The 72089-nt window shown below is 36.8% G+C and overlaps 1 protein-coding gene across 2 annotated transcripts; it reads right to left on the bottom strand.

The window, feature by feature from the left end:
• Positions 1–19361: 19361 nt before the first annotated feature.
• LOC113282387 (cellulose synthase-like protein G2) lies at positions 19362–71269 on the bottom strand. Of its 2 annotated transcripts, none has more exons than XM_026531386.1 (5): positions 70450–71269; positions 68874–69023; positions 68657–68782; positions 67770–68567; positions 19362–20061 (listed from the first exon to the last, which is right to left on the bottom strand). In XM_026531386.1, exons 1-5 carry the CDS (start codon positions 71053–71055, stop codon positions 19510–19512), a joined length of 2232 nt encoding a protein of 743 aa, XP_026387171.1. In that variant the 5' UTR covers positions 71056–71269; the 3' UTR covers positions 19362–19509. The 2 variants fall into 2 exon arrangements, with proteins under 2 accessions (XP_026387171.1, XP_026387165.1); XM_026531380.1 differs by lacking the exons at positions 67770–68567; positions 68657–68782; positions 68874–69023; positions 70450–71269 and adding exons at positions 20141–20947; positions 21052–21177; positions 21253–21405; positions 22209–22885.
• Positions 71270–72089: the final 820 nt, after the last annotated feature.

The following is a 72089-nucleotide window of genomic DNA, read 5'->3' as shown; positions in this document are numbered from 1 at the left end:
TCATAAAAACCCAAGGTGACCAAGCTTGTGGTACAAAAACCCCACTCAAATGTTGGGATTCATTAACACTCCATCTTAAACTAAATTATACAAAAACCCCCAAAATTTTAAAAATTTGATACAAAAACCCTAAATTTCAAAATTGGTTTCATCAAAATTTTTGTTTTTTGGGGTTTTTGTGTTACTTTTGTTTTGGCAGGTTTTTTGTGGATGGATAGTGACTCATTTGGGGTTATAACTCGCGGACAGTTTTTTAATAGAATGATTTATTATTATATTAAATATTTTTTTAATAAATACACATATCCCATCATATCCCGTATCCCTATTTTATGAAAATTGACGAATCCCATTATCAGTGTCATCGTATCAGTATCCCTGTATCAGTATCGGTGCATAATTTTTTTGATGGACAAAGATCAGCCGTCAGATCTTACGTTCTTTTTTAGCTTTGTCATACGGATCGGTGACCTATCCCAAATATACGCAAAAATTCATTACTTTGGAACACGTACACCATACCACACTTGAACTAACCCTAATCGATCCTTATTCTTTTTCATTTTACTTTATCCTTCCATCCCTTATCTCTCAGCGGCGGAACTCCTGGATTATCCTCTTCTTCTTCTTCTCTCTGCAGCGGAACTAATCTGTAATTAATTTATATAACGATTCAAGAAGCCAATGATGATAACAAATAAGAAATCTTAGATCATTTTCTTAATCTACAATATATCATGACAGAGAGGAAAGAAACGAAAGGTAACTCTTTCGGTCTCTGTCTCTCTAGAATTAGTATGTTTAGAGTTCTTAAACTTTTTGATTTTAGTTAATCTTTTTTTTTTCAAACTTAATTTTGTATCTAATTGACTAGATGAACAAATAGGAGAAGTGGGTTTGTTGTGAAAATTGAATTTCAGTTAACCCACTAAAGTTTTTTTAATGGTACTTTAGTAGGGTGATAATCTTTAGTATGTTAATTAGGGTTTGTTGGATTCTATTCTTCATATGTTTAGGGTTCTTAAAGTTAAATTTTTTTTTGTTTCAAATCTTAATTTTGTGTCTAATCGAAGTGGATGAACAAATAGGAGAAGTGGGTTTGTTTTGAAAATTGAATTCCAGTTGACCCTTGTTAATTTTTTAACGATAGTTTAGCAGGGTGATAATCGTTAGTTGTTCATTGGTGACCTCTTTAGATGTATCTTTATTTGGCCCGTCTCATGTGATGTTTGTTATTTTGTACAACACATATCTTTTCTAATGAAATGTCAATGTGAATCTGATACAGGACAAGGTACAATTGAAGGGTCTGTCAAGGAGAAGAACCTGGTGATATCTATACGCATATTTATTTAAGTTTGCCTCTGACTTGGCATCCAAAGCTTATTTATAGCTTTGAGCATGTTTGCTTCGGACGTAATTTTTCACTAATAAGTTTTAATTATAGTTATTAGATAAACTTTTGTTTTTAAGTAGGCTAGTAAATATTTTCAGACATGGTTTTGTTGTCTTATGTTAATGTGTAACACAATTCACTTTTATATTGTGTTTACTTGATTTTGTGAGATCAACAAGAATCTTTAATTTTTCTTTTGCATGCGGTTTATACATTTCAATTTATACTGTCCAGCAAGAAACAAGAATTTGCACTATAAATGACTATTATACTTCCGGACTCTAATATCATCTGGCTTTGCAAATGGTTAGTAGATTTAAGTGCCTTAAAACTCCATATTCTAGTCATCACGGTATCCTTATTTTTTATTTGTTAGTTTTCCAGTGTGTAATTTCACCACACTTGAGTACCTTATTGGTTGTTCCTAGCTTTTGTCTTGTTGTTGTTTTCTGTGAATAGAGATGAATGGATGGGTACCTTTATATTTTTTACTGTTGGATTCTGCTTGATTTTGTTCTTACAGAACACCTGGAGGTTTATCATATATGTGCTTGATTATAGAGGCAGCACGCTCTGACTGTTAATTTCTTAGAGTAAAGTGATATCTCTGACATGTTGGAACTGTGAATATAATGTTGGCTAGAAAATATTTTTAGACAGGCATTGTTGTCTTATGTTCTAATGTGACACAATTCACTCCCGTATTGTGTTTACTGGACTATGTAAGGTCAGACAGAATTCTTAGTTTACATGCATTTTGTTAATTTCAATTCATACTTTGTTTAGGAAAAATCACACGTTGGCACTATAAATGCCTGTTATACTTTTCTAACTCCAGGTGTCCTGCCTCTGATTACCTAACTTTGTACGATCAACATGAATAATTAGTTTAATTCCTTTTACATGCATTTTTGACATTTCAATTTATACTCTATTAGGAAAAACACACATTTGCACTATAATGTCGATTATGCTTTTCTGACTCTAATATCATTAGCTCTGCAATGGGTGGTAGATTTAATTGCTTGAATATCAATATGCTAGTTTCCTCTGTACCTTTATTTCTCTTTCTTAGTTCTCCAATTTGTAATTCAATCACACCTAAGTGCCACATATTACTTGCTGGTTTAGCAGTTCTTTCACATAAACAACTTCAGGTGTCAACCATGTTTGTTTTGATACCTGAAATTGGTTCCCATCTTACTGAATCTAGGTTCCCAGCTTTTGTTGTTGTTGTTGTCTATGAATGGATTCTACATGATTTTGTTCTGTAAGAACAACTTGTGTTAAGCACCCTGGAGATCTATCATTTCTAACTTTTAATTTAACTAACACGATGCAGATGAAAGGCTGAATGAAATCTTTGGAAGTGCATACTATGTTGCACCTGAGGTTCTACATAGATCTTATATTGGTGTGATATCATATATACTTTTGGAAGTCGTCCTTTCTGGGCTCGCCCAGAGTCTGGGATTTTTCGGGCCTTTAGTGCGGACTCAAGTTTCGATGAACCTCCTTGGACTTGTTTATCTTCTGAAGCCAAGCATTTTTTCAAGCGTCTATTGAATAAATACCCACGTAAACGAGTGATGGCTGCTGAGGCATTAAGTTAATATTCTCATCTTGTTAAAAAAGACTGCTGAATTTCTTTCTTTGTGATCCTAATTATATTTCTCTTGGAAGGTCATCCTTGGATTAGTAACTACAATGATATTCAGGCTCATGAAAGCCTATATGATCTCATCATCTCTACATAAAGCTGCGTTAAGAGTGAGTACTTTAATATTCTCAAAATTTGCTTTGTTGTTGATCATGTCTCATAATTTGTTTTGTCCACGCCCCTTTCTTTTCAGGCATTATCCAACCTTGTGGTTTACTTTTATGGAATCCATGCTTGGTACAACAACCCTGCAGATGGAAGTTTCTATGTTGAAGCAGGTTGTTCTGAGGCAGGAAAACTACTCTTAAAGCCATGCAGTTGCTCTTCAGAATGTGGAATCCACTATTACCGAACTAAGTGAGATATTTACACAGCTGGCGACAATGGTTTCACATCAAGGGGAACTGGCTATCAGGTATCTTATTCTTACTGTAAGGAGAACAGTTCATATCCCCCTTGTGATATTAGTATTTGCATACCAACAACATTCTACAAAAGTAATTCCCTTATAGTCCTCTTCTTTCCCTGTTTTCTTCATTTATGTTTTCACGCTTGTTGCATGATTGTATACTCGGTACTGATGAGCCAATTGCTGTTTACATGACCTAGATCTAGGTTTAATCTGTCAAATTACCTGAAACATGTGTTTCGACTTTGCGCTAATGTACTGACTTGACCTTATCTTCATACTGCTTTGTTAATTATTGACTTGACCTTATGTTAAGGAGGGAATATGAAGTATACTTTAATAACTTATTTTGTTATACTGTGTATTAAGAACTGAACAAAGTCATTGTATTGATGTTGATTTTCTTTGTAGGAACGACGTTCTTTGTCGTATGTGAACCAGAGACACAACACATGGATGCTTTACTTGATATCATTTATGAAGTATTGTCCAAGTTCATCATCATCGAAATCAGAATTTCATCATTTTTTTGTGTAATTTTAAACCTAATGGATAAAATGAATGAATACCTTTTGGAGAACTTCCTCTATATTGCAGTAGGAGGAATCCGACCCTCTGTGGTAAGCATTGATACTCATTTACCCTAAAATCTCTTCACTAGTCTGAGTTTCGTGTTACATGGTCCCTTTATCTATTTTTTCACAGCTTCAGAAATCTATTGACATACTTTTAAACTTTTTTCTGCAGTTTGAAGTCTTAACTCTTTTGAGTTTGTGTTCAATTGTGATATACAGGTAAAGTGTTTATTCACTATTTTTTAGTTGTCATCCTAAAATACAACCTTTGTTAGGGAAGTTTAGGTCTGATCATGGTTTGTGTTGATTTGTAGGGGAAGCATATGTTGTCCTTGCAGGTAGTTTTCGGTATTGTTGGGACTTGAACTGACTACGCATTTTTGTTTCTTGGTTCTACAGGTCTGTTTTGTCTAGATCCGATTGAATTTAAGTTAGCGATCAAAGACATAAATGGTGAAGTTTGGCGGGTAAAATTCTATATTGTATGAATAATTTTGACCTTTCTTAGTTAGGTTTGCAAAAGAATTTCAGATTGAGCACTTAATTTAGTGTTGAAAAATGTTTGACTTATTTTGCAATTATAACTCTTGTCTGAGACTAATGAATAAGATTGAATTGTTTTTGGATAAATTACTTTCTTTGAGATTTTACATTGAATGTATTGTCTTCCTTTATGCAGTTTGTGAATGTATGAATTGCAATTCCAAAAAGAATGACCTGCAATTGGGTTTCAAGTTTAATTGTATTGTACGCTTGTACACTGGAAGTACAAGTCCAGGATGAGGACCAGTATTATAGGCCTGTAAACTGGAAGCCCAGGTCTATAATCATGACCTGGGTTGTACTTTTTTTTAAAATTGTAATTAAAGAATTATCACAGGAAAAACCGTAACACAAATTGTTAGTAAAATAAACACGTATCTTCTAAGTAATTGTTGCAAAATAACAGTAACACTTATATTCGTTACTTTAGTAGTAACAAGAAAATGACACGTGTCTCTTGGTGAATTGTTGTAGTTATGGTGTAACAATTAAAATCGTTGGTTTATATGTGATAACTAAAACACGTGTCGCTATCATAAAATTAGGTCAATTGTGACAGTTAATTATTGTTACGTTTCTTTTATGTGACTGTATCTGGATTTTGTTACAGATAAAACTGTTACAAACGCAATCACAATTATTAATAACGAGCTATTTAGTACCGTTATAACCGTTATAAATTCAATTAGTAACAGGTATAGCCTGGAAATGGTGTTGTGATTTCTAACCCAAGCAACCCGCCCAACCCGAAGAACTATGATATAGTTGTATAAAACTATTTTTATAATTGGTATTATTATCTATTTAGAGTAATTTTAGATATTATCTTCAAATCTAATAATGAAAATATAAATTATATCTATCTCATTAATCATTCAGTATGAAAAAAGATTATATTATTGTAAATAATCTTCCGTTATTTGGAAATTTAAGATAAATGGAGCAATTGAATCTTATTATTACTAAAATTTGTTATTTTCATATTAACAAAATCGTATGTCTAGCGAAACTTGGGCCAACCCGAGGAACATAACTTGGGCGGACTTGGGCAGTACCTCCATGGGTTCCACGGGTTCGATGGGCAATCTGGGAACATGACTCCTAGCTTGGGTCTGCCTCGGTCAAGCCTTCTAACCCGCCCAACCAAGCCAAGTCCCACCCCTAATCTGGACCTTAGATCATAACAACACATATCCGATTTAAAGTTTTGACCAGTCAACACATATCCGATTTAATTAAAACGCGTCTCTATCCACAAGTGTGGGACTCCTCGTGTGTATTAGAAAAAGAAAAAAGAGTAAAAGATACCCAGAAATATGTTGCTGCTAAGAGCTTCTCTAATAGAAGGTGCATGAGGAAAAAAGTCTTATTCCACATAGGATCCATAACTAAGTATAAATTTTTCGGGATGATTTTGTAGCTGCTATTATGAATTTCTTCAACAAGGGAAAGCTCTTAAAAGAGGTAAATAGTATACGTTTATAACTCATGTTGCTCAAGTAAATAACCCCTATCTCTATTAGTGATTCTAGGTATATTTCTTGTTGTAATGTAAATATATAAATGTATAACTAAGATATTGTCTTTCAAAAATGAAAGTAGTTATGAGAGGGTTGATTAGTTCGAACTGATCGGTTTTTATTTCTAGAAGGTACAGTCAGGATAATATAATTTTGGCCCACGAGTTGGTTAGGACTATCATAGGCAGAAGAGATTTGCTTACAAAAAAAACTTGAAGAAGGCGTATGACTCTGTTAGCTTGAGTGATGTATCTGTTGCACTAGAAAAGTTTATTTTCCTTGCTGATTTCATTCATTGGGTGATAAATGTTGTGCATTTCTCCTTCCAAATTTTCTATTTTGGTTAATAGTTCACCATATGGTTTCTTGGATGCTAATAGGGGGATGCGACAAGGTTGTCCTTTATCACCTTACCTCTTTTTGATTGTGATGTTATTTTGCAAATGCAAGTGGTTCACGACAAGTATATATGGGTTTCATCCAAGATGTAAATCTACTAAATTGACCCATCTTTTCTTCGTCGACGATCGTTTTGGTCGTCTTCAAAAGTACTCTTGAGACTGCTGAGGTGATTAAAGATTCTTTGAAGATGTTTAGTGTTAGCTCTGGATTGGAGGTTAGTATACAGAAATATTCTCTTTATCACTCTTGTATCCAATGAGAAGTTTTTGATCCTATTTTTCTTTATGTTGGGTGTGTGAGGGGTCCCTCCATGTTCAATACTTAGGTATACCACTTATTTCTATTAGGTTATCATATATTGATTGTTTGCCTCTATTAGCTAAGTTAAGTATGAGAACTAAATCATGAAAATTGGATATTTAGCTTATTCTCATAGGTGATTTATTATATGAAAGATGTTTTGTATGGTATGGTATGGTATACTTTTGGTTCTCTTGTTTCGTACTTCCTAACTGGATCTACAAGGAACTTAATTTTATATTCATAAGATTTTTATGGGCTGGTACTGACATTGGCAAGAGACATAATCCAATTAGTTGGATTCAGATTTGTAAGACATATGCTGAAGGCGGTCTTGGTGTTAACAATATTGAGCTGACCAACTATGCTACCAATTTGAGACACATATGGTATTTGGTTTCAAGGAATCAAACTGTTTGGACTCAATCGGTTCAGGGAAACTTGGTTAGATCCCAATATTCTTGGAGTATGGAAGTGCCACAAGATTTTTCTTGGAGTTGGAGGACAATTTTAGCTTGCAGAGATTTAGCTAAGCCATTCGTAGGAACTATTTTGGGGAATGGTCATGCTACTAGTTTCTTGTTTGGCTTCTGACATTCAAGAGGAATACTTTGTGATTAGATACCTATTGGTGATATGGATTATTTTATTCAGCGGGGTTTTTATTCTGTATCTGATTTTATTGTAGATGATAAGTGGACTTTACCAGAGGATGTTGGTGGTATTAATCTTTTAGAGCACGTAAAACAAGTGGAAGTGGATTCTAGAGAGGAGGATAAAATGATTTGGATGGCCAATTAAAATGAAGACTTTTCAATGAAAGATACTTATGGGGCTATATCTCAGTAGGGTAAAGTGGTTGATTGGTTCAGCTTGTTTGGTTCAAGGGTTCAATTCCTTGCCAATCTTTTATAAGTTGGTTGGCTATGCATAGGCGGTTGAAGACAAGAATTTTTTTTTTTTACAGTGGAGTACTATAAATAATGTTAGTTTATTACATTGTAATTAAGGAGGTTGTGAAAGATGGAATCATTTGTTTTATAGTTGTGTCTTTCTTATACTATTTGAAAGGGTCTTATGTATAAGATAGGGTACACCAGGTGTTGTTTTTTGGATTAGTAACAAATGATTAAGTGGTGTATGGTAAATTTTGTAGGGAAAGGAGGTGTAAATACCATCAGGAAATTGGCTATAAATATCTTTGTGTATCACATTTGAAACAAACGAACTAAGAGGTTGCATATGGACAAGGTACTATTGATTCTATAAGTTTTCTTATACCTGATGTGAGATTGAAAGTGGAAGCTAGTCTTTTTTCTGATATAGACTCACTGTGAGTTAAATCTTTTCTGGATAAATGAAGTCTTTCTTATATACTTAGTCTACAAAGAGTTATCCCTTGTAGATGAATGTATCCCGATGTGGATGAGGTAATAATCAATATCGATGGGACAAGGAGGGATTAGTCTGGAGGGTTTGGTGCAATTATTCATAATTCTGGTAGGTTGCATGAAGTTGTTGTTGTTGGTGGTTCAGGTCCTAATAATGTTGTGAATTTGGAACTTAAAGGTGTTGAGTTAGCTCTGAAGCTCACTTTAAATAGGAAAAAGTTTAAAATTAACATTACCACTAGTTATATGGATGTTTATAACTTGTTTAACAAGAATCCTAAACCTACTTCGGGAATATATATAACTGGAGGCGTGTATCTCATTTGTGAAGATGTTTTCTTGTTGCTGTTATGCATCTTGCTAAGGATTTTGCTGAGATTGCGCCCGATGATTTTTGTGAGGAGTTGAAGGAGATTATTGAGGAGGATAGGAAGTTTACTCTTTATTTTCGTGTTAGTTATTTTTGGTTTTAGTTTTGCTGTTTGGTTGGGGGTCTCCTTAACCCTGCGGAATGTTCTCAAAATTTAAAAAATAAATAAAAATAAAATAAAAATTTAGAAGGTGTTTATTTGGCTATTATTTCGATGTTTCATCTGATGAGACATGTATTATTCAAATTGCATTGTGTTGGCAAACTTTATTATGGTTAAATATGATGCTAAAGCTTATTTTTACCTCAGGTACACCATCTGATGTGTTGGAAAATATGTATCACTAATTTTCCAATTTATCATATTTCTAGGTTAAAATAAAAAAGTGATTCTGTCTCTTTTCCAAAATTTTGGGAGTAAATGTTGAGTAGGTTTCTTGGGATTGTATGCTTAATTTTTAGAACATTTAATGATATGACTCGTTGTTTTTTTTTTTTGCTAAATCACAATTTTATTGCTTTTAAACAGATTCAGAAATTACAAAGTTTGAAGAACAAAAAGAAACCAAAAAGAGATGAAATTACACTTAAGAAGACCTGTTATGGCTAACAGAATCTATAATACTTTCTACCTAGTAATTCTATTTGAGATAGAGATGAAGGATTCCCTCTATTAACTACCACAGACCCCCGAGGTAATCTAGCACCCTGTTTAGCTAGCTCAATTGCAGAAAAGTTCACTTCTTTATAAGATTGTTCATAGATAATTTCAGTAATCTCCTTCTTGGCTTTCATACATCTTGATTGTAAGCACCAAGGAATCACACCTTTTTTTGCATCTTCTATTACTGTAAGAAAGTGAGTTCTGATGAATATCTTGCTGCATTGTAATTTAACTGCCCATTCTATAGCCCACACAACAGCTAGTGCATCATCTACGTAAGTAGTAGCAATACCAGTCCCACCTGAGACAGTGCCAATGACCTGACAATCACGGCCTCTAGCTAGAATGCCAAAACCATCCATACCTGGATTACCAACAGCCATTCCAGCACAACAAAATACAACATAGCCTTCATTTGTATTGAACCACTGACATTCTTGTATTATTTTGAACTTCATATTTCTCTGACCAAGGTTAAAGAATTGAAGTATTTCAGAATTATAACTTTGCCCCCATCTTGTACCTGCCATTCTGTAACCACCATAGAACACTAAGCTCATGATTTTTCTTTTGAAGCACTCCAAATTTGGAGGTATGTTTTCATGAATAGTTTATTTTTTTGGAACCATAGTTCTCTCATAGTTGCACATGCTGCTGTTATCCAAGCTTGTTTGACAATTGAGCTTTTATGTTTTGCAAACTTGAGAATGTCTGAGAAGGAAGTAGGTATTTGGAATTGGAAAATAGTGACTAACCATTGCCATATATGCTTGTTGAAACTGTTGGTCCACAGGAGATGCTCCATACTGTCCTGATGCTGCTGGCAGATACAACATTTAGAAGCAAGAGAATAGTCTTTCTTGTTTAATTTCTCATCATCAGTGTACATCCCTTGTTGAATTTTCCATACAATACTAGCAATGCTTGGATGCAGAATTGTTTTCCAAATTTGATCAGGCCAATGTATTCTTGGTTGCTTGTTTCTAATTTTCTCAACTGCTGATGATGTAGTAAAAGATCTTTTCATATCTCCACTCCATATGAGTTTCTCTTGCTCTCCACTTATTGTTGGTAATGAATCTGGGATGAAATATTACAAAGCACATGGAATACTCCATTCTCCATTTTCCATTATATCACTCACAGACAAATGCAACTTGTCTTTTATTCTGTCAGTGCATCTCACAGTATCAATTAAAGGTTTATCACCTACCCAAGTATCAAACCACAATGATATTTTTTCACCATTACCTATATGGTATGACTCGGTGTTTATGTAGATCTTTTTGGGGGCAAAGTCAACTGCTTCAGATGTGAAGTTGAGTTGGAGGAGGGCAATAATTCAAATTTTAATTGAACGGACGGTAATAGTATTTATGCCCGTTCATTTGAGTAGATTGCCACATGTTGTAATCTCACAGTCTGTCTATTATAGCCCTTCAATTTCTCCAAAATCCAATTTTGTGCACACTCCTTTGAGGAGTGTCCACAAAATAAAGCGATCCTATTGGCTTCACAAAATCAGCCATTAACTATATATCAAAAATCATTTTTCTTTTATTTCTATTTTATTTAAATCTTAAATATTATACCAGGATATATCTATATTTAATATTATCTAAAATATAACATTCCTAAAAAATTGAAACTGTTAATAATTCGTTAATAACTTCAAAAATGGCCGATTGAATTTTTTATAAAAAAACATGATGTTGAACTGATCATCATAGAGTCCTCGTCAGGTTCACTATTGAAACTGTTAATAGTTTGTTAACAAGTCCAAATATGGTGGATTGAATTTGTTACAAACAAACATGATGTTGAACTGATCATCATAGAGTCCTCGTCGGAATTACTATTGACATCAACAATAAGGACGTCGTTTGAAATAATATATCTTTGTCTTAAGATAATCTTGTGTTTATCGATTATGTATGCCCATAACATCATCAGCTGGATCATATGCGACGTCCTTGAGCCCTTTCAGCCAAATTCGTGACTCATTATTCTTCTCCTCTTATCTTTGCTTCTCCCCATCTTCGCTAATACTTCCACGACACCATTAATAAGAATACCTTTTGTTGCCATTACAAGATTATGTAATGCGAATAAAGCAAGATCAAGAAGATTGAGAAGTGAAGAAAGAAATTCTTTAGATATTGTATAATACTTCAAAGAATGTTAATATCTATTTCTTATTTTAAGAAATTCTTCAGATATTATATATACCCTTTTACCATTTTTAAGATTTAAACAAAATTAAAACAAAAGAAAATTGATTTTTGATATATAGTTAACTGCTGATTTTTTGGAGCTAATATGATCGTTTAGTTTTGTGGACACTCCTTAAAAGGAGTTGAACTTATTTCTCCAATAGGTCCGCGTATAGCGATCTTCATACAAACACGTGAGTGACATGTGACGGACCAGATTCGCTGGAGATTCTTAAGAGTTTCTCCAATGACATGTATGTGGAGATAAATGTCTAAATCCACCTAGGATGTACATCCATTTTCTCTAAAATCACTCTCCAACCCGGATGTCATAAATCGATGTATGCATGATTTTAGGTAGAAAATGTCAAGGGGAATGTCTAGTTTCTCACATTCTCCTTGACATTGTCTACCATCCTAGTCAGCTTTTTTAATTAAAAATATATTTTATTTACTAAAATTAATCCTGATGCAATAAATAATCATTTTTAGATTTAATAAAATCTTAAAATTACTAAACATAAAATTTACATTTAATAAGAAAATGATCACAAACAACACCATTGGAGATAAATAACTTTTTTCACCTAAACTTAAATAAATTTTGGAATAAAGATGTCTTGTTTGTATTGTCACATAGGAAATACATACAACAACCATTGGAGAAGCTCTCATCAAATCTTTTTAGTACTTTTCATATAAACACGTGAGCGGCATGTGACGGACCAGATCCAATGGATTCTCAAACACGTGGCAGCATAATAGAGCATCCACCGTCTTGGAGATCTTGGGGCATTTTTCCGCATTTTCCGATTCTGAGAAGTCGGGGCCTGGAGACCCCTAATTTTGGAGCATTTTTCCAATGTGCCATATACTATATTAGTTTACATAAATTCAACTTACTCTTATAAAAACGACTATCAATCTCTCTTTCTTTCTAATAATCAATTAACAACATTTGATTATTTCTAAATTGCTTGTCAACGGCTGCTTGTTGTCTTTGGTTGATTACTATGTGATTGGATTAAAGACGCGAGCTCCTCACTATCTTTCTGACTTGCATTTTGGTTTAAACTATCGAAGTCAGAGTTACACCTAATACATCCTCATCGCACTAAAGATGACGGACCTACGAGAGTGCTAATACATGCTTCTCAAGTGTATTAGCCCGGGTTGAAAAAAGATTCAACTATTATGGGTTCGTCCCCAACTTATCGGGCATATCGTATCTGTAACATGAGGTTTTCAGTTATGCGTGGTAAAGATTTGTCTTGGGAAGTCTATGACTATATATATTTGATACATGTGTATTTTCCTCTTTCCGGGAACTAGTGATCCTCAAGAAGGATTAAGGATAAAATCGTAATTTATGGAAGAAATACTGATTTTTAGGCAGTATTATTAGATAAGGAAATATTCTTAAACAAGGTAATATTCCTAGATAAGAAATTATACCTAGAAAAGGAATATTTCCTAGATAAGATAATATTCCTAGATAAGGAAACATACCTAGACAAGGAATTATTTCTAAAAAATGAATTATTCCTAGATAAAGAAATATACCTAGAAAAGGTATTATTTTTAGATAAGGAAATAAATTCCTAAGAGGTTTCGGAAACCTTTAAAGCTATAAATAGAGATGTTTAGCTCATAGCTAAGTCATCTGGAGTGTGGTTTGTGATATAGACACAGCTAAATCTGGAGTGTGTGGTTTTAGCCCTAGAAAAGGAGGTTTAACACGCACACCTAGAGAGAAGTTTGTAAGGCAATTGATTATTGCAAAAGCAAGCTTAGCAAAATAGTTTTAGGTTGATCCACTGTTTAGAGAGATTGTGAGCGTAACAAAGAGAGAATTGTAATAGTTTTCTTGTTCATAATCTAGAGAAGATATTTTCTTCGAATCTGGTTTCTTGTGTGTTCTGTTTTCTATTTTTCGTCTATTATTATTCATAATTCCGCCTCTATAATAATAGTCACCAAGGTACAGATATCAATACGTATCAAGTTGGTATCATAGCCAGAGCCGTTGGTATCAAGTTGGTATCAGAGCAAGGTTCGTTTCTTTTAGGGAAGATTCCTGTGGTTTATGGTTTTCACTAGATCTCTCTACAAAAAAAAACTTGGTGAGGTACTCGAGAAGCAAGAAGACGTTTAAAGAACAAGGGAATCAAATATGGGAAAGTAAATTGATGATCCTAAGCAAAGCGAACCACAAACTATCGAAGAGAAGGTGGTTGTTCTAGAAACAGACATGAAGTATTATACACCCAAGCCGAAGACGAAGAAAAATACTACGTTTTCATATGGTGTTTTTGATGAAAAGGATGAGGAAGAAGAAGAACCACTCGAAGAAGATTGCATTATGGAGCGAATAGTGACTAAGAAAAGACGAGAAGATATGGACGCTTTTCAAATTAGACGTCAAGGTCAAGTTTCCAGCAAAGATAGATGGTTCATCAGGGTGAAAGGAACGCCCGAGTTCCATAACTACCAAATCTAACTTTCACAGGAGTTCAAGTTCTCGAGTGGGGGCACATGATACATGTGTATCTTCCTCTCTCCGGGAACTAGTGATCCTCAAGAAGGATTAAGGATAAAATCATAATTTATGGAAGGAATACTGATTTTTAGGCAGTATTCTTAGATAAGGAAATATTCTTAGACAAGGTAATATTCCTAGATAAGGAATTATACCTAGAAAAGGAATATTTCCTAGATAAGGTAATATTCCTAGATAAGGAAACATACCTAGACAAGGAATTATTTCTAGAAAATGAATTATTCATAGATAAAGAAATATACCTAGAAAAGGTATTATTCTTAGATAAGGAAATAGATTCCTAAGAGGTTTCAGAAACCTTTAAAGCTATAAATAGAGATGTTTAGCTCATAGCTAAGTCATCTGGAGTGTGTTTTGTGATACAGACACACCTAAATCTGGAGTGTGTGGTTTTACCCCTAGAAAAGGAGGTTTAACACGCACACCTAGAGAGAAGTTTGTGAGGCAATTGATTATTGCAAAAGCATGTTTAGCAAAACAATTTAAGGTTGATCCAATGTTTAGAGAGATTGTGAGCGTAACAAAGAGAGAATTGTAATAGTTTTCTTGTTCATAATCTAGAGAAGATATTTTCTTCGAATCTGGTTTCTTGTGTGTTCTGTTTTCTAGTTTTCTTCTATTATTATTCTGAATTCCGCCTCTATAATAATAGTCACCAAGGTACAGAGATCAATACGTATCAATATTGGTAATGGATGAGTGTACATTTTTTTTGTCGATAATAGTGGAGCATATTTGTTGACTGAGATATTATGGAAGTGAGAGGCTTGGGATGTTTTCCTCGGGTATATACTTGGTATCTTTTTTATCTTTTTTGAAAAACAAACTTTATATTTTACCAAACAGTGGATTACATACACGAGAACAAATCAAGACTGAACCAGCACAGACACTGAACAATCCGTAAGACTCAAAGCAAACTACAAAGACTTGATAAAGCAAACCATAGACTACAAGAGTTAACTTGAACTTGGTCTGGGTCTTGATCCTCCTACTATAACAGCCTCCTGATTTATTAATTTTAAAACGCCTTCTGGTGGATCCCTAACCCAATTGCTATTGCAATTATTTAAGCGAGCAAACTTAGCCAACGCATCAGCTGCGTTGTTACAGACTCTATTGACAAACCTATCTCAAAATCCACAAAGTCTTCATAAAGGCTAAAGCTTTCATACATCAGAATTTGATCTTCCCATCTGATATTTTCATTACAATTCCTTTGAATAGCCTCCATCAATGTCTTATTATCACCCTCTACCTGTATTTTACATAGACCCTTAAACTTAATCCACTGCAACACTTTTAAGACAGGTAACATTTCTGCTTGATCAACATCAATTACATTTCTTGTCTAGGCCAAAGCTTCAACGCAGGCTCCTAGAGAATTTCGTAACACAATAGAGAAACCAACAAAATCAGTATCTGGGAGAATAGAGACATCAAAATTAAGTTTCAGCCAATAACATGGAGGTGGAATCCAAATTTTCCTAGTTTTAGTATCTAAATGATGATCAATATAACTATATGAGCTAGCTACTCCTATTATGTATGTGAATGCCATGAGAGTAGAAGGATTGAAAAATTTGTTGAACAACGATTGTGGGAGATTGCACTTTTCCTTCAAACATTTTAAAACATCTGCACTTCCATAAGAACCACATTGTGATAATTGTCAAATTTATAAGATTGCTTCTTTTCGACGAGACATACTTGGTATTTTTCAAGATTGTGGGTTTAGCTACTTAGCCAGAACTGGAAAAAATTATTCGTAGGAACGCCGCATTAATTCGGCTCTTATCTATATCCACATGAAAGTGCATCAGCCACCAAAGAATAAATATTAGTTTAGTTTTAATCAGAAAGTATAAAATCTTATTGATACACAAAATGATACACAAAAAGGAGGATACAAGAAGTGAAATTCCAGAGCACTACGAAGGGAAGACTTAATCCCAACCCTAACAGACACGGATTGAAGCCAAACCAAACAACATAGAGCACAAATCCCAAAACATACCAGGCAACTGCAAATTAAAGCCCTGTGAAGCAAAATACAAAATATCGATAAGAGCCCAGAAAAATGTTATCTAGAGCCAAAGTGAAAATTCTGAAACAAGGAGAGCACAATACAATATATCTACATCAGATAGCAAATGGAAGAAGAAGAAGAAGAAGGAACAATGTACTAAAGCTAAGAATAAATAGAATTGATAACTTCAACCAAGAAGACATAAGGAAGGAGTTTGAAGATCATTTTTCTGAATTATTTAAAGAGAATCATCAATGGAGACCACCTATGGATACATCAAACTTCCCAAAGATTTCATGTGAAGAACAAATTTGGATGGAAAGACCTATAGAGGAGGAAGAAGTCTGGCATACAATTAAGCATTGTGGGGCAAACAGATCTCCAGGTCCTGATGGGTACCCCATTGAGTTCTATAAAGCAGCTTGATTAATAATCAAATATGACGTTATGGCAGTGATTCAAGAATTTCAAGACACTGAGAAAATAGACTGGATATTAAATTGTGGTTTCATCTCCTTCATTCCTAAAAAAGAAGAATCCAATAGACCTCAATATTTCAGGCCAATCAGCTTAGTGGGGAGTGTGTACAAAATTGTTTCCAAAACACTAGATGAAAGACTCAAGAATGAGCTTCGTCAACTAATCTCATAGCATCAAGGAGCATTCATACAAGGAAAACAAATACATGATGGCATCTTAATTGTAGGAGAACTCATTGATGCAAGAATCAAATCTAAAATACCAGGTGTGCAATGTAAACTTGACATAGAAAAAGCATTTGATAATGTTAACTGGTGTTTTTTGGACATGCTTCTTGAGGGTGCAGGCTTCGGCATGAAATGGAGAAATTAGATCCAGTGGTGTCTATCATCATGTCAAACTGTTGTCCTGGTCAATGGAAGTGCAATTGATAAATTTAGACCCCATAAAGGACTCAGACAAGGAAATGCTTTTTCTTCATATTTTTATTCATTCTTGTAGCTGAAGTTCTTATGAAACTACTGGAAAAAGCTGAATCTCTTCAGATGATCTCTGGCTTCCACATCAATTCAGAAATAAAGGTGTCTCATATGTAATTTGCAGATGACACATTGATATTTTTAGATGCCAAAGAGGAATGGTGGAAAATATAGTGATGATTCTTTAGGTGTATGAAGCTGTAACAGGATTGAGAGTTAATTTGGAGGAAAACACTGTAATTAGTATTGGAGATGAGCATAAAGTGCAGGAGATTGTAAAAATCCTAAACTGCAAGATTGAGACATTACCTCTGAAGTACTTAGGTATGCCCCTTGGAGCTACAGTGAAACAAACAAGTATATGGGAGGTAGAAGAATTGTTCTCATTAATAGTGCTCTAGCCAACTTTCCTTTTATTTTATGTCACCACTACAGATGCCAGCAAGTAGAGAAACAAATGTCTAAACTCATGAGAGACTTTCTTTGGGGATCCACAAGAGAAAAGAAAAAAAATTGCTAGATCGCATGGGATAGATGTTGCTTGCCTAAGGATTTGGGAGGAATAGGCTTACGGAATCTGAAGTCAACAAATATAGCATTGCTGGAAAAGTGGAGCTGGAGATACACCCATGAAAAACGCAGTTTATGGAGGAAGATAATTCTACAAAGAACAAAATCCGATATGAATGATACATAGCTCGCCTAAAGAATGCACCTCTACTCATGGGAGGGGTTTCTGGAGAGGAATTCAAAATGCCAAAGGAGTGGTCCAATGGAACTCAAAGTTCTCAATAGGAGAAGGAAAAAATGTGAAATTTTGGCAGGATGCTTGGAAGAGTGTTATCCCTTTCAAAGACACCCGCAAGAAAGCTTACAACCCTACAAATAGGAAAAATGCCAAAGTAGCAGACTTGATCCAGAACGGATCTTGGTCAATTCAGTTAAGAGAGAACCCATCTGCAGAAGTACTTGCAGAACTAAATGACATACACATCATAATTGGTGCAACCCCAATTCTAAATGACAATGAAGACATTTTCAGTCTTAATACCGGCGGTGGATATACTTCTAAGGAGGGATACAAATGGCAGATGAACAATCTCCAAACTGGCAGCACATCCTCTTCCTTCAAGCATGTATGTACATCCATCCAAAAGATCAACTCTTTATCTGGTTTTCTATCAACAATGCAATTCTTACAATCGATAACCTTCTTAAGAGAGTAAGTCAGATCAACAATACAATGTGCAGCATGTGCAGTGGAGAAATTGAAACTGTTGATCATCTCCTTTTAAAATGCAGTTTCTCAAAAGAAATATGGAGATATTTCAGTTCAAGGATGGATGTTGGTTGGGTTCACAAAGACATAAAATCTATTTTGAAAAATGGAGATCAACTCAGCACAAGACTACGGTTAGACGATGCTTCCTTTTTCCATATCTTGGGCTATCTGGCTTGAGAGGAATCGAAGAACAATGGCAAATAAGAGATCCAGACATTATGATTGGATCATCATAGAGGTTAAGAGAATAGTTTTTCAATGGGGTCAATTAGAAATTGGTTTAGATTGATTACGTTTACTGAGCTTGTTTCCAACTGGGAAGATTCAGTTGATAGAAATATCTGATTGGCCCGAGTTATGATAACTCTTGTACTGGGCTTCTTGCCTTTTTTCTTTTCTATTAATATAAAAATTCACCCCTTTGCTTCAAAAATAAAAAAAAGAAGCGAAATATTTTTTCATTTCATCTGGAGTGGACTTCTATTTCTGGTACCAAAAGCATTAATCTACCCGATTTAATTATGATGTAAAAGGATTTTAATTCCCAGAAAGTTTATTTCCAAATGTTGATTCTTAAAAAAGCGCCAAGCTAATTTCTGACGGTTAGACCTAATAAAGTCCAGAAATGATTGTTCATTGTGTATCCAATAGAGACTATATAAATTTTTTAGTCCTACATCGGAGTGTTCATCTTCTTAAGTTGTATTATTCCATTATATAAACAAATTCTCTACTTTTGTAAAATCTAAAAGGAAATGGATTTCTCTATATTTTAGAAAGGAAAAATATTTTTCTATTGTTTTTCCTTGAGGGTTTTTCGAGTTTCCAAGCTCAAGTTGAGCATCTAGTACATATGCTAGTAGTAGGTGTAATATGATGTTTTATCCTGGAAGCATCCGTCCTGTGAGGGCTATAACATCACTTTTTGGATGTAGCTGGGCGCTAATGTCTTAAGGACAACGTGTTGAACACGGGACTCACTCTTTCCAAAGTTTTACCATGTTGATGTTACGAAGACCCGGAAAACTCTTCCGTTTCGTTAAATCGATCACTTCCATTATAAAGAAGCTAAGTATCAATAACTTTTATTTATTTGATTTTTCATTGCTTTCGATTATTGCATCCAACATGTAACACATTGTCAATCTATCGTGAGAAATTATTTAAACACCAATCAATAACAAATATCATCTCATGAACTTCAAAACTCTCATTCCAAGAGTAGCGCGAAACCCGTCATTTCATAGCAAATCCGGCCCCGTAACAAAGAAGCAATGTAATCACAAGCGATATTAAAGTTACTTTTGTAGGCATTCTTCCTCCATCTTTTCTCAACACCATAGCTTCATAAATAGGCAAACAATTCACCAACACAAATCCACTTAAAAACAATTGAACGAACAATTCTTCCAAATTTCCATCCATAAATATCACCTTCGCAATACCAAAGCTAAATGAGACTAAATTGACCAATGCAAATGTTGATAAAGCCACGAAAAATGGCGATTCTACTCCAAAGTCGAATATCTCTTGGTCATATCTTTTTTGTTGTTCATTATCTATTACTTTGCTTGTAATATTGAAGTTTGGAGTTGAGATACCAATCCGGCTAAGTATGAATTCTATAAATGAAAAACTGTAACACGTCACTCCCCGAATCAACCACATTCTTTGTTCGTTCCACCATTTTTTGAAAGTTATTCCATATACGTAATAGCTCTCAATAAAATCTTGAATGTATGTTGCTGAAAAGAGGTATGCATATGGATAAAACCATTGATCAGAGACCTGCATTCAACATACATATTAACAATCCATTACAGCTAGTAATGCTAAATGAAACCAAATTTTAGAGAGATGGAGATACCTTGGGAAACAAATATATGTCGTGTATAAGGCAAAGCTGCGGAAGAAGACCATATATGATATTAGGGATAGCCAATACAGGCCAGAAGGCACCAAAACTATAAGCCATGCCCATAAGTAGAGAATGGTTTTTTGTACCAAATGTTAATGGGCAATACTTTGAGAATCCAACCTCAATCAATCCAACCGACCACCGTTGCACTTGAACTAATGAATCGTTTAAGCTGATTGGGAAATCTCCAAGAAATGCAGGAATTGTTGGATTGCAAAATACTGATCGCCATCCTTCGCATAGCATACGATAGCCTGTAAAAAAATCTTCAACCATGGATCCATATCTGAAACCCAAAGTTAATCCCCATTGAGTTCCATGTTCATAGTTGCAATCTGCAACTTTATCAGCTGCTTCCAAAATTAGTTTTGAACTTATTGTTTTTCTATTCTCCAATAAATCACTTTCATCATCACTGTTGAATCCGTGGAATATGTTTACTTTTGATTGAAATGGACCGCCGTAAAACGCTTTTCGGTTTATAAAGGGACCTGTGCCAACATAATTCATAATACCAATTCCATCGAACCCTTCAGCATATATTATAAATGGCCTTGTGAGCTCGTTGTTGTAAATGTCAGTTGGATTGATCCCTTTGTATCGTTGAGGAAATTGAACAAAAGCAACCTTTGAACCTTGAACTGGGTCCAGTAGATGGCAAAGTGCTAGACGCGGAGCTTGAGGATTATTACAGTACATGTCACAGTCAAGGCTGAGAACTATCGGTGCGCTGCTCATTACCGCTGATACACGTATCTTCATTAAATTTATCAAGAGATAACATCAGCCAAAATATATATATATATATAATATATACTAAAAGTTGTTGTTACTAACATATATAGTTTCATTTTTCTTACCAACGCATTCAGTGCACCCGCCTTGAAATTGTGGTGAAAATGCTTACTTTTTTCCCGAGAAAGGTAGATTAAGTTAGGTAGGGGTATCCCTGAGACATCAATGTCCTTGAGGCTTTCCATGAGCACCTAATGAAAACTTCATTACATTAGATTACAGCAATGGAGTGATTACTATACAATATTTTACAAGGTGAGAAATACCTGAATGACGGTAGGATGATGTTGGCGTGTAAATCCATTGACTTTCCATTTATTGAAAACATGACGCTCTTCTTCATTATCAATCAAATCATCATCTACGAATCCTTGTTCCATTACATGCTCTACTTTCCTAACCATTTCCTCGTATAATGTCTACAAAGAAAATAAATGATGACCGAATTTAAACTACTCGAAAAATGAAAACGTTCCCTTAAAATCTCATAAACATATATGGTAAATATGGTTAGAACAGAAGTTAGCCAGAAGTTGTTTAGGAATTAATGCAAGAACAACTGTTTTTACCAATTTAGCTAGGCTCATCATGAGGTATAAGTATAACGCCAGGCAGGCTCATCATGAGGTATAAGTATAACTACAGTAACTTGAGTACTTGGCTCTAAATCAGTACCACCAACATGGACCAAACATATATGGACCAGTTGGACGTCATATAAAGTTTCAAGTATGAGAGCTGGGCTCATGGCCAGGTAAACAGTGGAATACTTTGTTTTGAAAATTAAACAGTGGAAAATTTGTCATCCGCATGTTGACGATGATCCATGGGTGGAGGAAAAATCCTCACCTCGTATAAATTGCGCCGTTTGGTACTACTAGATTACTCACATAGTCAAATGTCCAATTGGCTCAACTCAGCGTTTCAAAAAAAATTATATAAAATTTACCCACCCCAGTAGTGTAAAGGGCACTTCTTGAACAACTAGCAAATGGGATCATCTATATATGCTCAGTAAATATTTAAACATGATTGTAGTGGAGCTCGAATAACCCCTGATTCTGATTATCTGCTTGCTAAATCAGCAGGGAGGAAAAAGTTTCACATCCGCACAAAAAAAAAAGAAAAATTAATTGAAAGCAAGAATTTGATGCTGTCAAACTATGTCCAGTCAAAATTTGACGTAAGAAAAGTAAAAAAAGAATAGGGGAGGAGAGATTACCTTCAAATTTAGAAACTCCTCTTGAAAAATACACGACTTAATCTGTTGATAATCAGCATCAGAAGAATCATGCTGGTTGAAAACCACTTTAGGACATCTCCTCCTGAGATTATGCTTCCTACAAAACGGTAACCAGTATTTGGCAAACTTTGCTCCATGCATCAACGCAAAAAGAGTCATTTGAGACCCTCCATCATCAGAAACAAACACAGATATCTTATCCGAAGGGTAGTCGAATGCTAATACAGATAAAGCTGTATTCACAACTTCCATCGGAGGTTCTTTGTATGGATCGGCGGTACATATAAATACATCCAGCGCTGGAAGATCCTCTTCCTTTACAAGTTTGGATAGATTCTCTGGGTAAACTTTTCTACGAATAGGACACCATCGGAAAGCTTGAGATATAACCCACATGAAAGTTAGTACTAAATCAGCGATTAACAGTAAGATTGATGGCAATAAATGATTTGAATGGAATATGAGACTAGTAAGATGATGATAAAATATAGCCATGATTCCACATGCATAGATTAACATGAATACACGATTTGGTTTTGTTCTTCGAGGAACTTCATAAGTATTCAGATGATAAACAGAGCTTTTCTCTCCTTTGTTTTTCATTCTCACTCGCTCGCTCTGTTCCTCTCCTCTGTTTCTTATCTACTTCACACGCTCTATCGATGGTACTTATCTATTTAGATTGTGGCCTGTGGGGGCATATGGACAAAGAAATGAACGACGTCATATATTATTTGTCTTTATGTGCACCTGATCAAACCGAGGTCCTATTTTTACCGTGAGCGAATAGCTTTGGGCAACATAGATACTGATTTTCGCAACCAATTTCTACTTTTTAACCTACTACTATTTTCGTTTCTGATAAAAATGTTATTTTTACTTTTTTATTTTAGCCTAAAAATAGGCCAAAAAAGGGAAAGAAACACTTTTTCAGAAACAGAGGAAGTATTACTTATAATAATTCTTTTTTAACTCGTCTTCCTTATGTGGGGTTGAGGGTTCGACCCTCATAAAAACTTGCATATCACCCCCCTTTGTGAGAGGAGGTGATTCAAGTTAATTAGGGGCCTTTGGGTGAGTTGGATGGCAATGGTTGGGTTGGCCCAAGGGGCGGGGCCCAACTCTATATATAAAAAAGAAAGACAAAGCCGTAATGGCAATTCCTATGACAATCAACAAACTTATTATTTTATTAAGCCACTTGGATATACAAACTGCATTTTTCAGTATGGGAAACAAGGTAAAATGAACAAATCTGATATTTTAGGGTCCCACAAGTGATTTTATTAATATAAACTACTAAGAGTTGGGTCCCACTAATGATTTTATTTATATAAACTAATAAGATTTGGGTCCACAGATTATTTAACTATTAAAATAAATAATAAAAATAAACATGAATATAAGATCCTGGTTTTGGAGAGAGAAAAGCAGGGGCATTTTTGCTTCAAACGCTGGCATTTTTCCTTCCAACTCCAGCGTTCTTCCTTCCAGCGCCCGGCCTTCCATCGCACGCGCATTACATGTTCCACCTCAATTAACAAACCAATAAATTTGTTGGTTTGTACATCCATTTTTCATGTTTGTTGAGTCCATAAAAACTGCTCCAAGGTGCTAATTTTTTAGAGCCGAGTTACCAGACGGCGACTTGTCCCCTTCCAGGTTGATGGAACTTTATCTATTTCTCTCAATCTTATTGTGAATTTGTGATGATCTCAATTCTCAAGAAACTATTGACCTTACTAGTCACTTCTAGATCAGATCTGATTTTTTTTTCTCATTTGCTAGAGAAGCTGTATATGTTACGATGGACTCTCACTCACTTGAATACGAGCAAGTCATATGGTCCTGTCCATGGCAGAACACAACAATATTCAAGGAATGCTATATTGCTATATCCTACCACTACCCTCCAAAGCATGTGTAGTTGTAGGAAATCCTACAATCACACTCGTAATGAAATCTATAGAACAATTCAAGTAATCATCATAAAATTCATAAGAACATCTATTAGATCTTTAATTTGAATACAAAATAACAAGAAAAACTCTAACTTGGAGAACAAACAATCTTTCTCTCTTCTAAATTCCTTGTCTCAACTCTCCCGAAAGATCCTTCTAATACAAGGACGCTCAATTCCTTATATAGGGATTTACATAGTGGATGACAGCTAATAAAGCCCTTATTTTCGGATCTGGCGTGCGTCATTGACACATTCTTACATTGACTCTTTTCACACGTGCTCTATAATATCGCATGGTTCTTCACACTTTTCTCGTGAATAAGCTGACGTCATCTATTGCGTCATTCTGGATGTACTGTATGCGGTTTTCTTCGCTCAATCCTGATGGTCGTTATTTCGCATGTCTAATAGGTCTGCGATATTTTACTCTTACATTTTGCCTCTTCTCATATCGTTCTTTTGATAAAGGGAGCGATATAAGAAACTCCAATCTACTCTGCCGCACCCGTTCACCTTTTCATATTCTTATCTACCGACATATCTCCATGATTTCAGTGTAACCGTCTACACGTGCTAGTTTTCTCCTTTTTACCGGCACGTTCGAGCATAACCGATCATCTTTTTTATCTATTTATTAACCAATCTTGAAGAGAGATAATTTTTTTCTTTTTTATTTCGTATGCCCTTCTCGTTTCTGTGAATTCTCTGCAAATATTCATCTTCTTCAAATTTCTTCATCTTCATCGTTTGAGATCCCAAATTTGATTTTGCTGCTATTTCTATGGATTCTCATCAAAGGTTTGATTTTGATTTTATTGATATTCTCATTCTTTCTGATTCTGCTGAAACTGATCTTATCTTTCTGTTAAGATCATAATACTAATCTGCTAATTTCCATATTGTTTCTGTTTCAACAAAAGTTCTTCCACTGGCCATACCAAATTTACGATTCCCAACCATAATTCTTCTTCAAATTTGAAAGACAAAGAGTCTCTCAAGAGGAAATCATCGCATAACAAAGGAGTAAGAAATATTTTTTCTTTTATGAAACAATATTGTTGCCTCTATTTCTTATCTGCGTTGTTATTCGCAGGATTCTGAGTGTAAGACGGTTGGCGGTAAGAAGTTGAAAATTAAAAGAGTTCGCAAAGCTCCCACGCTCAACAAGAGTCTCATCATTCCTGAGTTTGTCCGTAAGGAAGTCTAGGTCCCTTCTCGCGTTAATATTGATACTCCTACTCAAGGCTTGATTTCCTATGCTTATTTAGATATAACTGCTTCTCCAAACGAAGTTTTTGCTGCCAAGGAAGATGTGTCAATTGATCATGCGGTGAAGGAAATTTCTGCTTATTCAATTGTGATCGCACCACCAGTGAATCAAACTGTCTCTACCTTTGTAAATGTCCCATTGTTTGTGAACATTCTCGCTTCTGTAGAGAACATCGCACCTATGAAAGATGTTACTCCTGTAAAGAATATCACTTCCCCTGCATCTATGAGTATCGCTTCCTCTACTTATGTTCCTTCTTCTTCTAAATTTGTCCCCCTTCATTGGAGTCTACCTCTGTTGATAAGGGAGTTTTGGAGGGAGTAGATCCTGTTTCTCAAGCTTTATCTGATATTTATCAATGTCGCTCAGTCGTCCATTACCGACCCCTTCAAACTTCGCATCTGTGATGCTCTAAGTAAGTTATTATGCGGTTTTCCCCCAAACAAGGAAACAAGGAGCGAGATCTTCTCTCGTATTGACCCAAGTGTCCATATAACTCTTGGTCTCTTGGTGAATGTTCTTTCCCATATATATTTTTATTTAAATCGTTTTACTACATATTCACGCTTGTATTATTTCCCTTTCAGGAATCTCACCGCCAGATGTTCTTGACTGAGGGATACTTTGAGTCTAACAATTCTGCACTATAACTTTCTTTAGAGAAAGAAGTTAACAAGCTGAAAGGGGAACTCCAAACTGTAACTCTAGAATGCGAAAGTTTTCATAGCAAGAATCAAGAGCTTAGAGGTGCAACTCTCTTCACTCTTATAGACCCTTTAGAAGTAATTTATATTTGTTGTTCCATGTTTTTTGAATTTCCTCGTTCACACACTAAGATTTAAATCAGAAGCGTGTTTTGGAGAGGTATGATTTTCAATTTGCCGCTGAAGATGCTCGCGCTGATAATGAGAAGTTGCTGACCCAAATAAGCCAGTTACATAATGAACATTCATATTCGCTTGACCATATTGAAAAATTAACAAATGAGAATGTCCATTTAACTCAACAGTGTGAGACATTGGGTTCCCAGATTTCCCATCTATCTAAATTGTTATATAGTGCTGATTTAAGACATCAAAATTTGTCAGATGAGAATGAAAGTCTTTCCATTGAGAAGCGGTCTTTCTTAAAGAAAGAAACGATATTTTCGCATCAATATCTCGTTCTCCAGAAAACTTGTGATAACCAAGAGCAATCTCTTCGTACGTTAAGGAATCAGTTTGATGAATCAACAAAGACATCGACCGCTCAAAATGAAAGGATCATTCAAAGTAAGATAAATTTGACCGTGAAGATGAACCAACTTCAAGAACAACACGCCCAGTTAAAAGAGTCTCATGATTCCCTTATGAAAGAGAAGGCTTCTCTCTCTTTGGATGATAAGAAAATTCGGTCTCACCTTAAAGGTTTAGCTGGTGATGATTTTGACAAGGCTATGGAAAATATGAAGAACAGTGGTTTTTCGTTAGCTCAATATCTCATTTCGCAGAGGGAATGTAGTCACATGGAACTGACTTGCTTGTCTTTTATTATTTAAATCTTTTCTTTACGAAAAATTTTCTATGGTTATGATTCTGAAAACTTCTCTCTTCTAGAGTCTGAGAAGCTGCATCAATCTACCATCTCTCGGTTCAGATCCGATCTAGCTAAGGCTCGCAAAGAACGTGCGAGATTCTCAACTGCTCTTACTTCTTATCGTGATCGATCTGAGAGGAGGTGTTCGTATCTTCAAAGATTCATGGAAATTGGTACAAGAAATGTTGAGAAGGCTGTCGCTCATGACGCTCATATTAAGGATCAAACTCTTGTGAACAACATTCTTTTTGAGAGATCACTCCCTTTGGTGACTGGTCCACCTCTTGATATAAGCGATGACGAGCAGCTTCCTGATCCTGATAGTGATTATGATCATGTGAGCGATGAGGAGGAAGATCTTGAAGTCCCCCTTCAAGAAAATCAACTTGAAAAGGATGGATCTGATGAAGGTTTTTCCAAAGATCCTAACAACGAGATCAATGTTGAAGCTTCTGTGGTTGATCAAGATGTGTCTTTCAATGATGCTTAGATTTTTCTTTTGTGTCTTTACAAGTGTATTTTGGCGTGCTTGAAACATATCCCCATTTTTATCGTTCATTTCTTGATAAGGAAGATAATATATCATTTATGTTAATTCCTATACTTTCCTCTTATTAAATTCCTTGCAAGAAATGTGTGAATGATTCTGTGTGTCTTACTTATTTTTTAATTTACAATGCAAAACAATGTTAGTGCGAAATTTAATTTTCTCATGAGGTCTTATTTCTTCTGTACGACGAGATCGCAGGCGGTCTTTACGCTTTCGTGCAGTGACTCATTGATCTCACCTTATCATCATCTTGTATTTTTCCTCTACAGGTTTTATTATCGCGCAAATACGACAAGCCTTAATATTCCCGTGAGTAAAAATCCTCATGATATTTGCGTCTTTTGACACAATTCAGCTCCCTAATGGAGGTTGTCGTCCTTATATTCTCCCTGATTTCCCCTTCAAGGAGGCTTACCCTTACCGGGTTAGGGTGGGCTCCTCCTATCCAGTGATGCAACAACCAGTTGTTTTTGCGGCCTCTTATCCCTCTGCTGATATGGCTTGGTTTCTTCGGACCGAGTGCATCATAGTCAAGACTTGTCAAGAGCGGCCAGGTACGCTCCAGATGCCCCAGGCACTCTTGAATCAACCGTGTACCTCGGCGCCTTGTTCGAGTTTCTGCACTCCTTAGGAGATATTTTATCACCTTAATCATTCGATTTAGGCATCTCTCCTAGATGGGCTTTTATTTCACCCAAAATCTCCATGACTCAAGCTCTAGGGTCGATGTAGCTTTCGCTTGAGCCATTCTAACTAGGTTTTTACAATTGTGACGCACGTTAGGTCTTATTATTTCCTTTTTCTGTATGCGAACTAGGGTACACGCCACAATTGGATACCTAGCCTCCCTATTGGAGTCTTTACTTTTGATGCCTTCTATTAAGGTCTTATTATGAGGTCTTATTTTTGCCTCTTTGAGAATTATGTTTAAAAGAGCGAAATCTTCAAATTTATTCATATGTTTGAATAATATATCTTTGATGAATCTTTATAAATTCGCATCTTCCACTTCACACACTTTACTCTCAGTTACATTGGATTGCTTTCTGCATGTGTGCGACCATTACCGCATAATTTATGGATAGTACTTCTTTAAATATAATATGTTCCATGGATGTTCAAGCTTGCGACCAGTATTCCTCCCTTCAGGTTCCATCAACTCATACGCTCCATTGCCAACTATTTTCTTTATTATGTATGGTACATCCCATCTTTTTTCCAGCTTTCCATCCTTTCCTTTCTGATAGGGCGGTATTTCCCGCAACACTATCTCTCTTGGTTGAAATTCTCTTTCTTTAACACGCTTGTTATATTCTCGAGCTATCCCTTTTTGATGATTTTCCATATGTTGCAAAGAAATTTCTCTACTTTCTTCTAGATCATCAAGTTTTGTTAAGATCAAATATGCGCTTAAATTATTTTCCCATGCTTCTTTCTTAGTTGTAGGAATTATAACCTCAGTTAGTAACACCGCCTCAACTCCATATGTCAAGCAAAATGGTGACATTCCTGTGGCTTCTTTCCTGGTTGTTATGTATGCCCATGCTGCATTATGCACTTGTTCGCACCACCCCTTGTTGTGTCCTTCCAACTTCTTCTTTAATGTATTTGCGATTGTGTTGTTAGTTGCCTATTGTTAGAGCACTTCTCGGTCAAACTCGCATGCGTTGCCATCTCAAGCATGTTTGTCAATGTTAGTGATCAAAACTATAAGTCTTGATTTCTAGTCTATTATAAATAAGTCTCGGACTAGGATAGTAAGTGTAGTTGAGCTCAAGGACTTCATGGATATTCATCAAACAAGTGGAAGAACTACTCAAGGAACCAGTGGAACTTCTCCATAAAAAGGTATGTGAAGACTTGAACTTATCTGTCACTCAAAAGTCTATCTATTCTATCTCATACTTCTTGAGACAAAACTCGTATGCTATATATATAGACTTAGATTATACACATTTGGTATTTCGATCCGAGTATACCTCGAAATATGTGTTGGTAAGCGTTTCGCTTTTATCATGTTTTTCTTTACCTAATAAAGCAAATCATGTATGTTTCGATCATCTTGAAAATTCCTTTGACGAGAATTAGTGTAACAATTATATAACATCCTCTTAGAATGTTTCAATGATTGAAATGAGATTTTAGATTACATGACCATAGTGGACATAAGTATGTTGTGGAAACACATATTTGCATAAGTCCCATGCTGGAAATCGGCTAGTAGCCAAGTCCGCGAACTGCCGAAGTTCTCAAACCCGAGAATTTTTGCTGAGTTATCAAACTGTATTGCGTGAACCAAGTCCGCGAACCAACGAAGCTCTCGAACCCAAGAATTTTTGCTGGAGTTTAAAAACTCTTTCCAGTACTTCAAGTCCGCGAACCTAGTCAGCGAACTTATATAGGTTATAGATGATTTCTGAATTTAACTCATAAAGACAAAGGAATTCTTTTGCAAATCGTGGCTATAAAGTTCATGAACCGCTTTATATGAATCGAGTCATCATTGATTCAATTGTGTCTTGTGTAGTACATGATATTTCCTTGCAATTGAACAACTCTCTAACTAGTTCATGTGAGTCATTTGAACTAGTTATGGTGAAGAAGAAATTGGTTGGTATGAAATGCGCAAATGGCTAACCTTTTGGTTGACTGTTATGGAACCAACAATGCACACGTTTGGGTACGATTTACAAATCTAGAAGCGTGTAGTTCATTTGTGTATGACAAGATAAGATTTCGATCTAATGGTTGAGATATATTAGCTTGAATCTAAATCAGGTTTTCATCTAACGGTGGATAGCGTTTGCTTTGTGAGCAAGGAAAAACCATGATTTGAAAGACTATATAAAGGGACATTAAAAAACTCTACAAACTAATCCCCATACGTCCGTGTGATACAAGTTTGTAAGCTAGAGTCGATTCTCCTTTAACCCTCTGGTTTTATTTTCTCAAACCGGGTTAAACTACTTAAAGACTTCATTGGGATTGTGAAGCCATACCGATACTACTTTTATCATAGTTGTGTGATATGATCTTGCATCTTCTATCCTACGAGTAAAATCAGATTGATTGGTTGAGATCGTGAGAGTTCTCCGATAGGCAACATATAAAAGTAATCACAAACATCTTCGTCTCATCGTTTGTGATTCCACGACGTCTTGTTTCACTAACATACGATTAAGATTGTTGTGAGGTGATTGATTAATCTAGGATGTTCTTCGGGAATATAAGAACGGATTATCAATTGGTTTCTGTTGACCTTGATTATATATTAAAAGACGAAACAAAAACTTTAGGGTTTTTCTATGGGAGAAAGATTTATCCTTTGATATACTTTTCTGTGGGAGACAGATTTGTTTGTTGTTAAAGCCTGCGATTTTGGGTCGTAGCAACTCTTAGTTTTGGGTGAGATCAGCTAAGGGAATCAAGTGTGTAGTATCCTGCTGGGATCAGAGGCGCAGGGGTGCAACTGTACCTTGGATCAGTGGGAGACTGATTAGGGTTCAACTATATTCCAGTCCGAAGTTATATTGGAGTAGGCTAGTGTCCGTAGAGGATTAATACAGTGTGTATTCAATTTGGACTAGATCCCAGGGTTTTTCTGCATTTGCGGTTTCCTCGTTAACAAAACTTCTGGTGTGTGTTATTTCTTTTCCGCATTATTTTTTTTATATAATAGAAATAATACAGGTTGTGTGTTTGATCTAATCAATTGGAAATCCAACCTTTGGTTGTTAATTGATATTGATTGATCCTTGGACATTGATCTTTGGTACCATCCAAGTTATTCCTTGTATTTGATAAAGTCTCGCTATTGTTTTTAGCTTGAGTAAAGATCAAATCAAGAGAGGGATATTAACTCCTCGATATACTTTATTTTAGATTGAGTCTGACTGTTTAGTTGATTCAGTAGTAAAGTATATTGGAGTTAGTCCATACAGATTGCTAAGAAAAATATTTGGTGATGTTGTTAGACCCCCGCTTTTTCAATTGTCATCAGAGCAAGCAAACACATTAAAGACCTTATAAGTATGTGTTTCTAGCGATCTGATTATGGACGAGTCTATCTCTAATAACGTACCATGTCAGAAATTACCAATGTTTTTCAAAGCTTGGATTCACCTTAGAGAACTAGCACTTCTATGTCAATATCTAAACATTCTCTTAATATAAAAACTGTTGATAACTGCGAAACACTCCTAGAAGAACAGTTGGATGAACTTTTTGATGAAGGTGATTCAGATATTGATAGAGAGGTTGATGAGGAAGTCTCATAGTATGCTAAGGATTTGAATTCGTTGGAAAATAAGAAGATGAAAACTTCTCATTTCACACCTCTTCTGACTCATCTCTGTCGAAAAAACAAGCAGTTGAGAAGATGTTACGCAGGTCTTTATGCTTCGAATCGTTTTAACGAATGGATCCTCAAGGATTCTGAGGAAAACCTACGTATGAAGTCACTTGAATGTGATAATCTTTATCAAAATTACTTTTCGTTGGAAGAGAAACTTGCAGAATCCGAAGCAAGGATTAACTCTCAACAAGTTAGTTTTGATGACAGAGAATGCGCTTTTCTCGCTCGAGAAAATCGTCAGAAGGATGATTTAGCTGCTGCTCTTGATAAAATCAAAATGTTGGAAGATGACTTGAAAAAGTTTAATACTAGTTCAAGCAAGTTAACCACTATGCTAAGAGAAAGTAAAAATCATCGTGATACACGAGGATTGGGCTATAAGGGAATAGATGCTCCAAGTACTAGCAAAGAGGTAAAATTTGTCAAGGATAGTGATTCTTCTCAACAAAAGGTTTACACTGATGGAAAAAGTGAAAAACCTTCACCGGAAGTTAAGGTTCAAAAGAGCAAAGTTTATCAACCTCCAAAGTCAGCACACACAGATCGAGGTAAGGACATTTCTTATGTTTGCCACAATTGCGGAAATAAAGGTCACCTAGAAAGGAGATGTCGTTTCCGTATAAGGAATGAGAAACTTCATGATGTTCTTGTTTGGGCATCATGATAGACGCATTTATGTGTCTAATATAGCCCAATTGTATATATTGTTAGTACCCATTTTTGTACTTATGATGGTATTTTATTTATTTGTAGGTGTTTTTGGAAAAATAAGGTTTTGCGGCGAAAGTGACTGAATATGTGGCATTTGGACCTCTGTAAACAGTGAACCGGAAGTAACCCAAAAGTATGCCGGAAGAGCCCCAGAAATGTCCCGGAGGAACCCAGAAAAATTACTATTTTCCCCCCCAAAAAAGATGTTTCTACCCCAGTTGCTAAAGGGACACCCAATAGTGGTTAGGGGGACACCCTTTCTTCACGATTCAAAAAATGGCGGGAAAATCTTATGCCATGCACACTTCAATGGCAGTTTAGGGTTCGATCTTGTGTGGGCTTTGAGCGAGATTCAATCGCTGGAAATGATTGGGATGGACCTAATATAGCCTAACAGGCTTGGTACAATGAATTGGATCGAAAAACTTGGGCTGAACAATCCGTTAGAGAAGATCAAAGCTAAACAGGGACCGAAGCATCCTGGAAAGAATATATGTGGAAGATACTCGAGTAAAGAGGGAAGATATTGTACCTAGAAGGATATATATCGAATCCTAGAAGATAGAAATACCAAATATCTTCTATTAACGCATAATCAGAGTTTGAAAGGAAACAGAGGCGTGCAAAAGGAAACATGGAGAATAAAATCTCCGGTGACTTGCAGAGAAGAAAAGGGAGTTATTACAAAGACATTCTCGGGATTTACGTGTCATGTTATGTATATAAGGTGCTTGGGTATCACAGTAGAGGGTGTAGAGAGTTGGGAGTAGAGAGGAGAGCGTTGCAGAGGAAGAATCCACCATTTTTCTCTGTTGCTGCTGCTGCCATTGATGAAGATGAATAACACGAAGAACAGATAGCCAAAAACCGTCGTTCTTCAACAGTGACAACGACTAGTCCCTGTGGGTCGTAGTCAGCTACGCAGACAACAACAGTAGTCTTTTATCGTTCTTTGTAACGGTGTTTGCAACAATTATAAACGTTGCAAAGATTTTCATCATTTTCTCTTTATTTCATCACTTTGAACCATTTTTGATCCATAAATAATTATTTTGAGAGCATTTTTACTATGATGAGTTAAACCCCAACACTGGGACGATGGAGGAGGCCGAGCTTCAGACATGGGTAATTTTATTAATTCTTTTTAAGACTTTTGCATTAAAAATTAATTGAAATATGATTTGATTAAATTGGGTGTTATTTGATTAGATGGGTCATGCTTAGCTTAGGTGATTTGATGTTCCATGCTTAACATTTACAATCAATTTTTTGAGAATCTACTTTGGCAAAATAAGAGTCCATATAACTTATGTTTTGAGCGATTATTGTCGAGAATAATTCATTGAGCCCTATTTTATGAAGATTGGCCGAATCATTAGTCCCAGTACCTCTCACCATTGTTAATATTTTATTGTATATATTTATCTTTTTTATTAAGTCTAAAAAATTATCCTTCACAAATCTTAGACTTCGAACCATCCTTACCATTACTACTACAACCCCCAGAAAAATCATTAATCATTTTGGCGCCGCCGACGCGGATTTGTGCTTAGGTAGAATTTTTAGTTTTTCTTTTTTTTTACTATTATTTGTTCCTCTTTACGTTTCTTTTTGTGTCTTTGATTTACAGGTTCGAAGTGGAATACTAAGGACTTGGGAACAAAAAGCTTAAAGCTAAAAGCTAAAAGAGAAGAGAAAAAAAAGACATAATTTTTTTTAGGATTTAATTTTTTTTATTATTATTTTTTTTTGTATATAGCTTTTATTTTATTTTTTTTAGAATTTGTAAATAGGCTCTATTTTTCATAATTTTTGGACTTTTTATTTGGACTTTATTCTGGACAATTGGACTTTATTCTTTTTTTAACCCTACGGAAGGGTATTATTAAAAAAAAATTATATAAACTGTGTGCAGGGAAGGACGACGATTAACTATATCGTCTCGGCCCCTCGGGTTCGTACATGACATAGGAGTCGTGGCCCGAGTCGACTTCAACGGTTCATCCCCCGTCTGGTACGGGAGGTAAGTCCATCGAAACACTCGCGAATCTCCTGTAAGCGAGTTACTGTATTCCTTAAGGTGATTCATTGATTGAGGACGAATTTGGACTGTTTTCAAATTCCTAGTAAAGGGCAAGGCCTGGCCAATACAAGATAAGGGTTCGGATTTCATCACCGCTCCCTTCTTGCCCGCCTTAGGAAAACGAAACCTAACGCGAACCCAAGCTTAAAACTTGACTAGAACGAGACCGATAGGGTGTCGCGCTTATCATGAAAAAATTTCGAAGGATATTGGTTACTTTCTTAAGCACACCTCAAAGTACATGATGGTTTCTGTGAGTTGAATGCGTGACTGCGCCGCCTTGTGATAGCGGTGAGGCCTTGGGTATCAAAGCTCCACTGAGCTTCCCCCGCCTCAATTCAACTTACTTTGACTCGGATTGATTCTAGAGGGGTTTGCTTAAATTGTAACGAATTCCCCTTCGAGAGATAGAAGCAAGTCTAGAAACAATCTAAGTGGAGCCATCATGCTTGTTGTTTGCTAGATTTTATAGGTTTGATTTGGTCGAGTCAGCCTTGTTTGTGGTTGTGTAGAATTCCCTTGCAATTAAGAATGTCGAACTGGTATGATAGAAGCCAATACAATGAGTATCGACCTGAATTTGAATATGGACATCATCAGTTTTATGACCATGGTGGGAATAGTAGTTGGGAACACCAACCTTTTCAAGGTTATGGTTCATACCATAGTGAGCCCAATTACTATCCACACACGAATTGGTCTTACGAGCAAGAAAATCAGGAATATTATAGTACTAGTCATGTGTTTTTGGAAAATTACTTAAAAACTAGTCCTGATTATGACATTTCTAAACCTGTTCAATCTCTAGAAGAAACCTACCAACAAATTCGAAGGGAGTATGAACGTGCAGTTAGTTCAAGAGAAGAGAGTACACAACGGTCTAAGATATTCAATGAGACTTGTGAACGTATAAGTGTTACGCTCAGTGAAATTCAAGCACGTTTAGAGGCAGAAAATGAACAGTTAGCTAATGCTGCTCGAAATAATCTAAATTTCCAAAATAGTGTTTTCAATTCTACCCTTGATATCAATAGTGAGTATTTGCTCAATCTAGAGGACGAGGTTAGAATAAAAGACACTACTTATTTAGATAAGGTTCAATCATCTTTGTACTATTATGATGATGAGGATAGTAGTAATGAAGAATCTGAAATATGTAGGCATAGTGATCAGGAATCTATTAATCCAATTGATCTTTATAATGATTATATTATTTATAGTTCAAATTCAAATAATTTTTATGATTATTCACCTATTCAAAAGGACGAGGATTTGATTAGGGATACCACCGTTTTAGACGATGTAGTTTTTCCTTTTGATTACGAAGCTGATAGTGGTCTAGAGGAACGGGTTCATTTCGAAAATACTATTTTAGAGTCTAGCGACTTAGAAACAATAGTCTTGGAAGAAGAAGATAGACCCGTAGAGATGAGTAAAGATGCACTACCTGATAATAACTTAGAAGAATCTCTTGAATATTTTAAGGACTCTGAAGATACGGAAATTCAAGAAATGATTAGAGGTCTATCTAGAGACACTGAAAACTCTAAGTTTGGGGGTGATTATCACTTCCCTAGTGCCTTACCTTTAACTCTCAAAAAGTCCCCACACTTAGGACTTGATATCTGTGCCTCGACCATTTTACAAGATTACCTTCATACTCGTTTTCCCAAGCCTAATGATGTCCATGAAGGAGTTCAGTCGTTAGAAACCCATCCTCTGGTTGATGTGGTTTGCCCAGGCTATGATCCCCATATTGACTTTGTTTTCCCACCAAATAGTTTTCTTCCAACTGTGGGAACGTTTATATTCCAAATGTGTCGAATATTAAGTTGTGAGACTAAACCTAAATGCTTTAGGAAATTAGAATCGACACATTTGCTTAAGAATGACCACTACTCTCATTTTAGTCAATTATGTAAGTCAAATCTTATTGACTTAGAGGATCCTCAGTTATTTAGGTTATTATTGTGCGCTTATAAGATCATATTTGAGTTTTTCCAGACTCTAGGACCTAATGATTCGGATCCCACCTATGAAGAAACGCAGCCAATGAAAATTTTCTATTTAGACCCTTTTATAGAACCTGAACCTGAACCACAATTAGATATAAATTTCTTAATCAGGAAACTAAGTAAGGGCATGCTAGTCTTGTTCACTTTCTTGGTTCATTGCAGTTTCCTTTGGTCAGCTCTATTTAGTTTCGAAGACCCACAGTTATTTCGACTGTTATTTTATGGTTCGAGTTGACTAATCCTTTACTAAGTCTGGCTGAAGACTTTAAACTTAGCACTTCTTGGGAGGTATCCCATGCTCATGCAACACGGTAATATCTTTCCTTAACTCTTCCGCTTCAAATGGTAACAGTTTCTCCTTGTTCATGCTTTTAGTTTCTTCTTTAGAACATTGAGGACAATGTTAGATTTAAGTTTGGGGGTATGGGAGAAACTTTTTAGTTGCAATAAATAAACTCCAGAGCCTTGAAATTTATGCGTATTTAGGATGGCACTAACCAATATAAGTGGATGGAAGCATTTTGGTTGTAGGAGTTGAGGAACCAATCTGAATAGATGGAAACATCTAAAGAGTCTATTCATAAAAGCACAGAGCTCAGGTGTTAGAAATAACATGATAGTTTCACCATATTTCGTTGAGTCCTTTTCACTTCTATTTTTATTTTTTTCATTTTAAACTATGTTTCTCTAAGTGATTAGGTGGGGCACACGATTCAAGTTGTTACCACTGCTAGGGTGAATTAGAGCGATTGAGTTACTATATTAAAAAAAAAAAAAGTTAAGACCGGACCAGTTAGACCAATCGGAATAAGTATTAACACTTGGATAGCAATATGCGTGTGTTCTCCCTGTTTCCGTCGCCTAAGCAAGCGTGGAATGCAGGACCCGTGGGAACTATTGTGTAATCTGCTGACAAGAAGCATGCGCTTGGATCAAAAAGATCTATTCATGCCGTTAAGTTAAAAAAAAATAATAATAAATAAAAAATGGTTATTGTTCTGTGTAGTCAACTGCTGGTTCCCTTGTATTTGCCAGTTTGTTGATCTAGATTTAAGTTATTGACCGCTGGTTCCCTTGTATATGCCAACAGTGTTGATATTAGTCAGACCGGTATCTCAGTCCATTAGGATAGGTTCATTTTAGCAGTGACCTTCAGACAGATATGTGAAACATTGATCATTTGGTCAACATCAACACCATTTATGTTTTTCTACATCCATCTCTTAATCTTTCCATGTGATTAGTTTGACTCTGAATATGATGTCCATAGTGCAACTATCTGAGTAGAGCTCTGTCACTTATATATGAATTTTAGTATGCTTGAGTGCAAACTCGTGTACATCAATTGGAATTTCGCATCAGGGTACTTCCTCTTGTAGTTAATAAGTATGCCAACCAAGGAGATTCTTTAGTGCCTTCCAAGGTTCGTTGTAGATAGATAGGGTCTGGAGTATTAAGGTTTTGTGGGTATATCTCCTGTAAGCCCTCCGGCCACTAGGTCCACCTAGGGGTTTAAAGGCTTGTTGCATACGCTAAGTGCAATCGACGATGCCTGCGACAGTGAGTTAGGATTTTATTTTCTATTTGATTTGCTCGGGACTAGCAAATAATAAGTTTGGGGGTATTTGATATACGCATTTATGTGTCTAATATAGCCCAATTGTATATATTGCTAGTACCCATTTTTGTACTTATGATGGTATTTTATTTATTTGTAGGTGTTTTTGGAAAAATAAGGTTTTGCGGCGAAAGTGACTGAATATGTGGCATTTGGACCTCTGTAAACAGTGAACCGGAAGTACCCCGAAAGTATGCCGGAAGAGCCCCAGAAATGTCCCGGAGGAACCCAGAAAAATTACTATTTCCCTCCCCCCCAAAAGGATGTTTCCACCCTAGTTGCTAAAGGGACACCCAACAGTGGTTAGGGGGACACCCTTTCTTAACGATTCAAAAAATGGCGGGAAAATCTTATGCCATGCACACTTCACTGGCAGTTTACGGTTCGATCTTGTGTGGGCTTTGAGCGAGATTCAATCGCTGGAAATGATTGGGATGGACCTAATATAGCCTAACAGGCTTGGTACAATGAATTGGATCGAAAAACTTGGGCTGAACAATCCGTTAGAGAAGATCAAAGCTAAATAGGGACCGAAATATCCTGGAAATAATATATGTGGAAGATACTCGAGTAAAGAGGGAAGAAATTGTACCTAGAAGGATATATATCGAATCCTAGTAGAGGGTGTTGAGAGTTGGGAGTAGAGAGGAGAGCGCTGCAGAGAAAGAATCCACCATTTTTCTCTGTTGCTGCTGCTGCCATTGATGAAGATGAAGAACACGAAGAACAGACAGCCAAAAATCGTCGTTCTTCAACAGTGACAACGACCAGTCCCTGTGGGTCGTAGTCAGCTACGCAGACAAAAGCAGTAGTCTTTTGTCGTTCTTTGTAACGGTGTTTGCAACAATTATAAACGTTGCAAACATCCGATTTTCATCATTTTCTCTTTATTTCATCACTGTGAACCATTTTTGAGCCATAAATAATTATTTTGAGAGCATTTTTACTATGATGAGTTAAACCCCAACACTGGGACGACGGAGGAGCCGAGCTTCATACATGGGTAATTTTATTAATTCTTTTTAAGACTTTTGCATTAAAAATTAATTGAAATATGATTTGATTAAATTGGGTGTTGTTTGATTAGATGGGTCATGCTTAGCTTAGGTGATTTGATGTTCCATGCTTAACATTTACAATCAATTTTTTGAGAATCTACTTTGGCAAAATAAGAGTCCATATAACTTATGTTTTGAGCGATTATTGTCGAGAATAATTCATTGAGCCCTATTTTATGAAGATTGGCCGAATCATTAGTCCCAGTACCTCTCACCATTGTTAATATTTTATTGTATATATTTATCTTTTTTTATTAAGTCTAAAAAATTATCCTTCACAAATCTTAGACTTCGAACCATCCTTACCATTACTACTACAACCCCCAGAAAAATCATTAATCACATCACAAGAAGTTGTGAAATCAAGATCATATGTTAAGACTAATCCCCTTAACGTTACAGGTTGTAACTGTCCAACCTTTAGGCAAAGGAATCAGTGATGTGATAAACCTAGATTTTCCTATTAAGAAGCCTTTTCACAATCGTAATGGTTATAAAAAGGATAACTTCGTAAAGACGAAGACAAGATCCGATGCTCCCAATTGGAGAAAGAATAATTTGCAAAAGAATAGTCAATCCAATTCTCTTTCGAGAAATCATGAAGAGAGTAATGGGAAGAAGATTTCAGTTGTTCCTAAGCAGACTCATAAGTGGATAATAAAGAAATTCAATGATGTATTGAGTGTGAAAAGGAATGATCTCCCAGAAAATTCCATGACTATGGATAAAACACTATCCATGACGTTGGAACTTAATAAGTTCTTTGGAAAATCGGATTTGGATGTGGAAGGTTTCTAAAAGCGATCTCTTTCATGATAATCCAAAAGTCACTTGCGGTGAGCAAGACATTTTTAACCTCAACACAACTTGAGTGTATTGAAAGTGCATCCTCACCAAGGAATGCCCCGTTATGTATACGGTGAGCGAAGCACGAAAATTAGGGCGCACAGATTATGTTGGTAAGGCTGTAGAATTCAATTGCATTCATATAAAACGGTATGTCTATAATCTTGAGCATGATTTGTGTTTTTATCATTTTCTTAGAGTAGTTATAATGTTCCACGTACCTTTCTTATCGTTCATTTCTACCTAACTTGATCTGTGTTTAAGGTTCTTAAACGTTTAGGTTTGAAAATAGTAGTTCGGGATGTTTGGACTACATGGTACACCTACCAGGTATGCATAACTTATTTTAAAATAAAAATCAAGGGGTTTAAGTTCGCAGACTTTAGAATTCGTTTGCAAACCCGTATGCATACTTGACATCGATATTCGGTAAACTTGTTTTGGCCGTATCTTCTTCGGCCGAACTCGGAATGACCTCATTCTTTTTGCAGTCTCTTCCTGTTTGAATTATCTTCAAAATGAAGGTGATAATTATTGAATTTGGATGAGTTAAGATTGGTATTTGTCCTGTCTCTTGTCTTTGAGTGTTTTGCTCCGTTTCGTTGCATTTGTTCCACTTCTCTTGAACTTGGGCACTTGGATTCATGGAGTAGTACTCTTATAAGCTCATTTGTAGCTTTTAAAAGAATGTTTTTGGTGAATCACAAAGAAGGAAGTTCAATAATGGGCAGTAGTACGCATTACTATGGGATTCTTGAATGTTCACAATCATTTTATGTGAACTATGGTGCATGGTCGTCAATGAATTTGTATGTTCTTCTTTGAAAGTCCTTTTATATGCCTTTGGTATCTATTCTTGGTATAAATCCGGGTGAAAAAGATTGATTCTACTCTCTAAGGACAAATCATCTTATATGTGCATTACGAGTTTGTCTTGGTGCCTAGGAAACTTCTTATGAGAATTTATTCTTATTTTTGAGAAGGATTACTAGAGTTTAGAATAGCCATTATTGTGATTACACATATCTATGTCCAACGTTTTCATCTTCATATTTTTAGGTTTATGGGTTTAAATTCTAAAAATATTTGGAGGATGATGGTTTGCAATATTTAATCTTATGGTTTGTTATATTGCAATGTTTATGAGATTTGTGTGTTTACGTCCGTGAACTTTGTTGTCCCATATTTTTTCAAAAGTAAAGTCGTTCATTATCGGTATTCATGTATTGGTTTAAGAATGAATAGACTTTTGACAAACACAAAAGTTAAGCCTATATTTTCAATTCTTTGATGGAAGATAGGTTAAAATCTTTTGTGAACAAGGATAAAGTCTATTATTGTTATGCGAATAATGATTGAAAATGGAATAGATCCTTGTCTATTCCACAGTATTGTTTTCCACAGTATTGAAAGACTTTTGAGGCTCCGTAATATGTCTCTTGTTGAGTACGATACGACTAAGTTGATTATTTTTGATTAATTTGGTTGGTTGTTCCATAAGGTGTGTTATGTTGAGCATTTGTGAACTAAATTAATCATCTCGTTTGGTTATTTAGTTATTTTCTCATTAAGTTCTCTTATATCGAGCAAAACAAATAACAATTAAATTGATTACTTTCGTGATTAGTTTGGTTGTTTGTATTCCAATTAGATTAATTATGGGTTCTCTTGTAATTAGTATAGTTGAGCATTCATATATTCCACAAGAATTTTCTTGTGTTGAGTATATGAATGACTACCCTAATATTTTTTCAATGGTTTTGGTACTCATATGTTCTGTAAGTTTACTTATGTTGAGCATAAACAATTAAGTTGATCACCTTGTGTGTTTAATTTGATTACGTATTCTGATTAAATTAATCATGGGGTTTACTTGTGATTAATTTGATTGACTTTAGTATATAGAAAATCACTTATCATGGTTTTTGGTGTCAAATAAAAATCCTTCTTTTCTGTCGAAGTTAAGGTCGCTCTTATTGTTCCCTTGGGAATTACATCTAATGGGGGAGAGTTCTTTTGAACTTGTGCTTAATGTTCATATCTTGAGGGGTCTGCGGCTGTGGAATTTTAAATGGGTTATCTTGTATCTTTAAACTCCTTGTTGAATGTTATTAGTTTCGGCTATATGATTGCGTCTAAATTAAGATGATGTGTGTGTTTTCTTTTAGTCATGAAATGTCTCTTGTGAAAATTTCATTATGGTCCCGTTCTTTTACCTTTTCCAATTTTATTGACAAAAAGGGGAAGAATTAATATGTAGTTCACACTACAAATACATATGGTTTTCGGATCATTGTGTAAGGGGGAGTGGTTTCCATGATCGAGATGGAGTATTGACTAAGGGGGAGTGATACATATCACCATAGTATTATTGTTGAAGTTGTGATACAATTGGACTTTGACCTTGTGTAGTAATACTATGACACTGTATAACAACGATCGAGAATCTCGAGTTTTCTCATTGTTATAGCTACGGATCTTCAACAACGGTGATGCTAAACTTACAATCTTTGGGATCATTGGAGTACTTGGAAGGGCGAAGATTTCAAGGAATGTTGAAGAATTAGACTTATGGAATATGAGCTACTAAAGTTTCATTATCTTTTTTGTATTCCATATGTATTGATAGTTTTGTCACTAAAATTGACAAATGGGTAGATTGTTAGAGCACTGCTCGGTCAAACTCGCATGCGTTGCTATCTCAAGCATTTTTGTCAATGTTAGTGATCAAAACTATAAGTATTGATTTCTAGTCTATTATAGCTAAGTCTCGGACTAGGATAGTAAGTTTAGTTGATCTCAAGGACTTCATGGTGATTCATCATACAAGTGGAAGAACTACTCAAGGGACCGGCGGAACTTCTCGACAAATATGTGAATACTTGAACTTATCTGTCACTCAAAAGTCTATCTATTTTATCTCATACTTCTTGAGAAAAAAGTCGTATGCTATATATATAGGCTTAGATTATACACATTTGGTATTTCGAGCCGAGTATACCTCGCCTGTCTATATCTCGAAATATGTGTTGTTAAGCGTTTCGCTTCGATAATGTTTTTATTTACCTAGTGACGCAAGTCATGTATGTTTCGATCATCTTGAAAATTTCTTTGACGAGAAATAGTGTAACAACTATATAACGTCTTCTAAGAATGTCTCAATGATTGGAATGAGAGTTTAGATTACATAACCATAGTGGACATAAGTATGTTGTGGAAACACATATGTGCATAAGTCCCATGCTGGAAATCGGCTAGTATCCATGTCCGCGAACTGCCGAAGTTCTCAAACCAGAGAATTTCTGATGAGTTATCAAACTGTGTTGCGTGAACCAAGTCCGCGAACCCATTCCGCGAACCAGCGAAGCTCTCGAACGCTAGAATTTCTGCTGGAGTTTGAAAACTCTTTCCAGTACTTCAAGTCCGCGAACCTAGTCTGCGAACTTGTATAGGTTATATATGATTTCTGAACTTAACTCATAAAGACTAAGGAATGCTTTTGCAAACCGTGGCTATAAAGTTTCATAAACCGATTTATGCGAATCAAATCATCTTTGCTTCAATTGTGTCTTGTGTAGTACATGAGATTTCCTTGCAATTCAACAACTCTCTAACTAGTTCATGTGAGTCATTTGAACTAGTTATGGTGAAGAAGAAAGTGGTTGGTATGAAATGCTCAAATGGCTAACATTTTGGTTGACTATTATTGAACCAACAATGCACATGTTTGGGTACGGTTTACAAACCTAGAATCTTGTAGTTCATTTGTGTATGACAAGCTAAGATTTCGATCTAACGGTTGAGATATATTAGCTTGAATCTAAATCAGGTTTTCATCTAACAGTGGATAGCGTTTGCTTTGTGAACAAGGCGAAACCCTGATTTGAAAGACTATATAAGGGGACATCTAGCAACTCTACAAACTAATGCCCAAACGTTCGTGTGATACTAGTTTGTAAGCTATAGTCGATTCTCCTTTAACCCTCTGGTTTTCATTTCTCATACCGGGTTAAACGACTTAAAGACTTCATTGGGATTGTGAAGCCAGACCGATACTACTTTTATCGTAGTTGTATGATCTGATCTTGCATCTTGAGAGTTCTCCGATAGGCAAGATATAAAATTAATCACAAACATCTTCGTCTCATCGTTTGTGATTCCACGACGTCTTGTTTCGCTACCATACAATTAAGATTGTTGTGAGGTGATTGATTAATCTAGGATGTTCTTCGGGATTATAAGACCGGATTATCAATTGGTTTCTGTTCACCTTGATTATATATCAAAAGACAAAACAAAAACTTTAGGGTTTTTCTGTGGGAGACAGATTTATCCTTTGATAGAATTTTATGTGGGAGACAGATTTGTTTATTGTTAAAGCCTGCGATTTTGGGTCGTAGCAACTCTTAGTTGTGTGTGAGATCAGCTAAGGGAATCAAGTGCGTAGTATCTTGCTGGGATCAGAGGCGTAGGGGTGCAACTGTACCTTGGATCAGTGGGAGACTGATTGGGGTTCAACTACATTCCAGTCCAAAGTTAGCTTGGAGTAGGCTAGTGTTTGTGGAGGTTTAATACGGTGTGTATTCAATCTGGACTAGGTCCCGAGGGTTTTCTTGTATTTGCAGTTTCCTCGTTAACAAAACTTCTGGTGTCTATGTTATTTCTTTTCCGTATTATATTTTTTTATATAATAGAAATAATACAGGTTGTGCGTTTCATCTAATCAATTGGAAATCCGACCTTTGGTTGTTGATTGATATTGATTGATCCTTGGACATTGGTCTTTGGTACCATCCAAGTTATTACTTGTATTTGATAAAGACTCGTTATTGTTTTTAGCTTGAGTAAAGATCAAATCAAGAGAGAGATATTAACTCCTTGATATACTTTATTTTAGATTGAGTCTGACTGTTTAGTTGATTCTCTAGTAAAGTATATTGAAATTAGTTCATACATATTGCTAAGCAAAATATTGGGTGGTGTTTTTTAGACCCCCTCTTTTTCACCTCTGCTTGTCCATTACTCTGTGGAAACAAAGGGGTAGATTTTCCGTTTTCTATTGTGAATGCATTAAGTAGCATTTCTATGTTTTCTCCTTCAAATTGTTTTCCATTATCGGAAACTAGTTGTGCTAGGATTCCTAATTTACAAATGATATTCTCAAATATGAAAGTGAATATATCTTTATCTTGAATATGCTGCACCGCTTTCACCTATGCCCACTTTGTAAAATAATCTGTTGTTATTATTAAATATCTCCTCTGCCCTGTTCCTGGTACAAATGAACCTACAACGTCTAAGACCCATTTTACAAATGGCCACACACTTGTGGATGAACTCAGCGCCGCTCCTGGTGCATGTATTTTCTTTCTATGACGTTAGCATTCTTCGCACCACCTCGATACTTCTTTCGCGTCTTCATGCATGTAGGGCCAGTAATATCCTTGTATCTTGGTTATGTATGCCAAAGATCTACCTCCACTATGTTTCCCAGCATCCCCATAGTGTAATGCCTTCAAAATTTATCCCCTCTTTTCGCGTTAAGCATCTAAGTGATGGTCAATTGAATGATTTTCTATATAATACACCATCTCTTAGTTCGTAGTTTATCACTCGACTCTTTAACTTATGTGCCTCCAATCTATTTCTTGGAACTTCTCCCTTTTCCAAATATAAATGGAGTTGGGTTCTCCAGTCTGCGACTTTGTTCACTTGCTCTTCTTCTGCAGTTTCTATGATCATTACATATGCATCTTCTTCTTCCTCCTTCTTGATAGAGCGTGAAAAGAGCGTTTGTATCTTTATACACCTAACGGTTGGATCTACCATCATGGATGAAATAAAAGCAAATGCATCTGCTAATATATTATCTTTCCTTGATATGTGTCTCCAACTTATTTTTGGAATTTGTGTTGATAGCTCTTCGACAAGTTTCATGTATATGTAGAGATAGCTCATTGGTGCTATATTTCCCTTCTATTTGGCGGATAACTAATTGTGAGTCACTATTTATCTGCGCATCTTCTAACTTCATTCCAATTGCCAACTGCAGCGCGTGGACCACTGGTTCATATTCGGTTTCGTTATTGGTGGACGCGAACTCCAACCTAAATGAGTATGCCATTCTCGCTCCGCTGGTGAGATAAAAACTATTCCAATTCCATTGCCTTCTCCATTCGATGATCCATATCTACTAATATATCCTATCTACTATGATCTGTCAACAGGTCTTTAGGATTCCCATGCTCTTCATCTACATCCATCATTTCTTCCACACCTTCGTCTTCTTCTAATGGGAATTCTGCCAAGAAATCTGCGATAACTTGCGACTTTGGCGAAGATAATATGTCATATTTGATCTCAAACTGCCCTACTTGTGCATTCCATCTTTCGATTCTTCCTGATCTTTTTGAATTTTTCATTACTGACTCAATTGGTACTTTTGTTAACACCTTGATCTTATGAGATTGAAAATAGATACGAAGCTTTTTGTGTTGTATAAACCAGTGTCAGGATCAGCTTTTCAATCTTCGAATAATTTTTCTCTGCGGCATTATATGTTTTACTTATATAGTATACGGCTTTTCCACTCATTGGTCCAAACGTAGCACTACAACACTTAATGCATGTCGTGTTGATGCCGAATATGTCAGTAATTCTTCTCCTGTTTCCGCTTTCTGCAGAATAGATAAATTCATTAAGTGGTTCTTTATATTTTACAGCGCTTCGTCACATTCGTCTGTCCATTAGAATTTTATCCCCTTTTTTAGAATGTCGAAGAAGTGTTTGCACTTATCTAATGAACGCCAAATAAACCTCCCCAATGAAGCTAGGAGTCCATTCAATTTTTGTACATCTTTTACCGTCGCAGGTATTGGCATGTCACGAACCGCGTGCCCGTACATTTTCTGGTTCGACTTTTATTCCTTCTTTTGATACAATATATCCTAGGGATTTTCCTGATGCGACTCCGAAAATGCACTTTTCTGGATTTATCTTGATGTCGTGCAGACGCATCTGTTCAAAGATTTCTCTCAAGTTGTCAAAATGATCTTCATCTTTTTTACTTTTCACCAACATGTCATCAACGTATACTTCTAATGTTGTATGTATCCATTTTGCGAATACTTTTTCTACCATTCTGATATGTCGCACCTGCATTTTCTAAACCAAAAGGCATTTTTGTATAAAAATATAATCCTTTGGGTGCAAAAGAAACAGTATGTTCTTGATCTTCTTCCGCCAGAGGAATTTGATTGTAACCTTTATATCCGTCCATCAGTGATAACCTGGCATTTCCTAACGTCGCTTCAACCATCAGTGGTATATCGGGTAATGGAAAGCTGTCCTTTGGACATGCCTTGTTTAAGTCACTGAATTCGATGCAAATCCTGATTCCATTATTCTTCTTCGGCACCACCACCATATTTTCTATCCACTATGGGTATTTTGCTGGTCTTATAATGCCTGCCTCAAGCATCTTCTGAATCTCTGCTTTTATCTGGGGATGATATGTTGTTGTTATCTTTCTGATCCTCTATTTAAATGGTCGTGCATTCTTGTTTATATCCAAATTATGACACGCAATGGAAGGATCTATTCCTGGCATTTATTCCATGCGAAAATGTTGTTGTATTCACGTAAAATGTTGATGGTTCTTTCTTCTTCTTCTTTTCCCATCCTGGTCCCAATTTTTAATATCTTTGGCTCATATGTTTTTCCAACATTTATTTCTTTTTTGGTTCTGCTGCGGTAAAATTCGCTTTTGCTTCTACTGACGGTGTTGGCTCTTTTATTTCATGCATCAGTTCTCCTTCTTTGTCTGGAATTTCGTTTGGTATCCCTTTTCCTTCTTCTGCTCTTATCATGTATACTCTGAATTCTTCTTCCTTCTTTAATTCTTTTGATTTTCTCAAGCGATCTTTTCGCTTCCTTGTGCGTCCTTCATAGTTTCTTACATCTATCTGATTGCAGATCTTCACACTCTTAGTATCTCCTTTGATTTCATATATTTCACTTGCTATTAAGAATCTTATACATTGGTGAAGAGTCGATGCTACGGATTTTATCGCATGTATCCATGGTCGTCCCAAGAGCATATTTTATGGTGATTCCACATCAACCACGCACAATGTCACATGTGTTTCAATTTCTCCCAACAGTATTCGCACAGTTATCTCTCCTTTTGGATTTGTTGTTGTTTTATTAAAACCATGAATGTGATAAGTTGAGTACGCCATATCCGCATCCTTGTATCCCATTCATTTGAATGCATGGTAGAATAAGATATCTACCTGTATATGGTGGATTTTCGACAAAGGGTAGAATTGTAAAACTATACTCCAGATTCGGCAACCGGATGAGTATTGAGGCTCATGTATCTCATTAAAGCATGAAAGCTCATGCCATAAATCTCTGACTGAGAAGGCTTTCTCTCAGAGTACGTGTAGATGTGTAGTCTCTCAGTTGAGACCACGGCATATCTCATGAATACTGAGCAATTTCAGTGATTACTCCAGATCCGGCAATCGGATGAGTATCGAGACTCATGTCTCTATGCATGAAAGCTCATGCCACCTCTGATGGAGAAAGTCTCTCAGAGAAGATGTAGATGTGTAGTATCTCAGCTGAGACCACGATACATCTCATACTGTATAAAATCGAAAGATTGGGCGGCTCCTAGACATCGTGCCTGCTAGTATAGAGTGACAACGTCTTCGGGATGCAACCAGGTTTTCCCCGACTATGCAAGAGGAATATGACACTCCAGCAAGTTCATATTGCTCAAACCTCAGATAATTAAGGCTCCTAGACAGGAATCCCTTCTAGTATGAAGCCGACAATTAATTATCTTAAATCGTCTGAATATCCAGCAATATTCTACGAGCCATCGCCTGAATATCCAGCAATATTCTACGAATCGTCAATTAATCACCTGAATATCCAGTAATATTCTACGATTCTTCGTTATATTTCGTCACTTCAATTCGTGGTTCTTCTCAGCAGGATTCCACGGGTTAGTGATAAATACTCAACGAGACAGGCATCTGAGCATCGAATAAGCCCTGACAAAAATGATGCAAGTGTACTTAACAAATAATGCACAGACCAGCATTTTGAATGCGCAAACGAGCATTTCAAAAAATACGAATGAACGAGGAACCTATGAAAAATAGGAAGAAATAATAATAAAATATTAGCAGGGGCGCCAGGGGACTGGGCCCACCAGCCGGCCGGTCATGCCGTAACCAGTCCCGCACCCAATTTTATATTTAATCATATTTTACTAATTTTCCCTTAAATCATGAAAATTATCCAATTTCATGTATTTTCACATGATTTTATTAAAAATAATAAAATTAGGGAAAGGTATCGCGGGACCGAGCACCAGCCGGCCGGCCATGCCTTTGTCGTGGCCGGTCCCACACCTCACGTCCCTATTATTTTATTATTTCCCTCAAATCATGAAAATTCCTTGATTTCATGAATTTTCCCTAAAATTACCTAATTTCATGTATTTCTCCCTAAAATCACATGATTTTATCAAAAAATAATAAAATTAGGGAAAGGTGTCGCGGGACCGAGCACTAGCTGGCCGTGCCTTGGCCGTGGCCAGTCCCACACCTCACGTCCCATTATTTTATTATTTCCTCTCAAATTATGAAAGTTCCTTGATTTCATGAATTTTCTCTAAAATCATAGGAAATATCAAAAATTAGGGAAAACTTGTGGGACCGGGCTCTAGCCAGCCGGCCATGCCCTAGCCAGTCCCACACGCCATTATTTTAATATTATTTGGTGTTTTGTTTCCTGATTTCAACAAAATATATTAAGTTTTCAACAAATCCATTTGATTTTATGAAAATTATCTAAAATCATCAAAATTACATAAAATTGGGAAGAGCACCTTGGGACCCACGCCTATTGGCTGTCAGGCCATGCCGCGGCCATTTACGGTCCCACGCTCCCATTTCCTATTTTATATTTAATTTATGTCTCTCATCTCATGGAAGTTCCCTAATTTTATCAAACTCTTCAGTTTTATGGAATTTCCCTCAAATCAGAGAAAATACATAAAATCACATAAAACTATGAAAAGCATGTGGGACTGCGTCTGTCAGCCTGTCGGCCGTGCCCTAGCCGTGGACGGTCCCACACCTTGTAATTCCCTGTTTTATTTATTATTTACATCATCTCATGTATTTTTACCAGTTTCAGCAAAACCATGGATTTTACATATTTTCTCCAAATGTTGCTCAAACGTGCACCAGAAAATATCGAAATTCTCAGGACTGTAGCGCGAACACTATGGTGACATGGGAACATCCCCTTCATGGGATAATGGTATTTTCAACTACGGCATTATAAAATGTCTCTGAATCCTGATTGAAAGAACAAGGTTTTTCAAACACTCGAACAAGATTCGCCTAAACGAGCAATTTCTTATCAAAGTTCATACAGACAATCTTTCGTCTACACGAACTCACAGAAATCACTCTAAATTGGGCAAAATTCAATCATTCAGAGCATTCTTACACTGAATTCACATCACACCTACAATCTCAGATCACCATTGATCTCACGCATTTCTCATCTTCCCTCCTACAGATCAACCCATCCTCTCTTGTGATCGAATTAACTCTGGAACGACCATTGTTCTTGGTTTAGGTCGGGTTCTACAGATTGATCTATCAAACTTAAAGCACTTCCTTCTTGTATTGCATCTGTGCGAGGTTCAACATTTCGCTCGGTTCAGGGGGTCTCCACATCGGTCGACTCTTCAATTCCATAAAAACCAGCAAATCGTTTTTCCCCATCTACAGATTGGCGACCACAGTGGGAGATTAATATCTCGGTGGCAATCTCACGACTTCACAAGATGGTTGATCTTAGGTCACGCACAATTGATCCTAACAATGCTAGCACAACAACAACAACAACGACAAGGAGGACATTTCGGAAAAGATCTCGGCCACAAACACTGACGGTGGTGATAATACTCCTCCTCACATCACAGAAGGTCATCCATTGTTCGGCCGGCACCCTGAGGAAATCAGAGGAAACCCACCACCTACCATTGCTGATCTCATCAAAGCACATGAAACTTTTGCAAAAAATCAAGCAAATATGGCTGTAGCACAAAAGCAGTTATTTGATCATTTGAAGACCCTCACTGACAAGATGTCAGAGAAAACTTAAGAAAGGAGAAAAGAAAAGGAGAAATCCTCGGACGATGATCCTGAGGTGATTCCAATTCATACAGCGGATGATGACAAAGTCGGCAAAGCTGCAGGCGATTCATCAGCAAAGGAGTCATCAAATTTCATTACTCGGGAAGACTTGGAGCGTCTTTTGGATAACCGTGGAAAATACAGGGCATCACATGTCCATCATCACCAACCTCCTTATCCTGCCGCTACGCAGAGGATTCCGAAAGGTTATATTTCTCCAACTTTCACTTTGTATGATGGAACTGGAAATGCCCGAGAACACGTCTCTCGTTTCCTCGAAGCCTTAGGAGAACATGACCATAACCATGTCGTTCGTATCAAGGAGTTTTCATAATCCTTAAAAGGCAGGGAATACATCTGGTACAACAGCATCGCACCGGGGACTATCAAAAATTGGGGAGAAATGATCAACGCCTTCTACAGGAAGTACTTTTTCGTGTCAGAGAAAGTCACTCTCTCTGATCTTGGAAGAATGTTCCAGAAGGTCAGTGAGAATCCCAATGATTACGTGAAAAGATTCAGAGTCCAGGCCCTGGACTGTCATGACCCAAATGTCACAGAGCAACAGCTGGTAGATTTGTGTATCAACGACATGCTCCCGGTTTACAGAGCTCTACTGGAGAAACTTCTATTCCAGAATTTCTCGGAGCTTCATGAAGCGGCGAAGAGATCGGCAACTAATACACCTGCCTTACTGGAAAGAGAAAAGTCCGCAAGGTCGAGGAATCTTGAAACAGCCGAGGCCTAGTCAACAATCTGTATAATCTCCAGCCTTCAACAAACGTTGTTGCTGAAAGGAAAGCTGAGACACAACATCATAACGCTTCTCCAACATCTCAGGCTCCTCTGGAGGCACAAAGAAAAGATAACCAATCCTGAAATGCGCAAACCTCGACCCGACATCAATGAACGGGGAAATGGCTTGACAAAATCAAACTTCTCTTTTCTCACGAAGGAGTGATCGAGTTACTGTAAATCTGCGTTCAAGATGGTACAATCAAATTATCGTTCATTAAGAGAGATACGACTGAAAAAAAAATGGAGAATCCCAGGTACTGTCACCTTCATAGATTCATCAATCATCCAACAATCAACTGCAAAATTTTGAAGAACATTTTCAAATAGAAGGTTGATCCACATTAGATTCAACTAGGGACTGAAGGAGCACACAAGAAACTGTCCCAATCAGAATCGTTACACTCTCTGAACAACCTATCGAAGAGGCAGTTAAATCCTTGGTCGAACGTGAATTGTGTTATCTGTCGAAGGAAAAAAGGAGATACATGTTCACTGAACTACGAAGTCCATTCCGGAAATACTTCTTGAGCCTCCGGCCACAGATCAAGAGATGTATGACTGGGGGCTGCTTACCACGGTCATCTCAGAAGAAACAAATTTGGAAGAACGTTGATCGATGTTGACACCGCCATTAACAACATTCCACTGAAAACCATCGGATCCACAGGCATCAGCTACTCATGCTCCCATCTCAATCAGAGACCTTGAAGTAACGCTCAGAAATACTTATGGCTACATCACCCTCAAAGTGAACATAAGTTCAACCTGGACAGAAGCCAAGTTTCACATAATCAGGAAAGTACAGGATATGACATGTCATTCAGACGAGCATGGATCTACGCTGAAAAGATGGGTACTTACAAAGCGCCTTTAGTTACACATCTATCCAAAGAAGAAAATTCTGATCCAGAAGATTCGGCGGACGTTCCATCATCAGAGCACTTGGAGGAATTTCGAACTTTGGCTAGGTTGAAACAAGAACCTACAAAAGATGCATAGACATTCATACAAAGGTCATGCACCCAGGAAAGTCTCATTCCTCCCATGTCTATGTCATTTATTTCTCACATGCTATTCTAGCATGGGGACTCAATTCTGCTAGCATATCTGCTATTGCAAGACGTTATAGGTGGGTAATCTCACTTCATCAATACTTTACTAAGTGGTTGAATCTGACACTTCTCCAAATCGAGCATTTCACTGAGACATACATTACTGAGATGATATTCAAGCACGGAAAAGAACACTTTGGGTGTTTCTCCTGCAAGTCCATGTGTTCCACAAAATCAGAAAGCTCTGATAGCTGCACAAGTATCGAATCCCACTACTGCAACGAAAAGTATGTTGAAACAACAAAAGATACTTCGAGTCCGAGACGATCAAATCTAAGACATTCGATGCTTAAGTAATATGCGCTTTAACACTCAAGCACCTTAGAAGTCTTCAAATTATACTTCCAATCAAAGAGTACACCTTCACATCTGGCCTCAGCACCAATATCTCTATGATGACACACTGATTCAACACTAGCACGATCAAAGTGTAACTATACTATAATAAACAAGTCTTCATAAGATTTCAGAAGAAGATGCAACATCATTCATACGTGGATGACACTAACTCTTTCAACATACACCGGGCAACCTGAGGTGATTCCACGAAACTTCATCAACGGAATTTCTCTACATCACAAGCCCCTGCACGATTGAGGGACTTTCTTTCTTCACCAATCACATCCAGTATGAAAACTGCTGCTTCTATCCATTGCAACAACGTCAACTCACTGAGGAAGCATGTTCATAGCTCACAGGATGGAGGAGCAAAGATTATATCTATAATCATGGTTCTATCCTTTTCGGTCTTTGGAAAAACTTCAGCCATGATATCAGCATCAACAATAATCTCTAGAGGAATACCATCCATGATCTCAGCATCGACAAGGATCTCTGGAGTGTAACCATTCGTGATCTCAGCATCTACAACAGTTTTACGAGCGACGTTCAGCTTCATCAACTATCTGTTCCCTGAAGTATTTCTTAATGAAGCGGAATTCTCCAAGAAATAATGATTCATATCAAGGTGTGAATGCATCAAATATGTTCACATGAAAGTCTTTATGAAGCTTGCACAACGGGCGGGCACAATCCCAAGTCTTCTACAAGATGCTCTCATCACCTCTACAAAGGAGATACAACATAATTCATCCCATGGGTTTAAAAAAACGTACCAATGGGTGAGTAATGGGACAATACTTCCTCAAAGAAATATGTTCGTTTATGTTTTTTCTACAATATGCCAAAAGGGAGCATCAATTGGACATACGAGCTGAAAGATATGGCCTTTACGGTCAGGTCTACGGAGTCTGAAAAATTTGTACGGGATTAAAAATTACAAATGTGCACGCTTCGTTGGCTGACCTCTACAACTCAAAATTGAGTTCTTCTTTTCTCATTTTATAACTCAGCCTCTTAGCTTCAAAATTTTGGGTCAATCACCGGATTCCGACGTTGTATGAGGTTCCTACAGCTTCTAGAGCATACAACATGCAAGCAGAAATTCGTAGACCGGATTCATAACCTTTACAGTCAATCGATGTCCACCAAGTATTTGCGATGAGTCTTTCATCAAGGTACTTCCAACTTCGACCACCTTGGTCTTTACATCAACTTTTATACCTAGGTCCTATATCTAGGTCCTTCCATAAGGGAAAACGAAAAGGAGAGGTTACTGGGGACTGACGGTCCACTAATCATGGCGATTAGTTTCACAATCCGAGACCCGTGTCACCAGACTCTCAGGTGATGATCATTCATCATAAAAGGAGTGCTACCACCGGGACATGCAACCATGGTCATTATATCAGCTCTCTTGAGAGCAACCTCAGTCATGGTCACGTAACCAGGATTTCAGATGTGATGTTTTTACGGCTGACAAAGACAAGATGGATGCAAGCACCATGCTCATGTACCAATCAAAGGGTCCTGGTCTCAAATGAATCAATAGCATTGAAATCCTCCACCAACTAGTTCTTGGTATGGGAGTGATGCATGGAGGACCAAAACAACCCCTGCACTTGGGTATTCATACACCACTACACGATTCTCAGTTACTGGGGAAGCCTCTACAATCAGGGCAACAGTTTCTTCAGGAATTCTCTGTTGGTGGCTCGGTTTCTTCTATGACTGAAGCAACAACAATCGAAGTTTCCATAACTTCAGTGACAACCTTCTCATGGACTTGAAGTGCAGGTATGATTGTATCTTCATCAACAACTCCAGACCAGCTCGAGTTATCCTTATTGGTTTGAATATCCTCAACTTCGGTATTTGACACCTGATACGAAGATTACATGAGGTTAGAGCAATCTAAACATGAAACCAAGTGAGATTATAAAATACAGTATGAAATCAGTGCAACATCATCAAAGTTCATCATCATGCACCCAAGATATGAACAAATAGCATGAAAGTCATGAAAATACGTTTTACGGCAACCTCGTCAGGAGAAACTGTACTCTGCCCTGTACTAAAAGGTGAACTGGGAGAAATCTACAAGGAATCTTAAGATGGTTTATATATCCTTCTCTTCGTATTGATGTCCTCTACAACGTGTCAAATTTCATAACAATCCGATGAACGAGCAAGGAGATATGGAAAAAACATCGAGCAACATACCATCTGGAAAAGTTCTGAAAGTCTCCTGGAAGTTTACTATTTCTCCTTTTTCAGGCTATGAACATGCTCAAAACTTAAAAATCTTCTCTTCTAAAGCTTGGAGATTTCCTGGGCTTGAGGATACATGTGCAGACATTGAAAATCCGATTCCGGACGAAGATTTTACGGTGCTTTCATTAAACGCTGAAGCCTGAAATTTTCTGACGATGTATTTCGTCGAAATTACGTGCATATTCACATGGATTTTCATTCATTTACTCACAAATCAGCAATTTCATACTTCTATGAAGAGGTTTCAAGATATGTACTTACCTGGGAGGTCTCCGAAGCATTCAAGGAATAGGGATTGCCCGTGTCAACATCAAGAGGCTTATTACTTCCATTCGGTTCCGAACCTTTGGAATTTCCTCCATCTCTATTCTCAGAGGATGACCGAGTATCAGCACTCTCTACTTACATGAAGACATCCTCCTGGATATATTCTCAACAATGAACATTTTATCTACAAATTATAATAATTTGTTATATAAAGAATACTTACTTCGGCCTCTTCTTCCACACTCAAGTCAGAAACCGTCTGACCATCCGCAGAGAATCGAAGACCGTCAATACTTGATGGAGGAAAGTTCTGCAATGGAATAACAAATATTGGTTTCGCGATCCTAATCGAAGACCGTGAAAAACTCACATGAATCTTAACATCCACTGGTTTTTCAAAAACTGGACAGACGTCCATTCTACAATTGTGAAGACTCACATACAAACATTATTTAACCATGTTTACTTTCAACAGTTGTTCAAAACCAAAACATGGTTTTACAAAATATATAAATATTTGACGTGAAACTCAGGTAAATTTGAAAAATATATCTATATATTTTGCTCCCTCGCACGAGCATCTGTCTTTGAAGCGAGAGTGTATTTTCAAAAGCTCGAAGATAATATTTTCCATGAAAGCTCATAAACAAAATTTTATTACTAGACGCACGTCTATTCAAAAAAAAAAAACTTTTCTCTCGTACGAGCATCGCCTTTGAAATGAGAGTCTATTCCACGTTGTGAAATCTCACATATTTAAAAAATAAAATTTCGGTTTTCATGAAAGCTCATAGACAAATATTTATATCATTAGACTCAGGTCTATCTTGTTTGTTCCTTAAATTTACGAACGAACGAGCGCTTATTCCTAAAACAAGGATTTCTTTTCGGGCCCGGCCCCGTGAATCCTAAACCGACCAAGGTTCCACCATCGAATCAGCGGTTCTACACCAATTTATGTTCACTGGATGATGCTCTATTATGCCGCTGGGTTTCCGCTCAAACCATGGTTTGCTCATTCAGTCAAAATTCGGTAATATCTTATCTTATGACTAAGTTCAATTACTTATTTTTGTTTATGCCTGGAAAATCACCATTCAATGCTGACTGAGGAACATGACTGTTCCTCACTAAACAGGGGACTTAATGTAGATGGTGGATTTTCGACAAAGGGTAGAATTGTAAAACTATACTCCAGATTCGGAAACCGGATGAGTATTGAGGCTCATGTCTCTCATTAAAGCATGAAAACTCATGCCATAAATCTCTCACTGAGAAGGATGTCTCTCAGAGTACGTGTAGATGTGTAGTCTCTTAGCTGAGACCACGACATATCTCATGAATACTGAGCAATTTCAGTAATTACTCCAGATCCGGCAATCGGATGAGTATCGAGGCTCATGTCTCTATGCATGAAACCTCATTCCACCTCTGATAGAGAAAGTCTCTCAGAGAAGATGTAGATGTGTAGTCTCTCAGCTGAGACCACGGCACATCTCATACTGTATAGAATCGAAAGATTGGGCGGCTCCTAGACAACATGCCTACTAGTATAGAGTGATAACGTCTTCGGGATGCAACAAGGTTTTCCCCGACTATGCAAAAGGAATATGACACTCCAGCAAATTCATATTGCTCAACCCTCAGATATTTAAGGCTCCTAGACAAGAAGCCCTTCTAGTGTGGAGCCGGAAATTAATTATTTTAAATCGTCTGAATATCCAGCAATATTCTACGAGCCATCGCCTGAATATCCAACAATATTCTACGGATCGTCAATTAATCGCCTGAATATCCAGCAATATTCTACGATTCTTCCTTATATTTCGTCACTTCAATTCGTGGTTCTTCTCAGCAGGATTCCACAGGTTAGTGATAAATATTCAACGAGACATGCATCTGAGCATCGAATAAGCCCTGACAAAAATGGTGCAAGTGCACTTAACAAATAATGCACAGACCAGCATTTTGAATGCGCAAACGATCATTTCAAAAAATACGAATGAATGAGGAACCTATGCAAAATAGGAAGAAATAATAATAAAATATTAGCAGAGGCGCCAGGGGACTGGGCTCACCAGCCGGCCGGTCATGCTGTAACCAGTCCCGCGCCTAATTTTATATTTTACTAATTTTCTCTAAAATCATGAAAATTACCCAATTTCATGTATTTTCACATGATTTTATCAAAAATAATAAAATTAGGGAAAGGTGTCGCGGGACCGAGCACCAGCCGGCCGTCCATGCCTTTGCCATGGCCGGTCCCACACCTCACGTCCCCATTATTTTAGAATGCGAAATTGGGGGATATAAAAAGTAATTGGGGGATAGAAAGAAAGACAAAAACTGGATCCATATATCAAATCAAGGTCACACCTTATCTAATTATTTTTTTAATTCCTAATCTACCCCTCACTAATCGTGTCTAATGGTTAATTATAATTAGTAAAGTTAATAGGTTCGTTTGATGATGATTAGTATAAGTCAGTAACGTTAAATTTGTTGATCCAACAACATTAAATCAAGATATTATGATCATGAAGGTTTAGGTGAAGAACCAACCCAAGAAAGTAAACAAGTTGAACATACAAGTACTCCAATTACCCATGTATAGGTATTAATGTATTGAAATTTAATTTTTTTTTCATTGAATCCGCCATTGTTACGCCTGAAAAACTCAGTGCCGGCATGGTAGAAGTATTATCGAGTATGCCGGTTGTGGTTCCGGCATGGTCGATTCCCAAATGAACCATGCCGGTTTGAGGAAAAAAATATACAGAAAAAATCTATCTGAAATAGCAAGTTCCGGCATGGTTATTCAGAATGAATACCATGCCGAAACTCAAAACCGGCATGGTTATTCAGGATGAATACCATGCCGAAACTCAAAACCGGCATGGTTATTCAGGATGAATACCATGCCGGAACTCAAAACCGGCATGGTTTTCATCCTGAATAACTATGCCGGTTTTGAGTTCCGGCATGGTATTCATCATGAATAACCATGCTGGCATGGTCTTCATCATTTCCGACATGGTATTCATCACTTCCGGCATGGTCTTCATCAATTCCGGCATGGTCTTCATCATTTCCGACATAGTATTCATCACTTCCGGCATAGTCTTCATCACTTCCGAATGTTAAAAAAAAATTCGTAAAAAACAGATTAATAAGAGGTGAAGATGGAAATGGGGGATATGATTTTGTTTTTTTTATTTTAAGTTTTTTAATTTTTATTTTGAGGGAAGGATGTTTTAGTATTTTCGCACCAAAAATCACCCCTTAGCGGACACCATGGGTTGGGGGAAGTAATCAATATACCCCAATTACTTTTTTTACCTCCCAATTAATCGTTCTTATTTTATTATTTCCTCTCAAATTATGAAAATTCCTTGATTTCATGAATTTCCCCTAAAATTACCTAATTTCATGTATTTCTCCCTAAAATCACATGATTTTATCAAAAAATAATAAAATTAGGAAAAGGTGTCACGGGACCGAGCACCAGCCGTTCGTGCCTTAGACGTGGCCGGTCCCACACCTCATGTACCATTATTTTATTATTTCCTCTCAAATTATGAAAGTTCCTTGATTTCATGAATTTTTCCCAAAAATTACCTAATTTCATGTATTTTCTCTAAAATCATAGAAAATATCAAAAATTACGGAAAACTTGTGGGACCAGGCTCTAGCCGACCGGCCATGCCCTAGCCGGTCCCACACGCCAGTATTTTATTATTATTTGGTGTTTTGTTTCCTGATTTCATGAAAACTCCCTGATTTCAACAAAATATATTAAGTTTTCAACAAATCCCTTTGATTTTATGAAAATTATCTAAAATCATCAAAATTACATAAAATTGGGAAGAGCACCTTGGGACCCGCGCCTATTGGTTGGCTGGCCATGACGCTCCCATTTCCTATTTTATATTTAATTTATATCTCTCATCTCATGGAAGTTCCCTAATTTTATCAAACTCTTCAGTTTCATGGAATTTCCCTCAAATCAGAGAAAATACATAAAATCACATAAAACTGGGAAAAGCATGTGGGACTTCGTCTATCAGTCGGCCGTCCATGCCCTAGTTGTGGCCGGTCCCACACCTTGTAATTCCCTGTTTTATTTATTAGTTACATCATCTCATGTATTTTTGCCAGTTTCAGCAAAACCATGGATTTTGCATATTTTCTCCAAATGTTGCTCAAACGTGCAACAGAAAATATCGAAATTCTCAGGACTGAAGCGCGAACACTATGGTGACATGGGCACATCCCCTTGACCGACCAAGGGTGACCCCGAGGCTTGCAAAAAGCTGGTCCCGCGTGCTTTGATGATTTTAACCTAATTTGCTCAGCTGCTCATATTAGGTTCAAACTTTTTCCAAACAATTGGAAGTTTTTTCAAATGACCATCTATTGGTCCCACGGCCACCAAGAGCCGGTCCCATGACCTCTTGGCCGGTCCCTCATCTTTTCTACATCAAGTTTTATTATTTGTCGCTCACACGAGCATTATTTTAATAAATGATTAAACCAGCATTTAATCATTATTTTATCAATTGATCCTCAAGAGACTTTAGTATTTTTGCTCATTCGAGCATCCAGGCGTTATATGGTGAACCCGTCATCCCATATAGCCGGTTCCATGTTGATTTGCAATAAATCATCATTTCGGTAAAATTAGGGTTTTGAATCCAGAACTCTGTAGAAACGTGATTTTGAGCAGATTCGAACACTCTGATAATTTTATATTGATTCCATGATTAACATTCATATTTATTTTGCTCGACCTAGCAGTCAGTAACTTAAATTAATATTTTATTTGGTCAAGCTACCAACAATTCATCAAACTAGCAATATTTTCTCGAACTAGCAATATTCGCTCGAACCGGCAATATTTGTCAAGAATATTAGTTCAACTATCGATATTCAACAATTCAGCAACATAATTTTGCTCGTCTTAGGTTATAATAATACCTCGTCTCAGCAGACATGTTAAATTCATGAGTTTCAGAATATTGGCTCATCATGTTCAACTCAGCGCTACATGGACTCATCGTCCCATAAAGTCAGCAATTGACTCCACAATCACGAGATTTCAATCGTGTCACATGGGGGGATATTAACTAGGGTTTTGGTCTGGCGGTCTACGGCATGTGTGTTCATCCATGATGAGAATGTGAGCAAGTAGTGCAATCAGTTGGAAGAGTCGAAAAAGTAGTGGGTGGAAAGTTAACCAAGTCTCCGCACGATGAGTAATTGGTTTTAACACGATTTACCCATTTCCCACTCTCTATTCCAGCAACTGTCACACTTCATGGGATCATGGTGTTTTCAATTCCGGCATTATAAAATGTCTCTGAATCCTGATTGAAAGAACAAGGTTTTTCGAACACTCGAACAAGATTCGCCTAAACGAGCAATTTCTTATCAAAGTTCATACAGAAAATCTTTCGTCTACACGAACTCACAGAAATCACTCTCAATTGGGCAAAATTCAATCATTCAGAGCATTCTTACGCTGAATTCACATCACACCTACAATCTCATATCACCATTGATCTCACACATTTATCAGCTTCCCTCTTACAGATCAACCCATCCTCTCTTGTGATTGAATTAACTCTGGAACGGCCATTGTTCTTGGTATAGGACGGGGTTCTACAGATTGATCTCTCGAACTTAAAGCACTCCCTTCTTGAAGTACATCTGTGTGGGGTTCAACATTTCGCTCGGTTCAGGGAGTCTCCACATCGGTCGACTCTTCAATTCCATAAAAACCAGTAAATCGTTTTTCCCCATTGTTAGAGCATATCTCGGTAAATCTCGCATGCGTTGCTATCTCAAGCATGTTTGTCAATGTTAGTGGTCAAAACTATAAGTCTTGATTTCTAGTCTATTATAGCTAAGTCTCAGACTAGGTTAGAAGGTGTAGTTGACCTCAAGGACTTCATGGCGATTCATCATACAAGAAGAAGAACTACTCAAGAAACCGGTGAACTTCTCGACAAAAAGGTATCTGGAGACTTGAACTCATCTGTCACTCCAAAGTCTATCTATTTTATCTCCTACTTCTTGAGACGAAAGTCGTATGCTATATATATAGAGTATGATCATACACATTACATTTCGAGCTGAGTATATCTCTCTTATCTATATCTCGAAATGTGTGTTGGTAAAGCGTTTCGCTTCGACCATTGTTTTCTTTACGTAGTGACGAAAGTCCTGAATGTTTCAATCACTTTGAAAATTGCTTTGACGAGAAATAGTGTAACAACTATATAACGTCCTCTAAGAATGTTTCAATGATTGAAATAAGAGTTTAGATTACATAACCGTGATATCCTTGAACCGAAGTTGTCCAACTTTGTTGATCAAGAGAAATCGGCAGGGTTGTGGAATTGGCTTGGCAAGTCCGCGAACCTAATTCGCGAACCCAGTCCGCGAACAGGCGGAAGTTCTCATCCCCTTAATTTCTGCTGGGATTTCCAATATAACTCGTTTGCTGATAAGTCCGCAAACTGGAGGAAGTTCTCGACCGTGAATTTCTGCTGAGTTTGGAAAACTCAACCGATGTACTTAAGTCCGCGAACTTGTTTGTGAGCTTAAGTGGTTATGATCTAAAGATGATTTGTGAACATAGATATTAAATTATCAAGGAATGCTTTGTGCAAACCGTGGCTATAATGTTCATGAACCGATTCAATCGAATCGAATCATTTTTGTTTCAATTGTGTCTTGTGTAGTTACATAAGATCTCATAGAAATTGAACGACTCTTTAACTAGTTCGTGTGAGCCATATGAACTAGTTATGGTGAAGGAGAAAATGGTTGGTATGAAACACTCATATGGTTAACCTTTGGTTACTGTATTGAACCAACATACACGTACACGTTTGGGCACGATTTTCACAAACCCAGTAAACGCGTATGGTATTGTGTGTGACAAGATAAAGATTTCGATCTAACGGTTGAGAAATATTAGCTTGAATCTAAATCAGGTTTTCATCTGACGGTGGATATGGTTTGCTTAGTACCTAAGGCGAAACCCTGATATGAAGACTATATATAGGAGACATCTAGCAAGGGGAAAAACAAATCCCCACACGTCTGTGTGCTACTAGTGCTCTCGCTAGAGTCGATATCCATTAACTATTGAGTTTCTTCTCTAAACTCGAGTTAACGACTTAATGACTTCATTGGGATTGTGAAGCCAGACCGATACTTCTTTATCGTAGTTGTGTGATCTGATCTTTCATCTTCTATCGTACGAGTACAATCTTTGATTGGCTTGAGATCGTGAGAGTTCTCCGATAGGCAAGATAAAGTAATCACAAACATCTTCGTCTCTCTGTTTGTGATTCCTCGACAAACCGCCTGTGTAGTCAGGAAGGATTGTTTGAGTAAGTGATTGATTAATCTAGGATGTTCTTAGGGAATATAAGATCGGATTATCAATTGGTTTCTGATTCACCTAGATTGAAAAATCAAAAGACGAAACAGATTTAGGGTTTATCTGTGGGAGACATATTTATCCTCTTTGATAGACTTTTCTGTGGGAGACAGATTTGTTTGTTGTTAAGCCTGCGATTGTGTTCGTAGCAACTCTTAGTTGTGGGTGAGATCAGCTAAGGGATTCAAGTGCGCAGCATCCTGTTGGGATCAGAGACGTAGGAGCATAACTGTACCTTGTATCAGTGGGAGATTGATAGGGGTTCAACTATAGGCCAGTCCGAAGTTAGTTGTAGTAGGCTAATGTCTGTAGCGGCTTAATACAGTGTGTGTTCAATCTGGACTAGGTCCTGGGGTTTTTCTGCATTTGCGGTTTCCTCGTTAACAAAATCTCTGGTGTCTGTGTTATTTCTTTTTCGCATTATATTTGTTTATATAATAGAAATAATACAGGTTGTGCGTTAGATCTAATCAATTGGAAATCCAACCTTTGGTTGTTGATTGATATTGATTGATCCTTGGATATTTGTCTTTGGTACCGTCCAAGTTTATCTCTCTCTAATCAAGACTCGCAGTTTGCTTTGGTAAGAATTAGATTGAGAGATAGAGATATTGACTCCTTGAGACACTATATTCTAGATTGAGTCTGACTGTCTAGTTGATTTTCTAGTAGAATGTTTCGGAGATTGTTCATACAGATTGCTAAACGAAATATTGGGTGGTGTTGTTAGACCCCCGCTTTTTCACCCATCTACATTACCGAACTACACGTGTCTACCAAGGTTCTATCTATCGCCCATTCATCTGAAAATTTCACTTCCGCACTTCTTTCTTTTCGTGCTGCAGTTACTGTAACTACCAAAGGATCTGTGTGACTTAAGTTTTCTTCTGGTATCTCCTCTGCTGTAAATTTATCTTCTGCTTTTCCCAATCCTTCAAGGGAGATAGCTTTTCTACCGTCATAATTTTCTTTCCTTCAAAATCTCGCTTGTGTATTTTCCCTGTGATTCCTTCATGGAAATCATTGACCATATATTGTTTTGGTTATAAGGTTACACCGTAATTTTTTGCTACCTGCTCTTGCTTTGATGATTTGGATCGTTTCTACTTTTTCGTCTCTTATTGTAGCACCTTTTGGATTTTTGTAATTGCTCTTTTATTGGATTTGTTCACGCATTTGCTGTTTGTTTTTGTTTGATTCTTCTATTCTTGCTGATTTAACAATTTTATGCTTCTTTCTTCTTAAGATGAGATCTTCCTTTTGTATCAAATCTCTTCTTAATGAAGAATCACCTATCACCTCAGATTTGCTTTTCAATTAGATTCAGCAACAGGGATAATCACTCCGAGTTGTTTTCTAGCGCCAATATGTAGTTGCAGGAAATCCTACAACCACACCCTTAATGAAATCTATAGAACAATTCAAGTAATCATCATAAAATTCATAAAAACATCTATTAGATTTTTAATTTGAATACAAAATAATAAGAAAACTCTATCTTGGAGAACAAACAATCTTTCTCTCTCCGAAATTCCTCGTCTCAACTCTCCCAAAAGATCCCTCCAATACAAGGCCGCTCAGTTCCTTATATAAGGATTTACATAGTGGATGACAGCTAATAAAGCCCTTATTTTCGGATCTGGCGTGTGTCATTGACTCTTTTCGCACGTGCTCTATAATATTGCATGGTTCTTCACACTTTTCTCGTGACTAAGCTGACGTCATCTGCTGCGTCATTCTGAATTTACTGTATGCGGTTGTCTTCGCTCAGGCCTGATGGTCGTTATTTCGCATGTCTAATAAGTGTGCGGTATTTTACTCCTACAACATACTATATTCAAGGCATTCAAGACATGCTATATTTCTAGATGAACTCTTGAAGGCATACTTCCACCATCATTTCTAAACAGCCGTTTTTTAACTTTTACAACCCATTAGGTTAGACCAAGTTGATTAGAATATATTCAACCGGCGAGGTACAACCTGGCGATTCCAGGTTCTTTAAAATTTGATTAAATTTATATATTTCTTCATAATATAATCAGCCAGATTGAATGGACCTCGCCAACCTAGTCGATTGACTCGATTCTAAAGAACATTTTTACCACTATCAAAAATACATAATCCTTCCACAATGTATTAATTAAGCAATTAATGCATCCAATTCCTTAAATCCAAGCTTCCAATTCCTTGATGTGGATAGGCAGGCCAAATGTTTCTTTAGAAATGAGAACGTGCTCGCACACTGAGCATTACCCAATTCCTTTCTTGCTATGACATCATTCAGCAAGTACTTCTGATATAAATATGAGCAAGTGCTTTTTATTTAAATGTAGTTTGAATTCCAATCTCTGAATCAAGCATGCACGTCTCTCTCTCTCGCCATGAAAACTAGTTCAAGTTTATCGGGTAGTGCTTTCTGTATGCTATAAATAGAAGGACTGTTTGCATAGAGATCTCATTAATAGGGAGAGTGTTATTGTGACAAAGTTTTTTTTTGTGATCCATAAGAGTTTCAGTTAAGTTTTTTAAGAGAACCAAAAATGGCAAAAGGTTTTTCCATCACTAAGATTTTCTCTCAGGTCTTTCTTATAGTCCTGATAATAATTATATCTTCTGCAGGTAAGTATATAGCTCCATTATAAATCATATGATTATCTACTCCATTTATTTATTTATTTTAATTTTGCCTGATAATTTCCAATATTTTGGGTGAAGGCACGCAAGGATTTATAGGAGGTATCTTTGATGTTGTATTTGGAAGGCGTTCGCCTCCGTCGGCGCAAGTAGTAGTCCAGCAGCCTCACCCACTTGCCTATCCCTATGTGCCAGGTATCGTTGTCGATCCTAATCCTTACTATGCGCAACCACAAGTGGTAAAGCCAGGCGTCGTTGTCGATCCTAATCCTTAACAAACCGTGAGTTTAGACAAAATAAAAACCGCCAAGACACAGACTAAACCCGATTTTAAATTTGTTTAAATCCACGGTTGGTTTAGAACCACTGTTTTAAATTTGTTCAAACCCGGTTTTAAATTAAGAGCTGCTCGCAATTTCGTGACTGATTTCACAAGAGCCATTTCTAAATGAGAAGTAGGTTGTTATGTTGTGATGATAGATTCATTTCCGTCGAGAAGTAGGTTGTTATGTTATTAGGATAGAATAGCGAATCGAATGTTCGCCCTATCCAAGGCAAGTACACACCATTTTTCAGGTATGTTATACCCTTTTTCTGAGACATCTTACCCTGCAAAGCTAGCTAATTAAACACTAATCAATCACCTTATTATTAGTCTAAATGTACATTATGGCAATCCTAATTAAGAAGTTCTTTCCAAGTGTGGCGCGGATCAACTTCATTTCATTGAGAATCCGGCCCCGTAACAAAGAAGCGATGCAATGAGGACGGATATTAGTTACTCTTGTAGGCATTCTTCCTCCATCTTTCCTCAGCACCATGGCTTCATAAATAGGCAAAGAATTTACCAGCACAAATCCACTTAAAAACAACTGGACGAACATTTCTTCCAGTTTTCCATCCATAAATATCACCCTCACCATCCCAAAACTAAATGAAGCTAAACTGATCAATGCAAATGTTGATAGGCTCACGAAAAATGGCGATTCTACTCCAAAGTCGAATATTTCTTGGTCGTATCTTTTTTGTTGTTCATTGTCGATGACTTTGCTTGTAAGGCTGAAATCTGGAGCAGAGATACCGATTTGGTTTAATGTGAATTCTATAAATGAAAAGATGAAACATGTTGCTCCTCGAATCAACCACATTCTTTGCTCGTTCCACCATTTTTTGAAATTTATATTATATACGTAATAACTCTCGATAAGGTCTTGGATATATGTTGCTGAAAAGAGGTAGGCATATACGTAAAACCATAGATCACAGACCTGCATCGAATATACATATTAGTAGAGTACAGATAACATGTAGTTAGTAATGGTAGTAGAAAAATGTTGCACTGTTTTTAGATAATGCAATAAACCAATTCTAGATAGAGATGAATACCTTGGGAAACAAATATATGTCGTGTATAAGGCAAAGCTGCGGAAGAAGACCATATATGAAAATAGGGATAGCCCATATAGGCCAAAATGCATAAAAACCATACGCCATACCCATAAGTAGGGATCGATTTCTTGTACCAAATGTGAATGGGCAATACTTTGAGAACCCAACCTCAATCAATCCAACTGACCATCGTTTTACTTGAATTAATGAATCATTTAAGCTGATTGGGAAATCTCCCAGAAATGCTGGAGTCTTCGGGTTGCAAAATATTGATCGCCATCCTTCACATTGCATGCGATAACCCGTAAAAAAGTCTTCAACCAGGGATCCGTATCTGAAACCCAAAGTTCTTCCCCAGTTTGTTCCTTGTTCATAGTTGCAATCTGCAACTTTATTAGCTGCTTCCAAAATTAGTTTTGAACTTATTGTTTTTCTCTCCAAACCACTTTCGTCCTTGTTAAATCCAGGGAATATGTTTACTTTTGGTTGAGTTGGGCCACCATAAAATGCTTTTCGATTGATGAAAGGACCGGTGCCAACATAATTCGTAGTACCAATCCCATCTAACCCTTCAGGATTTATTATGAACGGCCTCGTAACCTCATTGTTATAGATATCAGTTGGATTAATCCCTCTGTATCGTTGTGGAAACTGAACAAAAGCAGTTTTTGAGCCTTCATTAGGGTCTAGCAGATGGCATAGTGCCAACCGCGGAGCTTGATGATTATTACAGTACATGTCACAGTCAAGGCTCAGAACAACTGGTGCGCTACTCATAACCGCTGATACACGTATCTTCATTAAATTAATCAAGGAATTTTATTAGCCAGAATATATACACATGAGAGGGTGTTTTTGCTTTAAGCATGGTTTCATTTACTTACCAATGCATTCAGAGCACCCGCCTTGAAATTGTGGTGAATATGTTTACTTTTCTCCCGAGAGAGGTAGATTAAATTGGGTAGAGATATCCCGGAGATATCAACATCCTTAGAGCTTTCCATGAGCACCTTATGATCAAATCTTAATTTCATAAAATTACTGTCCAAGATATATATCGGCAACTGACTTCATAAACTATGCATACATAATGAAAAATACCTGAATGACTGTAGGATGATGTTGGCGAGTAAATTCATTTACTCTCCATTTATGGAAAACTTGTCTCTCTTCCTCATTAACGATATCATCATCTACGTATCCTTGCTCCATAACTTGATCTACCTTCCTTCTCATTTCCTCGTATAACCTCTGCAAGGAAATGATGGCCCGAAATTTTAAACTTTTATGATAGGAAAATAAATAAATGTAGTAGCTCTCTTAATTAGAAACCAAAAAACGTATTTTTTTATTTTTTTATGAAACAAAAAGATTTTATTGATCAGAAAAACTAAGTTGTTATATGAGAAGCATCTACATATAACTGATTTCTAATTTCTAGAGGTAAATAATCACTCCAATTATCACAAATTCTATCAACTCTAGCTAGTATCTGCAATCTTATTTCTCTCTTAATAAATGTAGTAGCTCTCTTAATTAGAAACCAAAAGAAGTACGATTAGAATAGTTTGTAGTCCACCAAATTTGATAAGTAAGAAGAAGCACAAGAGCAACAATATTCTTTACCATTTTCAGGCCCATGAATACAGTAAATGGAGTGGTAGAGATCCAGTACCAGCATGGACCAAAATGGTTTGTTTCCACATTATGTCATGTATTGTTTGGGTGGGACCCTTTTTTGGATTGAAATGTAGGCAGGGACTAGGACTAATTCGACCATTAGTCAGGTCCCCATTGAGGTATTTTATTAGGGCGACTCCTATTCCTATAGTGTGGTTCATAAAAAAACATCCACAAATACAAGGATTATCACTCTTTATTTTTGAACAACAAAACCTATCATGGCATAAAAGGTTGAGACCTAGTTTACTATCTCACAGATCTTTGGAGGACCAGTTGGAGATCACATAAATTGAGAGGTTGAATAAACCTCTCATATATACTAATTGCTCATGTGTGGTCAAATGTTCAACTGACTTAACTCGCTAGTTCAAGATTCTATTTTAATATAGATTGATTTCCACCACGTACAACCTGTTTGTTTGCAGCTGACTCGACGTCTGGATCTGAGTCAACTCCTGATTCGGGCAGAGTCAGCAGTCAATCCGTTTATTTTCCATTTTGAGTAAGATCTGACTCGACCTCTGACTCAGACATAACCCCTGACTTGGATCCATTTGAGTCAGGTAACAAAATACCCCTGACTCATGGGACCAAATCCCTGACGCACATATTTTTTGAGTCAGATGAGTCAGATCTGACTCAAAACAAACATATTGAGTCAGATCCATATGAACTCAGGTGATTTCACTCTGATCCAGATGACTCAGATCTAGACGAATCAAATAAATCAGGAGTAAACAAACATGGTGGTAGTAGTGATCATGGTCCCGAACTCCCAAAATAAGTGTCCTAAACAAAAGGGCACACTGAGAAGCTAGCAAATACTATTCAACTATATATACGCTGATCACTAATATTTAACAAATATTATATTATGGTGGAACAACCCCCTTGTATGATTCTCTGAATCATGGAGAAAAAGGTCTACTTTTCACACAAATTATGACCACTTTATAAAATTTGCAATAGAGAGAAATATAGAGACAGATTTGACCTTCATTTTTTGGAAATCCTCTTGAGAATCAAGCTGAAGATGAGCAGAATCATGCTGTTTGAGAACCACTTTAGGGCATCTCTTACTGAGATTATGCTTCCTGCAAAACGGCAACCAGTGTTTGGCGAACTTAGCTCCTTGCATCAACGCAAAAAGAGTCATTTGAGATCCCCCATCATCAGAAACATAAACGGAAATCTTGTTTGGAGGATAATCAAATGATAATACAGATAAAGCCGTATTCACAACTTCCATTGGAGGTTCTTTGTATGGATCGGCTGTACAGATGAATACATCCAAAGCGGGAAGATCCTCTTCTTTTACAAGTTTTGACAGATTCTCCGGGTATACTTTTCTACGAATCGGACGCCATCGAAAAGCTTGAGATGTAATCCACATGAAAGACAGAACTAAATCAGAAATCAAGAGTAAGATTGACGGCAGTAAATTATTTGAATGGAATATGAGAGTAGTTAAGTGATGATAGAATAGAGCTATGATTCCACATAGATAAATGAACATGAAAACACGAGTTGGTTTAGTTCTTGGATGAACTTCATAACTATTTAGAGGATAAACAGAGTTTTTCTCTCCTCTGTTTTCCATTCTCTCAGTCTCTCACTCACTCTGCTTTCCTCTCCTCTGTTTCTAAATCTACTCCATAATCTCTATCGACGGTTATTTATTTAAATCTCTGGATGATGAGTTTCAGATTGATTTAGATACGGTAGGTGTGGGCCAGATTGAAAATGAAACTATAGTATTCGTCTTTGAATGCAGCTGATCCGAGGTCCATTATTAATATCATGAATCCATGATGATGTCCTGTTGGAATATATGACACATATATTAGCTACCAAGTGATCGAGGTGGTCAGTTAATTTACGTGCGGATATATGAAGAAGATATTTTACAAAACCAAGTCATGTAGAAGATCATTTAATCTAGCTGGTAAATCTTGTATGCTAGCTGGATAAGTTTAAGTTACCTAGTCAAAACAGTTTGTTAGTCTAGGTTTCCCGTTTCTTCAATCCTATAAATAGGATTCATCTTGTAAATGTAAACTATCCCAGAATCATAAAACTCTGGAGATCAATAATCCAATTCACCCTACGGGGTTCTGTCAGTGGACGTAGGCGTCAGTGCCGAACCACTTTAATTTATGTCTTCTTTATTTGTGTTTGATCTTTGTGCTCAATCGATGATCCGTCTCTATGATACCCATAATTTATTATGGTATCAGAGCGGGGAGATCCGCTCATATGCTTCCGCTATCTATCTTTTTGGTTATCAGATTTATTTTCTCATAGTTTATGGGTATCACATTACTTTTTGGTGTTGTCTTATTCACGTTACTGTACAATTCGTCAACGTATGCTTTTGAGTCTATGCAGTATTACACATATCCCTTTTGGGTTTCAATGGAACTATGGAAGACCATGCACAAATACAGTTTTGGAAGTTCCATTTTTCAGTCTTTCAACGCCAGCAAAAGGACTCCATCTTCGAAATTCTTGCCAAAGTCCACAAAGATGTTGCATTACTACTGACTATTCTTGTTCTGTTACTTGGTCAAGAACAGTAGATCTAAATCCGAGTATCTCGTTCCTTTTTCGGATATCTCAAAACTTTAGAAAATA

This window comes from Papaver somniferum, chromosome 1, assembly GCF_003573695.1.
Source record: "Papaver somniferum cultivar HN1 chromosome 1, ASM357369v1, whole genome shotgun sequence".
In the NCBI taxonomy this organism is placed as follows: Eukaryota; Viridiplantae; Streptophyta; class Magnoliopsida; order Ranunculales; family Papaveraceae; genus Papaver; species Papaver somniferum.
The sequence above is the reverse complement of the archived record's forward strand: the minus strand, read 5'-3'. Positions and strand labels throughout refer to the sequence as shown.

Excerpts from the sequence above, each read along its gene's own strand:
- LOC113282387 (XM_026531380.1), bottom strand. The coding sequence starts at position 22,832 with ATGAAAAACAAAGGAGAGAAAAGCTCTGTTTATCATCTGAATACTTAT. Across the intron at positions 21,178-21,252 it reads ATCATCCTACCGTCATTCAG|GTGCTCATGGAAAGCCTCAA; the intron begins GTATTTCTCACC and ends AGTTTTCATTAG. Across the intron at positions 20,062-20,140 it reads ACATATATTTGTTTCCCAAG|GTCTCTGATCAATGGTTTTA; the intron begins GTATCTCCATCT and ends TGTTGAATGCAG.